A 72089-nucleotide genomic window follows, 5' to 3' on the forward strand; every position below is an offset into this window, starting at 1 on the left:
ATATGAATTGTATATACTAATTAAAGGTTTTATAATTGTTCTTACATTATCATATAAATTATTAACAATTTTATAAATACAACATTCATCACAAATTATTATCAAAAACATACTATCATGAATATTTTCCAACATAAACTTTTTTGCATATAAAATTTTTTAATTTAATATTATAACAATACATATGGTTGTAACAGAAGTAAGGTAGTATTTGCTAAGTGTTTGGCAGGCGTCATGATCACCAATGAACCTCGAGCGTCGAGCGTGTCACTTATCAACTATTATGATTACAACAAAATCGCATGGCAGTGGATCTACTACGGAATAGGTACTTATTACTTAAACCCTCTGAAATGTTTCAATTTTTGATGGGACGCATGTACGTAATTTCAGTCGTATAAATTTTTTTTCTCAATTATTAAATTTATATAAATAGTTAACATTTTCATCATAAGTATCCTTCAATGCGCATTTCAATATTTATAAATGGTTAATTTTATACCACGTATTAATTACTTATTTGATAATTTTACTTATTCCGTCTTAATTAATTTTTCTGTAAATTGTGTTACATATCTTCATATAACTTATTATTGAAATTGTGTATGTTGCTTTTCATTGTTACCACTTACCATTCATTCTTTAACTATACATTTGTTCAAAAGTGTTGGTTAATTTATGCCATTGAATGACTGCAATTATAAGGTATAACTACAATACAAAACCTTCAACTCATAACAAATGACAACTAATGTTTAATAATATACAAAACAAAGTAATACACCCATTAATTAAAACATTACAACATAACTTAATGCATCCTTAAACATAACCTATGTATTATAAGGAAACTATAACCACATAAGGGTTTCTTCATAAATATACATGTAGTGCGGAACTTCAATAATTTCAAAATTCTTATGCTCAAGAATCCGATCAATGTTATTCTTCCTAATCATCATTCCATTGGTGTTGTTTACGTAAACATCACCAAAATCTGTAGAACACACCGGTAACATGTATCCGGAACCGTAGTGCGACGTGTGCAATGTTACGTACTGACTCCAGTAACCTAGACCACCATTTTCCTTCATTGTCCATATTTTGACAACATAATAGGATGATCTTTCAACATTGTCAAATATTGCACAAAAGCTCATAAGTTCATGTAGTATAACCAATGAACAAACTTCAATACTTTCCAAATCACAATCGCTGGGGAGAACAATCTCTTCAGCTTCACCACTACTACATTGGTATGCTAAAATAACAAACGAGTGACTAATATAAGACAAAACAACCCAATATAAAGCTTCACCAAAATACAAACCCAACCACCCATTTGATACAGTAAAATCAGGATCAACATACCTACACAATATATTCGTATGAATGCTGGACCACTCAGCATTTATGAAACAGTAACGCTCAATGATACCTTTGTCATCATATATGTTATCATATACCTCCATGTAAAAATACTCTTTTACAATAGGAACAAACCCTAAACCATAGAACTTACGAATATATCCGTCTACTATTGGGCTTGAATCAGTCAGTGCCCTCTCGTTAACCCCGAGGAAATTTCCAGTTGTGGGGTTCCAAACATAGGTAGAAATATTACCTTGAAATAACCCTTTCACCAGTAGCAGACCCCTGCATACTCCATATACTTGCAGGTCGTAAATGAGACCTTCTCCAACCATGTCTGTCCTTATACGCCGCTGAATGCCGATATCATCAAAACGTTTCGTGATGTCCATCGAACATACACCCAAATTGTGAAATCGATAAAGCGAATTTATGAAAATGGGTTTCCTGATTACACCGCCAGAAATGTAGTTTGCTTGCAAGAACATAGGATCAGACAAAAGCCTACACCACTGCCGACTAACACATCTAAATTTAGCAACTGACTTGGAGGGTAACCGGACAATGATTTCCAGAACCAAGTCAAAAGGGAAAGATGAAAGGTCCATGCTAGGAATTTTGAATAGATAAGGCTAACAGAAGCAGGGGTTTCGTCTGCCGAGCATCAAATCTGAAACAAAAATGGAAAACACCAACACTGGTTGCTTATATATATATTTAAAATTTTAAAATTTAAAATCTATAACTTAGAAAATAAAAATCAAAATAAGAAACAAACATATTTTAAATATGGACATTTAAAAAATTGATTAAACATAATATGAAAGAAAAATAAATTTAAATTTACTATTGACTAAACTTGATATGAATTCAATTCAAAGGATGTCAATTCAAAGGATGTCCTCCAAATATACTTACATTTATTTATGTCTTTGTAAATTTTAAATCTTTTAAAAGTAATTTTTACTATTACTTTTAAATCGAATAACTTCTCATTGTAACTGTCTCCGTCTTTTCGTTTCTAACTAGTGCCTCTCCGTCTTTTGGTTTGTCCGTCTTTTGGTTTCAATAACCACGAGACGCCGCGCTTCGAATTAACTCATTTTCTTAAATAATATATTGCCAAAACATTTTAATTTAACATTCGTAAATCATTTAATTTGTAAAAAAACCAACTCTTTTTTTCAAAAAAGTTAAATATCAATTAAAATACTTTAATGTAAATATATATACTATATTAGTCCAACTCGTCAAGTTTTTTGATTTTTTTGTATTTATTTTCCGATTACTTACTTCCCACAAACAAGGTAACCATTACTGTAATTTCATTCACCACTCCACACAACCTTTTTACCTGTTTTTTTGTTACTAAGTCAAGTTGTATGACAATTTTTAAGCCTCCATTCATACATGTTATGACAGATCTTTATCCATTGTTACACTAAATGTCAAACAATTGTCTGTGTTTGAATTTATATTTTTTGTTTATCGAATGAGTATTTTTAACTTTTAGACATGCATGCTTTTGTTTTTTGTACTGCTCGTCTTATGCTAATTTTTCATGAATGTCATTTTTTTCCAACGTTGCTTTACTGTGCTGTGTACAATACAGAAAGTAATATGTGCTTCACGAGCCACGTGTCATGTGTTTAGACCAGCCTCGAATGTATAACATTAATTATAAGGATGAAAATGATGCGTCAAATTTCACTTGTTTGGAAATGGAGTAGACGACAACAAAGACACAGTAGGTGAGGCGGCAAAGCATACCATAAAATACAGACCACAAATTGTATTTCAGGTTGAATTGAAGTCTAATTTCGGCCATGATACACCTAAATCCATATTTTTTCTATAATAATCACAAAACATTACAGAATAACAATATAAATAACATTTTTTCTATAAAAATCACAAAACATTACTAAATCCAAAAGTTACTATAAAATTACAAATATAAGTAACAACCTATACATAATCCTTAATACAAATACCCTAAAAATAAAAACTAATACAAACATCTTATACATAATTACTGATACAAACACATTATACATAATTAATGATAAAAACAACTTAAACCCAAAGAAGGCTTTCCTCATAAATAGCCATGCGGTGATAAATCTCTATAACTTCAATCATCTGATGCTCAACAACCCGATAAATGTTGTTCCACCTAAGTATCATTCCACTGGTGTTGTTTATGTAAACAATACCGTAATCTGTAGAACATACTGGTAAGATGTATCCCAAAGCCCAATCACACATATGCAATGTTACATTATGACTCCAACTCCGTTGACCACCATATTGCTTCATTGCCCATATTTTTACAACATAAAACGGTATTTCAGCATTCTCAAAAATCCCACAAAATGTTAGAGATTCATCAAGTATAACTAACGAACATAGTTCAACTCTTGACAAATCAACATCACCAGGTAGGCCAACAGTCTCAAATTGACCATCACACAATTTGTATGCTAAAATTTGATATGAGTTAATATTATAGGACAACACAAGCCAGTGCAGACGTTCACCAAAATACAAACCGAAGGACCCATTCCTGATGGTATCATCAGTATCCGTATATGATAATTCCATGTTCGTATGAATAGTAAACCACTCATCATTTGTCAAAGAATATCCTTCCACTATGCCAATCCCATCATATTTGTTTTTAGATATCTGAATGTAAATATACTGCCCTATATTTGGAGCATACCCCAAACCATAAAACTTAACAATATATTCATCCACAAATGGAGTTTACTGAATCGGTGGCCTCTTGTTGTATTTCCTCAAATAACCTGTTGTGGGATTCCAAGCATAAAACTTATACTCACCTCCAAAAAGAACTTCAACCAACACCACACCCTTGCATGCACCAACAGGTTTGATATGAGATCTGAATTCCTGACAAAGCAAATCTATTCTGAATGTTCGCACGATGCCAGTATCATTTAGATGTTTGCTGATATCAACCAAACATATCTGTTGAAGTATTTCATTAATGAATAAAGGCTTCCTTACTGCACCGACTGCTGCATAATTTGCTTCCAAAAAGTTCCGATCAGACAATAACCTCTGCCAACTCTTACAAACGCATCTATATTTTGCAATACACTTGGCAGGCAAACGAACAATAATTTCCAATATTAACTCACATGGCAATGAAGATAAGTCCATCTCACTCTCAAATATGTATGTATATTGTTGTATCCTGATGCTACAAATGTTCTGATTTTAAGGCTTCCGGTTTCTACATATATATATAAACTCATTGGATACTAACAGTCATCAATGGGGACTTGACTTGTACATGACTACTTATTTCGTATGCTGCAACGGTTCCCATCACCTATCAGTCGCGCCGTTTCGTTTGTGGGCCATTTGGTTTTTGGGGAGTTGTACCTCTTGTACCCACTGTGAATGTAAGGGTACCCGAACAGTCGTCTTTGTATTTTTTTTTCTTTTTAAAGTTATTTATTATAAATTACTTGTTTTTGTTTTTATTTTTATTTCATATTTTTAATCATTTATTTTTTTAATTTTTTTTTATTTTTATATTTTTTTTTATATATTTTTAACTTTTATATTAATGTAGTATGTATTATAATTAAATAGTTTAATATTAATATTTTGTTAATATGTTTTAGTTTTTTTTTGTGTTAACTTTTTGATTTTATAATATAAATTAAAATTTCCAGTTGTATTATTTATTATTTATTATTTTAATATTTTTTTAGTATTATTATAACTTTTTGTTTTTAATTTTTTAATTCTGTCACATAAACAAATTTTGTTATGAAAATTCATCTTTTAACACTTTTTTTTAAATTAATCTTTTTATTCATTCATCTTATACAATTTTTAATTTAAAATTTATGTTGTTTAGAATTTATTTTTAAAATTTATTTGTTCACATAGTTGTAGGTACCAAAACCCTTCAATTTTCATGGGTACAGTAGCATTTCCCTTTTTAATATTTATTTTATTAATATTTCTTAATTTTATATTTAGTACTAAATTACTAATTACTAATTACTAATTACTAATCACTAATTACTAATTACTAATTACTAATTTCTAATTACTAATCACTAATTACTAATTACTAATCACTAATTACTAATTACTAATAATGACTTGTTTTTTTCCTGCATACTAATAATCACTTACTTATTATCATGTTGTAAATTTAAATTTTCCTTCATATTTACAATTATAAAATAAAAAAATAATAATAATGTAAATTTCAATTTAACTTCAAATTTACAGTTTTAAACCCTAAACAAATAAAACAATAATGACACCCTTGACCCTTGACTTGACGTTCCCAAAATCTTTCACAACTCCCAATCTTTATAATAACTCCATACACAACATGTTGATTCCTTTGTCTGATTTTGTTCAATAGTCCATTCGTATCATTCACATTGCTTCCCCTAAACCACTATAATCTTCCTCCATCCTTTTTCGACCATGGCTTTCACTGTTGCCTTCGCCGATAATACTACCTCCAACTTTCTCCTTCTACTAAATTCTATTATGTTAACATTATTGTATGTTGTTCACTCATCTCTTTTTCACAGCACAAACAAGACAACACATATTTGACTTCAATGACGAATGCCACATTTCTGAGTTTAAAGCAGAACTTTGGCCTCATAAGGTAAACCCTAAACCGTTTAAATTTTACACAATTTGTTATATAATGTTTGCATGTTAACAATTCTTTTTTCTATTTAGGGACAACTGATTATTCCCAGACGTTTTTACCATCACTGGATGGAAACCCTGAAGTTTCAAAAATACTTTATGACAGATCCGGAAGGAAACTGTTTTCCCATCAAGATTACCAGAAAAGCACGGGTTGGAATAATCACAACCGGAGTTCGACAAATGATTGATTTTTATGGACTGCAACACTTCCATTCTATTCTGTTCAAATACAAAACGGGACAATGGTTCACCATTAGAATCTTCTCATCCATTGACAACGAAATTCCTTATACCCCAAACACAGTTCATGAACAGCAACAACCACAAAGGTTATATTCATATTCCTACAGTATTATATATGTTATCAATTATTCCCATTTTTTTATATTTCTTATTTGTTATACTTATAAAAATATTCTGTTATACATATTCGACGAGGATGATGCCTCATTTGAACCAATTCAAAATTTCCCAACACATGAACAGAGTTGGACCTTGAGATTGACAACAAGTGCAGCCAAAGGAAACCAACAAATTGTAATACTTTTATTTTAATTTGTTATATTATTATTTATAAATGATTAAATGAACACTTATACAAAATATAACTTATCTTCTCTTCATTGACAATATTTCAGTACATCCCTCTTACTTTTGTTCGGGCATGGGAAATTAACAATTATACAAGTTGTTTGTTAAAGACTTCCTCTACCAATATCCATCAAAATTGTCATATTCTAAAGAGGAAGAGGAAAATGACATCTACATTTGAGTACTACTTAACATCAACATGCTCAAAGTTCTTCAAACAACAAGGGTTTCAACCGGGAGACGACTTGATTTTACAGAAGCTTCTCACCCCAAACAATTTAGTTATTCAAGTTCAAAAGATAAACCATTAAGGTTATTTTATTTTTTTATTTAACTTCTGTCAATAACTTACATTTATGTTATGTGATGAACTAAACCTACATCAATCCTATCTTTCTATAACCAGATTTACTGCAACAACATAAGCATAAAATATGGTGTTACTATTGCAGTAACATGATATTCATATTTTATTTTGTGAACACATGTAATCGTATGTTGTCATTACTAGACCAAAATAAAAAATGTTGGGTGCATACACGTCACAACATACGCACTTCATGTGGTGTCTGATTACGGAATTGGAACACCTATATCTTTCACAAATAAGTCATACCACTCATCATTTCAAATAAGTCATGGCGAAAAAGAAGTGAACACTTTGCTGCTGAGGAATTTAACATACTCGAAAGAGAAACGAAGCTTCGTGTTTGTTTTTCTTCAAACCCCAATCCGCTCTCGCTCGCCACTCATCATTTCATACAGTACATTTTTAAATTTTATATGACAACTTTTATGTTATCAAGGGGGTCACATCCTTTTCTTTTTGCACGTCTATATATAAAAGAATCCTATATTTTAAATCGTATTTATTTATCATAATGTATAATGTTTGGTCATCCAACGTAATTACCAATATGTTTTTGGATTACTCATTAACGTGGTAGTGAAGCACCGAAATTGGATTACTCTTTAACGTTATTTCAATCCATATACCAACATGTTTTTGAATCCTAAAATCATATTATTTTCTGCAAACTTAGCAACTGAAATATCCTAATCCTAATAAAACATGAGGCTTACTGTTATTCTATATCTTGTCCACTGCGACTACACCACCTAAAACATAAGCCCATTTGCAATAGCCTAAACATAATAGGCCCACCAACATCACTTGTGCGACTAATATAAATTATATCATCTGCAAATGACTCTACCTCCATTTGCAACTTATCAATATTCAATCACTTTAATCTGTAACAAATTTCAACCGATTGCCATTTTCCCACCCATATCACAATTTCTGTTAACCACAACGTCAACAAATTATATCATGTATAAACATTTTTCCATCCTTCAACCATTGCAAACAAAACAAATTACTTTAGCCTCAATCCACATTATTCCACATCATTATGACTCGTTTAACAAATAATATGCCACTAACAAATCTAACAACGTTCATATACAATCAAACCGCACAAAAATAAAAAAAAATCTTCTGCAGTAAACACTTTTCATTCTTTTTTGTTTCAAATAATTTGTCAACCATATATTATGAATCACATTCGGTCCAACTTCAAATCTCTCATTCCTCAAATTTCACTCAAAACTGAAACCATTTAATATAACACACTACTCAACAATAATACTTTTCAATGTAATATTACATTATTACAATAGTTAATTCTGTAACACAATAATGTAGACCTTATTCTACCAACACTTTCTACCACAATTACACAACATACATATCTTCTAATATGGTTCAAAATATATTTTTTTTTTCATTCACAGTCAATGAATCAATCTTAATATTTCCTTATAAAAAATTCAAAACCATTATTCAACTTCAATCCTTCTGAAAACAAACAAAAACCGCAAAACAACAACTTAACAAAATCGACAGTACACACATAACACACAACTCTGGTCACTTTCTTCGTCACAAAATACCACCGATTACAAACAAAACCCACTTTTCCCACACATAGGACATCGTACCACAAACACACTTTTAACTTTAACGAAACTGATTCATAAATCAATGTCGCAACCACCTCGCCGGAAAACGCCAATTTAACGCTTCAAAAGCTTGGCTGAAAAACCACACTTCGATAACCTCACCCAACAAGGAGAATTTTAGATTTCAAAAACGCCTTTCAAATAACACATTGCCAATCAACTGCTCCGACAACTCCAACTTTATGGTTTCACAAACACTACTCATCTATTCATTCCATTAAACACTAAACTCAATATTCACACAAAAAATTACTTAAATTAAAACATGATTCATCATTCAAACCTGTTTCATCATTCAAATTTGCAATCCGTATTGTATGTCAAAAATCAAACACAAAAATTACTAAACAGCACAATAAAAGCAACTAAACCCTAAATCTCATTTTCAAATTACCCAGAAAACAAACCCAACCATATGAACAATACTGTTTTCGGCAACACCACAACGGAAAACGTAAGTCCAACATAACACTTACATGTACCACCGACTACCCAAACGTAACCACTCCAACCAAATGCCTCGTCGGAGATGATGACGCTTTACGGATGACAAACCAGCTTCCTTCGCCAGACAACAAAAACGGAAAACGAAACCACAATGACTATACGTGCGCTTTCAAAATGGACAGTCGCAACCACGTCCACAAAAAAATGACAATCCACAGCCCTAACCGGAGAGGGACAATTTAACCTTCTTAGCCTTCCGCAGAACAACAACAACAGGGATAACGACAATCAACAGCCCTAAGCGGAGACGGAAAACGGCATTCAAAAATCAGAGTCGCAACCACCTCAAAACTCTCAGTCGCAACGACCTCGACGGAAAACGGCAATTTTAGGGTTCAATAACGGGGGAAACGACCTCAAAACTCACAGTCGGAACGAGCTCCACGGAAAACGGCAATTTTAGGGTTCAATAACGGGGTAAAATTCACAATACGAACCCCTGAATAGAGAAGGGGCAATTTTATATTGATAGCCTTCGGTGAAATAACCTTATTGCCCTTTACGAATTATTTAACTTTAAAGTCACACCTTTCCAGCTCACAAGGTGACTCACCTCATTAAGACCACATGTCAACCTGTCATTGGTTTACAGACAAGGGGCACCAAAACCCCTTCAAATAAAAGGGCACCGGAGCAATAGCCATTAAGTTCGTATACCATACCCATTGATAAGCACCTTCTTGAGTTCCATCCAGCACTGTAACAGCATCAACGTCGGATTTCAGGCTACTCCTGTCCTTAAGCAAATCCCTTACCTTAAATCAAAAAAATTCAAAGCAACAAAAAGTTAAAACAAAAGAAATTGCACATAGCTATTAAAACCATTGAAATAGAGAGACACAGTAGCAGTCACCGCTTGCAAGATCCTATCCGAGGTATCCCCTTCCAAATCCCTCAAACCCGCAGTTGCCTGCAATAGCACATGGATTCAGCACAAATCTCCCTTCAGAGAAACCCTGACGTAAATTAACACACACATCAATTCAGTAAACACAAACATAACAAAAATAAACCACCCACCCCAACTCGAACCGGTGTCTTGGATCGCAATTCACGAGGAACAACACTCTCCGCTTTATCCAAAAGCGAAACCAAAGATTCCGCTGCCTCTTTCGGATTCTGAGCGTACGCACTCAAACCCGGTTTAATCTACAAAATACAAACCTACACTATCAAACCAAAAACACAAGCAAATAAATAACTTAATAAACAAAAAGGGCACCAAAATACCTCCATGGTGTTTTATTCTATCAGTTATCTCCATCTAACCGATTGACAATCATGACACCCTTTTAAGACCTGGTGTTGGGGTGCAGGATAGGTTAAAGTCAAGCAAAGAAGCCTGAGTCAGATCAAATAGTCTCGACTCTCGATGCTACTTGACTTATGGCCCTTGGGAAAATAGCATGTTTGCAAGGACTCTAACAACCCAAAGACCAAAAGCCAGAGGACATACTAGATCTTATGTCCTAGAAGCCAGAACCAAATACATGAAAATAAAAGATGCTCCATTAGGCCCTGCAGCATAAAAAAACTAATGGAAGCCCAACTCAAGGAGTCAAGGTGCATAGTCAGATTTTCATGCAGCTTCATAGGTTGTAATGAATTTCTTCAGTCAACGCATGTTAACTTCTTGTGTTTAATTTTACTTCCACAGTCGATTCTACAATAATATGACCCTGCATTGCAAGCAACTATCAATTCAAATTTTTCTCTGCAATCAAAGGGATCACAGCAATGGCTTGAGTTTCTAGCTCCAGTTGTGGAATTTATACCGAACTCGTGAGGAAACACACAAGTACCTGAGTTCAGCTCTAGTATTTCAACATTCACACAGGTTAACTGCTAGTAAAGGAGCAATGACGTTTAGATCACTATAATCTGACAACTAGCAAACTTGGGTTGTTATGAATTGCACAAACCTTGTAGCTCTCGTGATTAGTAAGTTGAAGTCTGGTTATAAACCAAGAATAGAGCATGCCATCCACTTATATACATTCAAATTTAAAAGGTATGCTGGCCAACAAGCATCATCTTCATAGATAAAGTACTAGTGTCATTGAAACTCTTGTCAAATAAGGATTTACTGCTCCCAAAAAGAAAAACCCCGTTCTCTTGTTACTCTTCTGGTCTCAGGTTCCTGAAGATAAGCTTTTTCCCTGTCAAATTTACTTGGTACGGCCTTCACTTTCTTTTTAAGAGTATCATTTTCCAGTTGATTAGGTTCTAAATCTGTCTCCTGGCCCTCTATTGCCGGTTTCCTAGAAACCCATGCCTGAAGCATTTCTTCAGTCTTTGGTTCAGGAAGGAAGCCTTTCTCTTCCATCTCTGCATAATATCTGTATGCTTGCTCCAACTTTCCATTGAGAAACAGCCCATGAATCAGTACTATATAAGAACTTCGATCATGGCTGATGCCATCTTCTCTCATTGCATCCCATATCTTGAATACATCATCAAGCTGGCGCCAGCGGCAAAACTTTCTTATCAACATTATATAAGTCTCAATGGTTGGGTAGCATCCCAGCTCTTTCATCTTGTCCAAGAGCTCAAATACTTCTTCCTTGGTCCTTAACATACGGAAGAAAGCATGAAAAGTTTGAATTGTCGGGGATAGGCGCCGCTCCAGCATCTCATCAAAAAGTTGTTTTGCTTCATCAACTTTGTGGGCCTTGCAGAGAGGCTTGATCAGGGAGTTGTAAGTAACAACATCTGGAGTTACATTGTTCTCTTCCATTGTTGCAATGATATTGGCAGCTTCTTTCACAAGCCTACCCTTTGCAAGAGCAAAAATGACTGCATTATAAACCTTCCTATCTGGAGTGATCTTCTTTTTCTTCATCTCATCAAACATCCTAAGCACCTTATAAAGTCTAGAAGATTTTGAATAGCAAGATATGATACTTGCATAGGAGACAACATCGTGTTGGATCCCTCTCTTGCTCATCTCCTGCCATATTCTTTCTGCCTGAGAAACACTAACAATCAGATTACACCATCCATTCAGAATGATGTTAAAGCTTTTGATGTCAAGTGGGAATACATTCTTGTTGCAGAACAGTAAGTGTTCAGCATCTTGCACATTCTTATACCGACAAAGGGCAGAAAGAAGGCTTTGAAATTCCTCTAGCCCAACATGAAAGTTAAATCGTTTATAAGCGTAGAAAGTATTGATAGCTCTTGCAACATCATGTACAGCACAGTATCTCCTGATCATAATCAACAGGGTTTGAGGAGTGACAAGAGATGGACCAGTTCTACCTCCTCTCATTTCCTCAATTAATGTCCAAGCAGTATCAAACTTCCTCATCTTGCCAAGGATACAGATCATAGAATGGTACTCGCGAACCGAATGAACATACCCAGAGTGCTTGCCAGCCCACAAGAAAAATGTGAAAGCTGATTCCCAATCATTGCGAGTTCTCGAAAGGACCTCCACAACCACCTCTGATGATAGCACAACACTGCAATGCTCAAGCTTGTGCTTAATTTCAGATGGTCCAGAACCCACTTCATGCATTATATCCAAAATGATTTTAACATCTTGGGCAATAGCATCATCCCTTAAATGTAATTTTTTTTTGCCATGACCATCATCCTCATCCTCATCCCCATCATTATCATCATCACTCAAGTCCTCATGTGCAGGGGCATCAGTTACCACCCCAAGGCTTCTGGTTGAAGATGAAGCAGAAAAGTGCCTAACTGAGAAACCAAATTTTGGTAGTGCAAAGAAAGTTTCAGACTTAAAAGGGTTAAAGAAATTGAAAATAGCACTCATAACGGGCTCCTCTACTACATGACAGTGATTAAACGCGAGTGAGTTATGGCCGATGCGTGATAGCACACCAGAGAAAACGGGTAAGTTAAATCTGATTCTGATCATGATTGACAATAAGCAATGCACACTTCAGTCTATCGAAAGCTGATAGAGCGTCAAAATAAGATATCCCAAATTTCCTAGGTTAAGGTTGAGCGAAAGGTGTTTGTGAAAATGACCAAGAGAAACTCAAAGCTAACATTACTCGTAAATCAAAAGTCTAGACGTTAAGCAGGAAAGTGAGGAAGCGAAACACGATTCTACTGATCAAAGTTGGGCCACTCCTTCTTCCTTGTCTGTTGAGAAGTTTTTGTTGATATATACGAGGCAACCTAAAGAATGGAGCATTTTAGATTGAGCCCAATTGAGATGACAAAAGAATCTATTTCTCAAAAATCCATTCAGTTCATATATGTAAAATTTAATTTAATTTGCCTAATTATTTTGATAAAAAAAAACTATTTGAATCAAAATAAATGAATTATATAATTAAATGAATGAATAATAATTTATTTATTTTATTTCAAATTCAATATAGATCATTTAATTAAAATTTTGTGAATTTAATGGATTATTGTCGATTATAAACTAAATAAAATTTGTCTAATTCATCTATTTGAGCATACTAAAATTGACCATCTCTGTACAACTATTATATATTCTTAATCCTTAATACATATTCCTAATCCTTAATACATGCAAACTCTAATGAAATCATCATGCCCTCAAACAGAAATAATTATAAAATTACCTATAATCCTATGGGATTCTTCCTTTACTCAATTCTCTCATGTAACTTTGCATACAAATAATCTCCTTTTCTCCCGTACCTCGATAAGCAATAGTTAAAACTAAAGCAAGATCTAGTTGGTCTCCTCCTCTGGGCTCCACTCGGTCTTCAGAGAATGTAAAAGAAAAGAAGTCAGAAGTGAAAGGTGTGCTTTTGGGAGTGCCAGAGCATGCTATTTATAGGCTTCAGGAGTAGCCGGAATGGCCCGTTTCAAATTCGGAATGGCACGTTCTAGACTCATTCGTCACGTGTAAAATTCACATACAGAACGGCCCGTTCTCAAATCAGAACGGGTTGTTCTGGATTTTCATTTTACCCACAACATCCATGTTTGGAACGACCCGTTCTCAAAGCAGAACGGCCTGTTCCCAACTAGGGTTACAAGTCTTTTTTGTTAATTTAGAACGCCCCGTTTCAGTTGGGAACGAGCCGTTCCAAACTAGAGTTTATAAGCCTTTGCAGTAGTTTCGAAGGCCCCGTTCCAATTCGGGAACGGCCCGTTCTGAACTACTATATCACCCTTATTGAACTTTTGAGCCTTCATATAATTTATGCTTTCAAAATTTTGCAGATAAATTGAATCTCAGAAAATAACTAGCAATTTGACGAAATAGATAATTAAGGAGACGAATGGACATGAAAAGGAGATAGAGGCTGTAGGAAAAGCTTACCGGAGAATTGTTAGCAATTAGACGTTAGTTTCTATTTTTTGGTTAAATGTAATTTTATGTTTTGATTAGTATGGTCAACTATTATTTAGGGATATGGTGCCATGTGTTTAGGAAACTGCCCACAAATTCATACGTGGAGTTAGTGGCTGCAGAGTCAGTTTTTTTTTTCTGTTTTCGCTTTTGGTTGTAAGGCTATAAAGCCTAAGGTCTGCAATTTGAGTCGAATAACACGAGATTTCACAATAGCAGAGAAAGCCTTACTTTTGTGTTCAACAATTGGTATCAGAGCTCCTTCATAGGGGCCTGATCCAGAATTTTATCGAGTGTGAGAAACAGTTGTGAGTGAGTGTGTGAGCGCACCTATGAGTGAAAGAGATCAGCAGCAAACATGGTAGAATCGAACAACAGCAAATATGTGCAACCTGCAATCCCTAGATTTGATGGGCATTATGATCATTGGGCGAAACTCATGGAGAATTTTCTTCGCTCTAAGGAGTATTGGCATTTGGTAGAGCATGGGATCTCAGTTGTTACAAATAAAACAACTGCGTCGGAAGCTGAACTCAAGGCCATGGAAGAACAACATCTGAAGGACTTGAAGATAAAGAACTATCTATACCAAGCCATCGATCGTGAAATTTTAGATACTATCCTCAATGATGATACGTCCAAAGACATTTGGGACTCTATGAAACAAAAATTTCAAGGGTCTACAAGGGTGAAAAGAGCACAATTGCAAGCTTTGCGTCGAGAATTTGAAATGCTGCAAATGAAAGAAGATGAAATAGTGAATTCATACTTTGCTCGCACCTTGAAAATTGCTAAAAGTATGAAGGTGTGTGGAGAAAGCATGGGAGAGAACATTATTGCTGCAAAAATCTTGCGGTCAATGATTCCGAAATTTAATTATGTTGTGTGCTCGATTGAAGAATCCAATAATTTGGATACTATGACGATCAATGAACTACAAAGTAGTCTTTTAGTTCATGAGCAAAGGATGGTGTGCCATGAAGAGGAGGAACAGGCACTGCAGATTACGCATGAAGATAGGGGAGGAAGAGGACGAGGAAGAGGAAGAGCAAGAGGAAGAGGTTCTTTCCGTGGCAGAGGAAGAGGGAGACAGTCAATCAACAAAGCTGAAATTGAATGTTTCAAGTGTCACAAACTTGGACATTTTCAATATGAATGTCCTACCTGGGAGAAAAAAATAAATTATGCTGAGTTGGAAGATAAGGTAGATCAAGAGGATGAACTTTCACTCATGGCTTATCTTAATTTTAAGCAAGGAACGACAGAGGAATGGTTTCTCGACTCTGGATGCAGCAACCACATGAGTGGTAACAAAGACTGGTTCTCAGAATTAGATGAGAACTTTAGACATGCAGTAAAACTTGGCAATGACACTCGAATAGTTGTAATGGGGAAAGGAAGTGTCTGGTTGAATGTTAATGGAGTCACACATGTAATCTCACATGTGTACTACGTTCCAGAACTGAAGAACAACTTACTAAGCATAGGACAACTCCAAGAGAAAGGCTTGTCATACTAATTCAGAACGGGAAGTGTAAAGTCTCTCATCCTGAAAGAGGACAGATTCTAGAAATAGATATGAAGGGAAATAGGATGTTTGTACTGACAGCTACCAAGGCACCCTTGAATTCAACATGTTTTCAAATGGAACTAGAAGAAGGGTCACAACTTTGGCACAACCGATTTGGTCACTTAAGCTATAGTGGCTTGAAGACACTTTCCTCCAAACAAATGGTGAATGGACTGCCCACTGTCACAGTTCCAAGAGAGATCTGTACACACTGTTTGGCTGGGAAGCAACACCGAAAGCCTATGCCTAGGAAGAGCCTATGGAGAGCATCAAACAAACTTCAACTTGTGCATGCAGACATATGTGGACCTATCAATCCAATATCAAGCAGCAACAAGAGGTATCTTTTGAGTTTCATAGATGATTTTTCTCGCAAAATTTGGGTTTATTTCTTGAATGAAAAATCAGAAGCCTTTTCACTCTTTAAAAGGTTCAAAGTGATGGTTGAAAAGGAAGTTGGTGTAAGCATTGGATGTTTGAGGACAGATAGAGGAGGTGAATTCACTTCAAATGAATTTGGTGAATTTTGTAAAAGCCATGGCATACGTAGGAAGTTGACTGCAGCCTACACACCTCAGCAGAATGGAGTCGTTGAGAGGAAGAACAGAACGATTATGAACATGGTGCTATCTATGCTAATTGGAAAACAAGTTCCTAAAATATTTTGGGCCGAAGCTGCAAGGTGGTGTGTTCATATTCTCAACAGAAGTCCTACAACAGCTATACAAAACAAAACTCCCGAAGAAGCATGGAGTGGAGAAGCCTATTGTTGATTACTTTCGAGTATTTGGGTGTTTGGCTCATGTCCATATACCAGATCAACATCGAGTAAAACTGGATGATAAAAGCAAGAAATGTGTTTTCTTAGGAGTAAGTGATGAATCAAAGGCATATCGATTGTTTGATCCTGTCAACAAAAGGGTTTTAATCAGCAAAGATGTGGTTTTTGAGGAACAAAAAGGCTGGAACTGGAAGCAAAATGCAGAAGAGCATCAACAGGATATTCTAGAGTGGGGAGATAATGAAGACTATGTGAGTGATTCTGAAGAGCAGTCTGAAGAAAACGTGGTGGAAAGTACTAGTGCTCAAGAAACCGAGGATCAAAATGAAGATGTTGAGAATAGTTCTGCAGATACTGGTACTTATCCTAATGACTCTCATATTATTAATTATGAGACTCCAATTGAAGGGAGGGTTAGAAGGATTAGGAGAGAACCAGTTTGGATGAAAGATTACCAAGGAGGAGAAGGTCTATCAGATGATAATGTAATGATGGTCACCGAGGATGATCCAATCTCATTTGAGGAAGCTATTAAGAGTGAGAAGTGGAGAAATGCAATGATGAAAGAGATGGAATCAATAGAGAAAAACATGACTTGGGAGCTGACTGATCTACCAAGAGGAGTAAAGTTGATTGGAGTCAAATGGATCTTCAAAACCAAATTTAAAGAGACTGGAGAAATAGACAAGTTCAAAGCCAGGTTAGTAGCTAAAGGGTACGTGCAACAATATGGAGTGGATTACACAGAGGTATTTGCCCCGGTGGCCAGGCTTGACACAATTCGCTTAATACTTGTTATAGCAGCACAATATAGCTGGAATGTGTTTCAGCTAGATGTGAAGAGTGCCTTTCTTCACGGAGAACTTAAAGAGGAGATCTATGTGCAGCAACCAAAAGGTTTTGTGAAAAAGGGTGAAGAAGAGAAAGTGTACAAATTGAAAAAGGCACTTTATGGCCTTAAACAAGCACCGAGAGCTTGGTACAACAAAATAGAGGCTTATTTTGTTCGAAATGGATTTGATAGATGCCTTTGTGAACATACACTGTTTACAAAATCACAGGAGGGAGGTAAAATTTTAATTGTAAGTCTCTATGTAGATGACTTAATATATACTGGAAATGATGGAAGTATGTGTGATGAGTTTAGAAGAGCCATGATGACAGAATTTGATATGTCAGATTTAGGTAAAATGAGGTACTTTCTTGGTGTTGAAGTTATGCAGAATCCAAGTGGAATCTTTATATGTCAAAGGAAATATGCTCAAGAAGTGTTATCACGGTTTGGCATGGAAAACTGTAATGCAGTCAAGAATCCAATTGTTCCAGGCACAAGATTGTCAAAAAATGATGCAGGAACCAAGGTTGATGCAACTCTGTTCAAACAAGTAGTTGGCAGTCTTATGTATTTGACTACAACTCGGCCAGATTTAATGTATGGAGTAAGCTTGATCAGTAGGTTTATGTCCAGTCCCACTGAATCTCACTTGTTTGCAGCCAAAAGAATATTAAGGTACTTGAAAGGAACAACTGAACTAGGCATCTACTACAAGAAAGGGGAAAACGCAAAGATTGTAGCATATTCTGACAGCGATTTTGCTGGGGATATAGATGATAGAAAAAGTACTTCTGGATTTGTATTTTTATTTGGCTCTGGAGCAATCTCATGGTCCTCAAAGAAACAACCAGTAGTCACACTATCCACCACAGAAGCTGAGTATATAGCTGTTGCCTCTTGTGCATGTCAATGTATTTGGATTCAAAGGGTGTTGGAGAAACTGAGCCTTGAAGAACAGAAGAACACTCTGATTCTATGTGACAACAATTCCACAATACAATTATCAAAGAATCCAGTGTTTCACAGGAGGAGCAAACATATAGACATTAAATTTCATTTTTTAAGAGACTTAGTGAAAGAAGGAACTGTCGAGTTAAGTTACTGTAGCTCACAGACTCAGGTTGATGATATTATGACCAAGCCACTCAAGTTAGAGCAATTCTCAAAGCTGCGGAGGATGTTAGGCATGTTGGAAGCTTCAGAGATAAACTAAATGCTACTGCATCTAGTTTAAGGGAGGGAATGTTAGCAATTAGACGTTAGTTTCTATTTTTTGGTTAAATGTAATTTTCTGTTTTGATTAGTATGGTCAACTATTATTTAGGGATATGGTGCCATGTGTTTAGGAAACTGCCCACAAATTCATACGTGGAGTTAGTGGCTGCAGAGTCAGTTTTTTTTTTTTCTGTTTTCGCTTTTGGTTGTAAGGCTATAAAGCCTAAGGTCTGCAATTTGAATCGAATAACACGAGATTTCACAATAGCAGAGAAAGCCTTACTTTTGTGTTCAACAGATCGGTGGTTCGCCAGAGATTGATCGGAGGAGAGGTGGCGGAGAAAGCAACAAAGCTAGCCCAAATATTACAACGAATCAATCGAAGAAGAAGAAAGGAGAACCAAAGTTAGTTGGGTTTCACCCAACTTGTGAGTATTTACGCAATTGCCATGGAATTATTGGATTGACATTTCTGACCTCAACCTGAAGTGTTTAATTACAAAAGTACCCTCTCGTTGGATGAGAGCACGGAAAAACGTACTTATTCGAAGAGGGTTCATGAATCATGACTTAATTCTTACTATACTTGTCTCATATTCATATTAGATTCATTTGTCAAATATTTTTCTTAATTTTGGAGAACATGTATAGGGACAATCCAGTTCAGTTGAAAAAACTTCATTAAACTTTAAAGACAATAAAATTTTTCATATATAATTTTTTTATTTAAAACTCAAACTAAAAACTATTAAGTTGAAATAATACTACCTTAATTCGCATATGTAATATTTATTAAATAAATTGAGTTAAAGAATTTTGAAGAATTTATTTAGTTTAAAAGTCAAAGTTAGACTATGAAAAATGTTTTTATATTTAGTAGACTATTTTTTTTAGAAACTACAGATAATATAAAAGATAATTTTGTTTGAATTAAATAAAATTATTATAAATGACATAGTTCTCCATTAAAATATTTAAGACAACTACACAACCATTATTTACACTCAAGATCTCTAATTAGATTGGAATAATCTCATGTCAATCTTTTTAATGCGCTTTTCTAATGTGTATGATGGTTAAATTATTGAATTTAAATGGAGAGGAAAAAAAATACATATAGGGAATTTATTCTAATTCCCTTAAAATCTCCTTGAATTACATCTAATGCTTACACATAAGGTTGTTTTTCTCACCTTTCACAATTATATAAGAAAAATATCAATATAAGAAGAAGAAAAATATATAACTTTAAGCTGTAACTTATAATAATGGAAATGTATCACTTATGGTCATTATTATTAAAAATACTAAATATATAACAAAGTATTTAGATATTTAGAGAAATAGAGGTTATTCTAGTCTTAGTCATTTTTTAAATCCATTAGATAATGAAACACCACATGCATATTATTATAATAATCCTTTATTAATTATTTTATTAAGAACTAATAAAATATGTTTATTATGATTCAAAATAATCGACTATTATTTTATAATAACTTTATATTATTAAAAATAATAATTAAATTAATAAAATAATTAAACCAATCATAATTATTATATGAATTACATGATATTTTTTTTCAACAAATTAAGCTTACAAATATTCTTAGAGGACAAGAAGACAGTATTTTTAACTTTACAATTATTACAATACTTTTCTAAGCAACCATTTTTGAGCAGTATTCTGATGAAGCATTTAGATACAATCATCTATGTACATGGTGATTTTTGTGAGAAGGTTTTCTAATGTAAATCAAAAGCAATTTAAAAGTTTTTATTTTAGATTTAATCATGACAGATTTGTGTTCCACCATTCTGATGTGCAACTTGTTGCAATAGGTTATGTCTACCACTATATTTTATTTATTTGTGTAATACTCCGGTTTTCAAAAGATAAAACAAATATAAGAAATTATTTAATTAGAGTATTTTTAAAGTTAAAAGTTAAGTTAATTGGATTTCATGACTAATGGTTAAAAATAAAATAAAATAAAAATGGCCTTTGAAAATAAAGAGAGCTAAGTTATTTGGTTTTAGTTTCTATTAGTTAGTGATGACAAATAAACTTATACATGTGAATTATGTCCAAACTTGTCCTGCCTTTGTTAAGAATATCATGTTTGATTGAACACGAGTATGAGTAATATCGATTTATTAAATTGTGCATGGGTATAGGTACTTACCCACTTCGTATGACCCCATCCCAATCCTTACTTTAAATTTGTAGAAATTTAATTTACCTTTTTTAGAATTTATTTGAGATTTATATAATTCCAACTCTATTATAAATTTATGTTAGATAAAACTTATTTAATATAATTTTGTAATTGTTACTATAAGTTGGAATTATTATTATTATTTTTATATATTTTTTATAAAAAAATTAATTAATTTTTGGACAAATACAATATCCAATATCTGACGAAGATGAAGATGAGATACGAATTCTACATTCGTTAAATATGGGGACGAGGATGGATATATGATACGAATTTGGGGATGAGGATATTGAAACCCGAACTCGCTCTATCTTGATGTCATCCCTACTAGTAGCCCAATAGACTTGGTTAAATAAGAAGTAGAGTTATTAGTTAGCCTAATACTCTCTTTTTGTTCTTTCTTTTTGGGAACACTCTCTTGTTGTTAGAACCACATGTGAAGGAACTTAGAACTAGAGGAGGGGGAGATCACACTTTAGCACCCTTGCCTCTGTGGAAACATTTCCGAAGTTAGGAGGAGTAACTTATTTTGCTCATGAATGTAAAATAAATTTAATTATTGAGGTTGTCTCTCAACCCCATAAGTTCTATAATTGTATGTGTTTAGAGGGTTTTGAGTACCCTAAAAGTGTGATGGATTGTATAGTTATCCATTAACTAGCTTTGTGGATAACTAGATTATATCTAGTCTTGTCCCTAGTATGTTTTTGTGTTGGGATGGATTGTATGAATAGACTTTAACTTATATTACCCTAATTTGGTACTTTAGCTTTCATGAGGTTGACAAATGGATTTAATTTTAATTATGTGATAATTGTTTCACCAATTGAGTTCTTTATATTTAAAGGAAATAAGTAATTTGTACTTTATTTAGTTAGATTTAAGATTCGCCATATGCAACTTACAAATTTGCTTTCGCATTGTTTGGGCATGTAGGGGTAAGAGCACGAGGGCTAATAGAAGCATATACATGTACGTGGTGACCACAATCGTGCTCATTTTAAGTTGGGTCATGTTGAGTGAACCACAATCGTGCTAGCCTAGACTGTTCTCCTCTTCTGAAGAAAAAAAGTGAGAATATGAGCACGAGCGTACTAAGGGTGGCACAATCGTGCTCGAAAACAAGGGGGAGTTGTGAGAAACTAAGTACAACTATGTTTATTCTTATTATGCCTAGCACAATTGGCCCCCGATCGGCAAGATTTGCCTTTAGGACTTAGTTATAAAGAAATGAAAGGAATAAAAGAACAAGAGAGAAGACTTAAAATAGGAGCACAAATTAATGTGTATATATATATATATATATATATATATATATATTATAGAGTCTAGGACAATTGAAGAGTATATACACTTGAATCATGTGAATAGTGAAAAATAGTTGAACAATTGACAATGTGACAATTGAATAATTGAACCCCTTTTGAGACAATTGATAGTTAAGATTGTTAGAAGCATATTTATTGTGACATGTATCATTTTCATAAAAACTGTTTTATACATGGTATTGGTGTGAAAGTCAATGTCAAGGAGGTCACTTGGTGATTACTGTATTAAGACCTTCGGATCAGTTTGGCTTGAGAACCCCAATCACACTTTATGATGAGTATGAGTAGACTTTGTGCGACCATGCGACCCCAATGCGCCCTTGTAAATCTTTTCCCTAATTAAAGGGTTTAGTGGCAGACACCTTTAACCAAGTGACTATTTATTGGCATGTACTCCTAAGTTATTTTATGAGCTTTCGAGTGTCGTGTGTTTTTAAATAATGCCACATGCGTATTTCACAACATGCATACTACATCTTATATCTCTTTTATGTGTTTGAATATAAAATGTTATATTATTGTTATGTATTTATAATGCTTAAGATTGTCCAACCTTATTTTACAACAAGAGTATGAGTAAGATATATGTCACTCTTTTTTGTTTGTTTTTCTTTGCTTTTATTTGGCCTAAACGTCATTTGCAAGTTATGATTAATTATATGTTGAGGTAAATGATAAAGTTTAGACCTTTGTGGCTATAGTTTTGGATACCATACTTTGATTGGAGGTGATCTCGAGACTTAAAAATATTACTTTAGTTATTTTAATTTATTTATATTTAAATTATTTAGTTGTAAAACTTATGTATAACCTTTTGAAGTGATAAGCAGATCTTTAAAATATTTATTATTGATTTTTAATTTCATTGTATCGGTGAAAATGTGGACTTTCTACCTTACAAAACATATAAAATATTTAGAAAATTCCTTTGCTTTTATTTTGAATTGTGAAAAATCCTATATTTATTATAATAATCATATTGGGTAGAGGGAGTCACAAGTTGGACCTCTAGATGGCCAAACTCACTTTTGATGTCTTCATGTGAGTTGTACACAATTCAATCTTTGAAATTCAGGCATCAGACTCATGTTGTTTAGAGCTATACAGGCCAAAATATCTTCAAAAAAATTGCAGTTGTATCATGTTGTCAAGGCATAACTGCATCTACAACTTCATGTCCAATTATGTCCATGATCTAAGCCATACCAGATGACATCTTTTTTTGAAAGATTTATATCTTTCTTCAAGATTTCCATAGCAACAAGTTCGTCTCAAACACAGTTCTAAAGACCAAGATATGTCCTTTACAAGTCTCTCTTTTTGTTGATGAAGCAACATTTTGAGTCTGTTGCAGTAAACTACTTGTGCAGTACTTCAGAACATTCTAAGGTTCTATTCTAGACTAATAAAAGATAGTTCTTCTAACTAGGATATTTTCCTACACATGTTGCTTCTTTATGATATATATTCTGTTTACATTGCATTTTCATGATTGCTCCTAATTGTTCTATTGAGAACAATGTTCTTGTTCTTGAGCGTGATTCCATCGCATGGCTAAAACATTTTTCTTCTTTCTTTGAGCTTACCGAGTTCATTTCGGTATACAACCTAGAACATTTTGAATTCATTATAGCTATTTGATTAACTCACATTATTCTAAGTTCTCATCAATTGTTCTTTATCGAACTTGTCTTTTTGAATACACTTAAGCAAACTCATTACTCATTAGCACACTTTTTCTCAGAAGGTCTATGATGTTTTCAAAAGGTTTGTCATAATTAAAAGGCTTCTGACTCAACAATCTTTTTTTTTTATTTTTGACAAATGTAATATTCTAAATTTATGATACAATATTATCTTATATATATATATATATATAGATGACATCCAACAATATTATAAATATTTATCATATTATGATTATATATAAAATTATCTATTACAACTTATATATTTTAATAGGTAATTAAATTAATTAGTATAAATAAATAGTGTTTTATTTTATAAAATTTTATGTTCAGTAAGATAAATATATATATATATATATATATATATATATATATATATATATATATATATGTGTGTGTGTGTGTGTGTGTGTGTGTACTAATTAGTTATATTATAAATATTGTGTATGAAAAATAACCTATTATAAATTTACATGATTTTATAGACATATAAAACAAAGTGGTTCAGTGGTTTCACTCCTTTTGCTTAAGGACTTCAAGTGCTTTGTACTGGGTTTGAATCCTACATGGTCTTATATTTTTATACAACAATTAAAATTAGGAAGAGAGCAGTAAATAACCAGTCCATAAATGTAATATTCCCCGTACAAAAAATAAAAAATTACGCTTTATTTATGTTATTTTTATCTAGTGAGGTGCCCCTAACCTCATTTAGTTGCTTATTCTATGCTTATTGTTATTCATCATAACTATTAATATGATCATATTTTATATTGTTTAATTATTTTATAATAATTATCATTGTCATTTAATTAATTGGTACTCTTAATATATTTTATTTACGTATATGTTATTAAAGTTTAAATAGTGATAAATTTTCAAATTTATTTAGCGTGATTTTTTTATGATTGATTATAATATAATTTTGTTAAAATGTCTTTGACTTGTTTTAAAGATAAATATTGCTCTATGGCCATAGAAGATAAAATTTGAACTATTTGTAGCTGGAGGTTTGACCTTGGGGATTTAAATGAGTAAGAAATTATGATTAAAAATTCTTGCGCTGATTGATATATTATAATGTTCATTTATCCTGACTAGTCACTGCAAGTGTAATTCAAATTTTATATATATATTGTTTAATATTAACTATTGTTACACATGCTTTATGATTATAAATATTTCTTTGAAAAATGTTCTTACTCCTTATGTTTCTTGTGTAATATAATCATAAAAATAATTAAATAAATATAGATGGATGTTCCAGCGATACCGCTCCTTTCCCTTCAGTCATTTCGGTTGTTTTCTCTGGCACAACCTGGAGTGTCGATGCCCTCGCCAACTTTGTAATTTTCAGTGGGATAGCAGTGTCGTCATTCACTTTTTCTCCCTATCAAGAAGTTCCCACGGTGATAGATGGACCCATCGTTGTGACTTTCTACTTACCCCCAGCTAATCACGTGAACCCTATCGTAAATTTGTTCCAACCACCTATATAATTATTATAGAAATAGAAAAAATAAAAATATGATATGTAGATAGGCATGTAATAAACTGTACTATATATACAAAAAGCAACTACGCGCTTTTGTAAAATATGTAATGTTAAGTACTTATGATATGGTATAATGTATAATATTATCATACATGTGTTTTCTAGTTATATATATATATATATATATATATATATATATATATATATATATATGTATATTACTGAGGTTAATATTAATACGGCGTTACAACAAACCTTTGAACAAGTTCTGGTTGAATGCTCGAAATACTTTATTCCCTACAATTTATGCCTTGCTCATTTGCACATTGAAACAAGTAACCCTCTTCCTCACGACATTCCAATAATAGTTTAATTAACTGTAATCAAAATTCAAATGGGCGATGCCACATGACCATGTTTGGAAAAAGATTCTATGAAAGTAATTGTTTCTTATTCCAAAAATAAATAAATAAACAAAGAATCTTAAAAATTCGAGAGAGCATTTTCCTAAAATAGATCAATCCTAACACACCGAATGGTATATCACAGATTACATTTCTCAACTACAATCTCGTTATATTAATTACACTAGATAGGACCCACTCTGTCTCATTCTCAACCGTTCCAATTTCCATCAGGGCCTGGGCCATATACTATAATGTTTTCAGTCAAACAGTTATAGTTCTTTAATACACCCTGTTGGATGTCAATATACAATATATTATCTATGGTTAGTAATTCTTTCTCTACAATGGTTAGCGTTAGCTGCAAAATGTGCTGTTGAACTCACAGTTGTTAGCAGCAATCATGTTTGCCTCACCACATCACAGTATTCTATTCAGGATTATTTGTCTTCGACTCATACCTTATCCATTGTACCATTTGGTGATACATGGGGAAGAACCACATCTGAATTACTGAGCATGAGAAGGATGGTATAAGTGTTGAGATGACCACAAAGAATGTCACAACCCAAAAGAAAGGAGATGGGGCGAGAGTTTCAATGAAAACTTTGTAAACATTTGTAGAAATGCTTGGAGGCATTGCTCCATATGCCAGGAGGAAAAGATACCAGAAAGCAATGGAACCCCAGATGAAAATATGTTGTATCAAGGTAAAGTAACGTATAGAAAGTGCCATCTGCAAGTTCACAACCCAAACCACGCAAGTATACATCGTCATGCCTAGCATATCCCTGCCAGCAGTTCTTCCCTGCTCATCAAAGGCCTGAGGCTCAATTGCTTTTGTGCAGAAGAAAAATATCATTGTGGCACTAATAAATCCATTAAGCATCCAGCTAAGTATTAGACGCCAGCTAAAGAGGACGTTTTGCACACCTTCTTGGTATAGGATGGGAAACTGCCACATTAAACAGAAATAACAATGAATGATCAATCACTCACCAGAGAAACAAGTTGATGCTTATTAGATTTTACTTTGGAAACAACCAAGTTGGATTTACCTGTTATGCAATATATTAGATAAATCCTTTAAAATTGGCTTCCGAGGTGATGGGGACAAAATGGCACCATGAAGGTGAAAAAGCAATTAGGTCTAGGGGAAAGATAGATATGATGTTATTTTATAAATTAGAGAAGGGTTCTTGGTTGCATTCTTTATTTATTTTTATTTTTAAGTCTGTGGCTTCTCTTGTTTCCATTTCTCAATTATTAATGCAAACATGAGAACATATTAGGGCCCTTATGGAATATATTTTTGACACCATAACGGACAAGAAAAGGAGAAATTCTCTACTATTTGCAAATGACCATTTGAAGGACCTGAGCTGAGAATCTAAAACATATTCTTAGTCGATAAACAGTCAACTTACCTTCAGGCAGTACCTGGCGGATACATCCTGATCAAGAACCCCAAGGGCTATCACAGGTAGTGATGAAAAGAAGACACTATAGAGAGACAAAAACCAGTCATTGTATGCAGGCTGTCCAGAGAATGATGCATACACCTCATACAAGAATAGAGTGAAGCCAAATGTGATATTCTTGTAGAAAAAATAGCATATCTGTCAGAAGAATAAACAAGTTAATATAACTACTAAAGCTTTCAGATCAGATCAGCCTTCAGAGCCTACATCTATAGAATGTCAAGATCCATTTTGAGTGGCAATACCATTGATGACATCCTCCGGTAACACCAATGTCCATGTACAAGAAGTAATCTTTCCAAATACCGGAACTGTGCAATTGCAATATCACTAGACATGACGGCCTAGGGAAGAAAGAGGATACAAAACAAAAACTTGTAATAAAGCAGGATATGCCAGTGAAAAATCAATTTTAAAAAAAATGAATAGTTTGTAAATTTTGAGTACCTGCATTCCTTCAACACCACTGATTCCAATCCCTACATCTGCTTCTTGAAGCATTCCAACATCATTAGCTCCATCACCAATAGCTAATGTTGTTTTACCAGTTCCAGATTTGACCAGCCTAGTAACCTTTAAGAGAGGAACCAATAAAAATAAAACAATTTTATAAGCTAACCAGAATCATCATCACAATTAAACAAAAAATGAGGACATGTCAAACAGAGGGATGCAGAATATACATAAACATACCAGAGCCTTCTGCTTTGGGGATGAGCGACAGCAGATAACAGATGCACAATGACTTGCAAGCTCTAGAAACATGTTCTTCATATTATCCTCTAGAGCATAAGTAAGTGATTTTCCATCAATTATCAGAGCAAAAGTCTGTTGGCAGGCCCCTCTGGATGCAGAAAGCAGTTGAGCCCCTTCAGATATCTGATGGTGCACACTTTCCCTTGATGCCTAAAACATGAATCAGCTATAAAGATCAGCGCTCTAATTTTCAATTACACAGGTTCACTAAGATACTTATGTAGGCCCAATGGGTTGGTTTCTATTAGTTGAGAGAGTTATTAGTGACTGTTACTTGTTACTTAGAATTCTAACAGAATCTAGCAGAGTTGGACCATAGAGACAAGGAGACAAGACTAGGAGTATTCTGCTTCCAAGTCCCAAAGATTATGAGGAACGGATCTCATGCTCTAGAAATCCTGAGAGAAACAGATATTCATTCTTTCTCTAATGTCTAAACCAATATTTAACTAATATGAGACCTCCAAGATCCTAGGAGCTGTTGGTTTAATCAAGAATGTAGATATGTTTGGAATTATTTAGAGAGAGAAAAGAGAGATAAGGGGAGAAAATATCTATTATTAGAAAACTCAATCCCCTCAATCAATACATCAGTAACGATAGGGTATGGTAGAATTGTCATCCCTAATTGCAGAGAGAGAACTTTTGACTTGCAAGATTAAGTAAAGAATTCAAGGATGAACAAAAATGTATTCCAATATTTGAAAGGAGATAACATGTATACGTGGCTGATTCACCATCAGCAGCACTCCAATGCAAAACAAATAACAAAGGGCAAGTTGTGACTGACTGTGGAAGCACCGGAAGGATGTGGTGGGAGGGTAGTGTTTACTAATTCTTTTTTATTCACAGGGGAATGAATTGTTCTCTTGCAACTAGCTAAAAGCTTAGTACGCTTTAGCTCAAGGGGGAGTGTTAAAATCAGAAAAATATCAATAATATTTTTTTTTATATCTTAGAGTCTTGGATTATTTTAGAGTATCCTAGATGATCAGTTAGGTTTTATTTTTGTTTTCTATTTTATGATATGTTTCGTCATTAATTAGAATCTTAGTCATTATAGTAATATTGTATCATGTAAATAGGAATATTATCTTCTATATTTATTTGTATTTATTGCATTAAGTTTATACAAAACAGATTCAATTGCATAGTCAAGACGCACAGTTTCAGCATCTCTTCATATGTTCTCTCTTTCAATACAAACTACATCATTGTAAAGTAAAACAAGATTAAAGGGTGAAAATTATTTTACCTTGGCAATAGCCCTCTTGTCTCCAACCTTCTCCAGTGCTTGAATTTCTGGAATCTCCAAATGAATTATAATCTGCTTCATTCCTTGTCTAAGCAAGCAACAAGAGAAACTGCATTTGTATATTCATGTCAAACATCTTGATAAGTAATTATCAAACAGAAGCCATCTTAAAAAAAAAAGACATAATCACAATATTATACCCAATATTGATGGCAGTCTCCATTTTATCCCCAGTCAAAACCCAAACCTTAATCTTTGCTTGGGCAAGCTTGTCAATACAATCAGGAACCTAGCAAAACAATATTGTTTGGTTTAATTTCAGAGTAGTCCTGTTCCAATGAATATATCTTCATATGTGAACTTTTTTTTCTAAACTACCCCATTTTGGAGCTTGTCCTCTACAGCAGTGGCACCGAGAAGGATTAGATTCCTCTCCATCTTATCCGATACTTCTTCTATCAGCGTTTCTCGATCTGCAGCTACTGAATTTTTTACTTCAGAAAATTTATCATCAAACTGCTTGTATTCTTCTTCATCAAGTTCACGGTAGGCCAGTATTAGGGTCCTTAGACCTGCATCAGCATATTCACGCACATGTTCCAGAGTTTTCTCCTCAAACCTCCTCCCATTCTCGGCAAGCCTTTCAAACATGACACTGCATGAAAATATGACATAAGGCAAGTCAATAGGATAAATGAACAAGTAAGAACTCAAAAATATTGAAGGCTACAAATTATTTTGTCAGACCTGTCAGCACCTTTACAGAGTAGAAAAATTATTCCTCCTTCATCTTTCACTATCACTGACATCCGCTTTCTTGAGCTATTGAATTCTAAAACATTGAGAAGCTTGTATGTTCTGCTAAATGAAATTAATCTGATCCGGTCAACATTACTTCACATGAAGAAAGTAAATTCAAAAACACAGATAGCTATAAACTATAATTGAATTAAGAATAATGTGTTTTTAAGTAATCACATAAGTGTTAGTTGCCACATCCTCACTTTTTGTAGCTTACAAAGACTAATTTTTTTGTAATTGAGGAAGAAATTAAAAACTATTAAAAAAATGTAAATATAATTAGAAATGTATTTTCTAATTGTAGACTAGTAACAGGTAAGTTGAAAATTTTACTAATTATGATTTAAGTATCCTGTATTAATGTTGAAATTTGGTTTATCCTTGGAAAAACTATCAGTTATCCCAATTCTATCACCAATCTCATCTTGATCCGTTAAAAATTTAAGTCACTTAGTCAAATACCATCATCCCACTAATTTAATCTATATTAATTTGAATTTTGTTTCCCTTCTTCCAGTTCCAGCCATGTTCAGTACATCAACAAGTTTTATACTGGTTATTGAGGGCCTAACACAACCCTCCTCCCTCACCCAGGCTTGGGACGGCAATGAAACCATAGGTACAGTTATATGCATTGCAATTTTAGCAAGAAGCAAGAGGAATATGACTCAGAAGTAAAGATGGGACTGCACAGTTTTTTATAGATATGGGGATATATTTTCTTTAGTGCTACATTTGTCCCCTATAGCAGCGATGTGTCAGGACGGTGTACCTCATTTTATCGCTCTGTATTGTAGCCTACTATGCAGGCTTTGCGGTATGTGACCCATTGAATAGAACAAGGGTTCATGAACATTACCTTGTTAGTCATGCTACATGCTATTTTATCTTGGAATCTTCTCATTGTGCTCTTAAGTAAAGTGGAAATTTTTTATTAAAAAATGTTATCAATGCACTCCCACAATGACTTGCAATGCATCCCCAACATGATTTCGAATAAAAACATTCTGTTATTGAATCTTTAACTGGTGGCCTAAGAGAAATAGTTAGCAAATGTTTATTGCAAGTTAAACTTTTTTGTTAATTTAAAAGTAGAGAATTACTTAAGAAAATTTATTAGGAAGACAATCATTTGGTTAATTTTGGTCAATAAAAAAATCCCAAGCACTTTCAGCTAATAAAGTTAAACACTACTCATTAATCTGGCTATATTAGTAATTGTGTATAAAGTGAAATATTGAAAGCCTCAAAAGTCAAAACACTTGCTAAGTTTTACAATTTTTCTATGATAACAACCCTAAAAATTATGAGGATTTGAGAGGCATAATTTTTAATGTTATATTTTACTAACCATTCTAAACATTAAAAAAAAAAAAAAAAATTTACAACATTAGTGTCCTTGAAGTGTCCATTTATAACGAAGTGTCAGTTTAAGTGCTAAGTCAAGCAACAGAGCTGGGTCAAGTGTTAAAGCCAACAAAAAAAATTAATTGGACACTTAGTGAGAACTGAGAAGTATTAAATGCCTGTTGTATAGGTGTCAGAGAAGTGTTGATGTCAAAAACATGTCTGACCCTCGAACAACTCAAGTAGGAGTTTCCATGCTTCATAGCTTCTTCAATCACACTCACATTGAACTCACAATTGAATTCCCCACAAAATCCTTAACATCAAATGCCAAACCCAAATAATAAATAAATATGCAGAAAGGTTAAAAAAGATAGTTTCAACCGCAGTTTTACTAATTTTATTCCACCATTTGTATATTTTAAACCAACATCAAAGAATCAATTAGAGTCTAGGTGTCTGAGGAAGCTAAGACTTTAGGATCCACATACATGATTCTAAGCCAAGGTTACAAATTTACCTACACTATACACAACTTTAAAATAGTAGGTGAAGGGTCCTAGCAACACACTCTTTGTCCCACATCTTTATTTTTGTTGAAATTGTGGGTCCCACTAGTTTGGGTATGGGACCCACCAAATGGGGAATGAGAGCCAGATTTAGTGAGGTCCACATGAATTTCAACCAATAAGAAAGATTGTGTCAGAAAGAGATTAAGGAGGGTATATTGGATTAGGATTTCAATGGATTTTAAAAGATTTTTTTATTATAAAAAAGTCTTGTGGTATTCAATAAAGCCCTTTTTTTAATATAAAAAAGTCATGTAGTATTCAATTTAAGACAATCAAGATTTTCTTAAGAGTCCGTCAAAATATGGTAGTATTCAATTAAAAAAATCAGGATTTTTTTAGGAGTATTTCAAAATCTAGTGATATTCAATTAAGACTTTTTTTTACTTAAAAAAAGGTTTATTAGTATTAAAAAAAATATAGAGATTTTAATGGATTATTTTAAATACTGAATTTTGTAAGACTTTTTAGTATAATTTTCATGTAATTCACTCATAAAACAATCTGATCAAAATCTTTTGAGATTTCTATTATTTTTTCTCTCTCATCTTTTTTGCTTCTTTTTCTCTTTCTCTCTCTTTCTTCTCTATCTTTCTCTTTCTCTTTTTATTCATCTTTATTATTTATCTTTTCTTCGTCCCCTCCTATCTTTTTTATCTATCAATTAATGTATAATTTATCAATATTTATTTTTTATAATTATTAAATATTTAAAATGATTTTTGTATTATTAAATATTATCTATTATTAAATTTTTTAAATTACTAAAATTTAACTGTTTATTTTGAATAAAATTTAATATTAAAAAATAAAATTTTAAAATATATATTAACCCTCAAAGTGAAAATGAGGTTTTCAATTTACATCGTACATTCTTAAGAAATGTGATTGAGAAGATATTTAGTATTTTTAAATCATGCTTCACAATTTTTAAGTTAGGGTCTCAATTTTTATTTAAGACACAAGTTGAACTTGAATTAGCATATAGTACTATATAACTTTCTTTGCAAAGAATGTCTTCCCAATGAATTTTCAATTGAATTAATGGATGAATTTTCATCTTTAATGTTATCGGTTAATGAAGACCATAATTTTAAACATATTATTCAGTATCAAGTGCATGAAAGAAAATATGTCAATGCATAGAAGACTAATATAACTTTAGATATGTGAATAAATGTTAGTTAGGAAAATGTTAAAGTCAATTATTTATCAAAAGATAGAGACAATTATTTGTCAAATGATAGAAAAATTGTGTTGATTTTACTTTTCTTTATTATTTATGTTATATTTTTTTTTTAAATCTTATAGGATTGCAAATCCATGTTTTTCTGTGAAATCCATAAAATCCTTTAAAATCTTATAATATAAATCCATTAAAATCTGCATTACAAAGTCTTAATTAAAATCCAAGTTTTATAAATCTTAAAAAAAATCCTTAAAGTCATTACATTCCTATAAAATCTTTTAAAATCCATTAAAATTCACAAAACTTTTTCATGCTAAAATTGTTTTTCAAAATCTGAATCCAATACACCCCCTAAGAGAGTATATTACTAGATTTCTCATAGTAGGTTGGCCAATCCAGTAATTGAAAAGTATCAATATCAGATCCACATCCCTGTGAAGATATTGATTAGACCAGAAAAAGTACGTAGAAGTTACTACTTCCAAATTTTCTTTATGAAATTAACTTCTGGTATCACATGACAAGTTACTAGGTAATTGCATGTGCCTTTCCTTTCTCAATGAGAATTAATCCTACAATTTTGTTAGTTTAGCAAGGAAAAATGCAGCAGCCTAGATGTCAAGATAATAAACAGACAAAGCAATTGAAAATAACTGACCTTTCAACTTCATTGCCAGAAACTGGATCCAACTCATACATTGACAAACAAGTCTGAGTCCTTTTGTAGAATTTAAAACCAACTTCTCTTGAAGCAATCACAAATGCTGCTTCATCTGGAGATTCAGCCTCATAAGAAACATTTCCTGTTTCCTCATCCACTTCTGGTATGGCAGTATGACAAATTGCCAATAAGCGAAAAAATTTCTGGATAACATCTGCATGAGGCTCATTAACCCAGTTTCCATTCATTATCCTTTCATCTGTAAAGTTAAAACCTTTGATAGGTTCTTTTCTATCAGGAGAGTCCCTGATTTCATTTGATTTTGATTCTAATCTATTAATATGCTCATGAAGAATAGGTGAACCGTTACTTCTACCCGAGGCTTGCTCAACCTCTGTCACACCACGGCCATAAGCTACTCCAGCAACAGAACATTTTATGAACTCCATTGAGTTGCAAGTTAGAGTTCCAGTTTTATCGGACAGTATTGTGTCAACTTGACCAAGTTCCTCATTCAAGTTTGAAGTACGGGCTCGAGCTGGTTTGTCCGCTTCTTCATAGTACATATGGATATCTCGATTGATGAAGATGCTCTGAAGGACTTTGACAATCTCTATTGAGAAATACAAGGAGATAGGAATGAAGAAGTTGTATAACATTAAGGCTGTTAAAGAATGAAATATAGCAGCTGCAGCTGCTCTTTTTGGATCAAAGAAAATTGTGGAACTATCTGGTCTTAGATACCATCTTTTCATTAACCCATTGTCCAGGTCACGTTTGGTTGAAATGCCAAAGAGAATAGATCCAACAAATGCAATTAGAAATAAAACACAAAACAAGAAGTAAATAATCTTATCCATCTTCTTTTCAATTTTGCTTCTTTTTGAAGGGGGATCAGTGGAATTTTGAATAACCTTTGTGTCATGACCGGTAAAGATGACTGCTCCAAACACATAATCTGTATTACGAAGTTTAGAGTCTCTCAGAAGAAGTTGCTGAGCAGAAAGGGGATATTTTTGCTCTCCAAACTCCATGCTCCCAACAAATGAATACAAATTAGCATTTGGGTCTTCACATTTGATGACAGCTCTAAAATCAGGGAATTTAAAGTCCTCGTGTAAGGAAGAAGTTGCTTCCAACCCTTGTTTTAACTTCAAATTTGTCTCACCATCCAAGTTCATGGTCTCAACATAGCAGACTGCATCCTCATAACTGGAGGAAAGCAGTAGAAGGTCAGCAGGGAAGAATTCATCCTTCATTATCTTCACTATATTCCCAACTTTCAGATTCTTCCATTCAGTATATTCGAAAACGCCATCACCTTTATGCAATATAACTCTTCTATTGTTCACCTCAATATCCTGTAGAAGTATACTGTTAGCTAATATATATTCTAACAGAAATGTTATTACCGGATATATTTAGAAAACATGTTTGGTTAAATTCTAATATTTCTTGAAATATTTTTTAAAATTAAAAATAATTTAAATAAAATATAATTAAAAAGAGAAGTTGTAAGTGTCCTAAAATATAACTTTCCATATTCAGTATGTTCCCACCCCCTCCTGATAGGATAACTTTCCTATAAATGAATAATACTTTGGAATAATTTTCCAAAACTCATAACAAATATTAGAATATTAATCTCATGCTTACATTTCTGGGAATGAACTCTTAATCCGTGAAACAAAATTGTAAAGAAGAGAAGACCAGTCTGAATCCACACACTCATGCTGCAGGGTCTAAGTATTCAACTTCATGAAACAAAATTCACTACAGCATATATCATTCTGCAGAATAGAGTACCTGCTTTTTCCTGCGCCAATCTTCAATGCCCTCTTTCACCATGGTTGCCCCAATGATGATAGACAGAGGAAGGATAGCACTGACAGCAGTGTAAGGAGTGAGCTTTGTGAAGGCCAAGATGCCAGCCACCAAGAAATAGAAATTAGCCACCCTCCTAAACTGCTCAAACAGTGACTTTGGCAAGAAAGTGGCAACAGTGTATTTTGTGGACCTAACAGAATTATCAACATAACTCAAAACCCCTCCCTCAAACCTATCTGCTTCATTGCACACAACCACCCTGGAATGACCATGTCCCCCAATCCTTGAATGATCTCTCTGGAAGGTTGTTTTTCCACAAGCAAATGAGTAGATCTTGCTAAACTTAAGCTTTATCATGCTCCTCTTCCCACCCCTCATCTTCTTTTATCCAAATGCCACAAGTGATTGATCCAAAATAATAGCAATAACAACAATAATAAAGGAAGAAATAGCCACTAAGGTGGACTAATTGCTCCTCCCAGTCCCGGAAGAAAATTAACACTACAAGACAAATTGGGAACCTTCCCAAGTCTCAGAAACAACTTCACCAACCACTGTGCTTAAAAAGGAACTCACTTTTACTAGTCAACAACCGAAACCACCGCAACCACACAAAATTCAGAAGCCCTTTTGGCTTTGCCACAAAATTACGCTATGTTTGTGACAAAGGAATGGAAAGTGGAAAATGGGAGAAAAACAAAAGGACGAAACTTTAAAGGACAAAACCTATGCAGTGTAAGAGACAAGTAATGTGAAGATAGTTTATCTAAAGGGGTCACCATAAGAAGAAGAAGAAGAAGAAGAAGAAGAAGGGTTTGAATTGGAAGTTGGTGTTCAGAGATTGAGGGTGAAAGAGACAAACATGGGTGTGGAGAAGGTGCTACTTGTCCCTTTCTGAGACAACGCCATGCCAAGGGAAATTACTAGTATCCCTTAATCTTTAATTAACAAATAAATTAAAGATGATAAAATAATGCTTAGTTTTAATTAATACTGCGTAAAACATGTAAAATAAATAAATAAAATGAGGTAACCACGAACTATGTTGTCGGCAACGGAAGCATGCACCATGAGAGAGTGATTAGTGAATTTCATTTGGATAAATAAAATGAGGTAACCACGAACTATCTTGTAGATTTTAAAAAGAAATTTAAAAAATTAAGAAGTTGGACACAATTTTGATTAATACTTAAAGTCGAATTCTTCAAATATTATTTAAATTTTAATTTTTGATAAAAAAAATAATTATTGATTTAAACTTTATTTATCTGAAACGAATCAATGTGAAAATAAAAGATAATTAGAAATATAATATTTTTAAGATTTTTTTATAAGACTTTTATAATCAAAATTTTATAATTTAGATTTTAATAGTTTAGGGTTTAAAAGACAGCATAAATTTTTTAAAATAATATAATTAATTGTAAAATTTAATATAAATGATAAATTTTAAATAAAGAAAAAATAAAAACAATAAAAATAATAATTTTAGTCTCACTTCTTCTTATATAACACTTTTTTACATATAATCTTTCAATCCATTCAAACAGTCAATCTAAATTGGTTTTAATATATATATATATATATATATATATATATATATATATATATATATATATATATATATATATATATATATATATATTCACAAAATATTAGAAATTGGGTGAGACTATTGATGAATATATTATATATAAATTATACTATAAAATCTTATAAAATTTATTTTATATAATAATTTGTCAAAGTTTGTATTTTTTTAATACCAAAAAATTTTGTTTAAGTGGAAAAAGTCACAACTGAATATCATCTTATTTTGACATATGCCTTTAAAAAATTATTATTTTAGTTGAATATACTAAAATTAAATTTTGATTAAAAATCACAAAACTTTTTTATGAGAAAAAAAATCTTTTAAATTTTTTAAAAATTTTAATCCAATACATTTATTAATTTGTTATCAGGGCCGGATATTCAATAAAGCAATTAAGGCTAATGTCTAGAGCCTCCAAACTTATAAGGCCTCCAAATTCTTTTAATAGTAATATTTTTTATATAAATTAATTTTTAAAAAATTAATAATATTTTAGATAAGGCTCAATATTTTATAAGACACATATCTTATATTTTTTGTATCTCTTATTTTTTTATTATTAAAATTACTTAAAAGACCATAATCCATTTATTAGTTTTTATAAATGAAAAGTCACTCAACACTCAACAGTCACTACTACTTACTTTTGTCTTCTGTAGATGACAGATTTTCAACCCCTTTATTTCCTCTCTAGTAGGGGTGGCAAAATGGGCCGTGGCCCGCGGGCTGGCCCGCTGGCCCGTCAATTTTTGGCGGGCCGGACCCCTTATTTCAGCCCGCCAACCCGCCAAGCCCGCCAACCCGGCGGGCCAAATAGCGGGTTGGCCCGTCACAACCCGCCAGCCCGCATAAGTGAGACTAGTGCAATGTATCCCTCGTCTAAGCCCTTGTGCATTTTAGAAGATGGTGTTGTTCTCATGAAAAACACATATGGCAAATTAGTTATGTATAATCTGAATGATGGTAGGTTGGATTATCTTAGGATTAAGGGGGAACTTGGGTTTAATATGCATATTTACCATGAAAGTTTGGTTTCCCCACAATGTTAAAACCGCATTTGTGGATTCCATCCTGTTGTACTTCTATGAGATCTGATTAAAGGAAGACTACTGTTTGTTTCAGAATTTTTGGGCACTGTGTTAATTTGAATAACAAAATATGGGGTGTCTTTGGTACGGATTCTTTAGGTGAAACCTTACTGTACCATCTCATATATTGTTATATACTAGTGATGATTAAATTGAAAAGCACTTTTTCTTAAGAATTCAATTAATATTATAGCGTTCTTTCTATTCTGTTCAGAAAATGTATTATGCTATCTTGACTTGGAAGACATTTGCATTATATGTGTTGTGTTTTTACATGCATAAACACTGAAAAATAAAGCAACTTAGTGCTGCAATAGTGAACTATTTGTCTCTGATATGTGATGGCCAACAGACGAGGGATACATTGCACTAGTCTCACGCCCAACTTGTTTTTAATGATAGCTGGAATCAAAGGAAACATGGACTATTTTTTTGCAAATTATTTTTTGGGTATGCGGGCAGGCCCGCCGGCCCGCCAACCCATCCTTAGGCGGGGCGGGCCAGCATTTTCAGCCCGTTTTTCATCGACGGGCCAGCCCATTTTTGGCGGGCCATTGGCGGGGCGGGCCAAAACGGGGCGGGCTGGCCCGTTTTGCCACCCATACTCTCTAGTCTATCTCTTTCTCATTCTTTGTCCATTCTCATTCAATCATTCTCAATTCCTTTTTCTCGTCTAGTTTAAGAGCTTGATTAGGAGTAATACGATCTTACTCTACCTTTTTTCTTTGTTGATTCATACTCTATAAGATCCTTTAAACTACTAAGTTAGTATAATTCTAGGTACTGGTTCAATAACATCAACACATTTTCTTAGTTATCACCATTGACAATCCATTCTAGTGCACTTCTTGCATGATATTGCATCGTGAATTTGTCATGGGTCATCCCGGGAATCATTACCATATATTCCCCTTCATTGAAATTGAAGTTTGTCATCATGACAAGATTTCTTATTTCCATGATTTTCATGCGTGTCTTTGAAAAGCTAGGATCAAACCCTTCTAAAATATTATAAATTAATTATTAATGCATGTGAAAAAACAATTTAGTGTAGTACTTTTATTTACAAATTACAATTTTTAGATCTCATTTTTTTATTATTTATCATTATATGTGCACGCAAAGTGATTGTCACTACGGTTTGGGTTTTGGATACTCATAGCTACGACAGTGCATAGCTATAGTTTAAAGAAATTTTCATTCACAGATATAATTTTTCACTTTTCAGGTTTTATTGTTTCATTGTTATCTTCTTTTAATTTTAAAAATTATTTTTTCTTATTATTTTATTTTAGTTAATCAATAAAATATGTCAAATAGAAAGTATGTATCTAGTTTTGAAAAGATTTTGAGTTTTGAGGATCATTCTGATATTGATGATCTTGATTTGTTTTCAGAATTAGTTATTGAAAAAATTCTAACAAATGAAATTAACACACCATTACAAATATTGAACTATATAAAAAGATCATGTTCTTTTCCAAATACATACATTGCTTATAGAATATTATTAACATTACTTGTAACTGTTGCGACTGCTGAAAGAAGTCTTTTAAAATTAAAATTGATTAAATTATATTTAAGATCAATTATGCTACAAGATAGATTGAATGTGTTAACTATATTATCTATTGAGAGTGAGATGTTAGAATTACTTGATTATAAAATTTTAATAAATAATTTTACAACTCAAAAAGCCAGAAAAATAACATAAAAATTATTAGACTATATTAACATAGGTCCTTATCTTAATTTTTGCCTAAAGTCCCGGAATTCCTAGATACGACCCTATTTGTTATTACTTATATTTTTAATGAGCAACTTAAATTATATTATTTTATTATCATTTTATTTTATTTTTTATCCATATAATATGAGTTTTATTATTTTGATCTTTATAGTTTTTTATTTTAGTTTTTATTTTTACTTTAGTCTTAGTAACATATTAATTATGTTTGGTTTTGTCATTGTAATATAATTATGATTTGTTTTTATGTTTTGTTTGAATGATTAAAGATTTTGAGAGTAAAAAATGCTGCAGAAAGTAAAAGAGAAGAATGAAGATAGAATGAGTAAAACATCAATACACTTTAACTTGCTTGAAAGTAAGAAAGAAATATAAGAGAAAGGAAAATGGATATATTTTATAAAGGCATATTTATATTTGATGACATATTAATATAATTTAAAATAAAAAAATAAAAAAATAAATGTCATTCAATTTCTAAATAGGTTTCACAATATTTTTCTTCCTTCTCTCATAAACTTTTATCACATGAGAAAATAATTTTTAATATTAAGTTTTGGCAAACTTTATCCTTTTTTTCTCACTTATCTTCTCTACGGAATAAATGAGAAATTTCATTCTCTCTTTCTCTTATTTTCCACTTATTTCTTTCTCCCCGAAAACAATAAAATAATTTGTTAGTTTCTATATTTTTTTTCCAAAAGATTAACCAAAAATATAAAGAACATTATAGGAATAAAAATAAAAATAAATATATTACAAAGATTAAAAACTAAATAACAAGGAAAAGAAAATACTTAAATGTGTTTTTTCGTCTCAATTATAATTATTGTACAGTTTTAATATCTCAAATTTTAATTGAGTAAGTTTAGTTTCTTAAGTATTGCAATTGTACATTTGATCCTTAATTTTTAATTAAGTAATTTTAGTAAGTACTACAATTATGTGATTTTAGTTTCTCAAGTATTGTAATTATACAAATTTTTACATGTTCAAGTTATATATTAGTAATTTTAGTAATAATAAATATATCATTTAACACATGAATGAAAATGATAATATATGTAACTTAAATAGGTCAAAAATTATATAATGGTGATACTTGAGAAAATAAAATTGTTTAATTAAAAGTTGATGACCAAAATTACACAATTATAATATTTAAGAGACTAAAATTTCTTAATTAGAACCTTACATAATGTTTGATTGGAGGGCACAGATTTTTAAAAAGGTTTCTTGTTTGGTTCAATTTTTAAAGAGAAGGATAGCAAAATCACTCTTAATCCAATTTTAATTTTCTCTTGATATTAATAAAATTTGGAGGAAAGAGAAATTTTTAAAAAATATGTCAATATAATATCTAAAATATTTTTATTTATATTATTAAATTTAAAATTATAAAGATATAAAAGTAAACTTATTTTTAAAATCTCTCACATCTAAGTTATTTTCTATTTTATTTATCAAGCAAACAAAAATTATGATTCCTCTATCTTTGAACCAAATGAACCCTTACATACCAAAATTGCAACTAGAAGGATTAAAATGCAATTAAATTAAAAGAAAAATAAATTTATAAAGATTTTAAAATTAATTTTATACAATATATATATATATATATATATATATTATAGTAATAACAATATATTTAAACTTTGTATTAAACAAAAATTAAAATAAAGAAATTTTTGGAGCTAAGATGAATCAAAATAAAAATAACATATTTTAAAATAATGATAAATAATCTTTTTTCCTCTCAAATTTTCGCGAGCGACAATTATACTCGTACATGATATTATAGTCATTAACTCGATAAAGTTAAACTCATTTAATGTAATAAAACATTAGATATCAAAGATATGAACAAAAATTGTATGCGACAACGATATTTTATATACATGATTCTATAGCAAATACACGTGTGTTGATAGTTGATGTCACAAGAATAATAGACCTTACCCTCTTTTTTATTTTATGACAATCAAAATTGATGAAACATGAAATAATTGGTAGAAATTATTTTAATTTAATTAATGGTGTCAAGCGTCTTATGCATGTAGTTATTTTAAATACTGGAAAGGATAATTTTGTTGTCAAATACTTTATTTATTAATAAGATAGACTTCCTTTATATCTTATTCCATTCTTTGTATAAACGTCTTAAATTTTGTTTGGTTAATAAATATATAAAAAAAAATAGTAATTTTATAAAAAATTTATTATAAATTTAAAAAATCATGTAATAATACAGTAATAATTTTTTTAAAAGTGTCATTATCAACCTGTAAATGAAAAAGGTAATTAATATTATATTAAAAAATTAAAAAAACAATTATTTTAAATTTTTTTCGTGTTATACAATACTTAAAATTTTACATATTGTAACATCCCACCATAATTGATATACTTTGTGAAATCCTTAAATAATAGCATTATTACTCATATGCTTAAGATTTTATATTCATCCTATATGGATATGCATACTATAACATGTATGTAAGTATTAAAGCAGTTAAGAAATGATTCTATAAATATATATCGTATATGTACAGTCATCTAGTATAAAATAGTATAGAATCTTAACTGTCGGTCAAGCACAATTATACAAGTTACACACAGTAGCATCACCATCAACAAAAATCACACCCCTGCCAACAACAACTCCTCATACCTAGCCCTGATTTGCTCTCATATAATATATGATCATCGCAGTCCAACCACCATGAAAACAAAAAAGATAAGTTAGAGTTTGAAAACATGTATATATATAGAAAACAATTAATTATATAATACATACGACCTCACCCCACAATCATATAAGAAAACTACAACACTCTGAGCAAATATGTATCTCATCCAAACCATGTCACACAAGATATCAACAATGCATATGAACATGTCACACAAGATATCAACAATGCATATGAACACACCTCAACATACATTATATGCAACATATCAACCAATGCGTCGTCATACATTCATCTACAGAGATCTCCTAATAACATGAACAATCTAAGTGATTTCTACCCTACCAAACCAATCCAATAGTTTTCACGCCCGACGTGTCGAGTCATTCATAGCAAAATTAGATATTAATCTCTCTTTTGGTTTCTCGAGTCTCATCACATACACTAGGAAAGTCCAATTTCACCGTCGAGAATAGTACAACTGGGTATAAGCTTACCAGGACCTTGATATGCATTACCAACTCACATATAAAATTCGTCTACTAATTATCCTCAAGGAACCAGGCAACCTTTTCAAGTACTTAGTTACGGGTTGTAGCCCTCGACTTCCTATCTTACTCAACCATTAACTAAGGACTTGGAGGTAGGGATGACAAATATACCCGTACCTGCAGGCAATACCCGAACCCATCTCGACTTTGACGGGGAATACCTAGTTTGATCGGGTACGGGTACGGGTAAAAACCAATATATTAAATCGGGTATGGGTACGAGTATGTACTTACCCTTCCCGTACCCGTACCTGTCTCCATTCCCCTTTTTAATTTAATACCCGATTTCAATTTAATTATATTAAAGAATTTTAATATTTTTTTATGTGTGATTATTTATTATAATATGAGATAGAGAAATAACCTAATTATAATTATAATATAATAAAAAAAAATTTAAAAATATCATTTTTTTTTACAAAAAATAAAAAATAAAAAAATTGACGAGTACGGGTACGGGTATACCCGATACCCGACGAGGACAGGGATGGGGATAAAAATCATATACCCGACAGGTACAGATTCGGAAACAAGGATGAGTTTGACTCCCGGGGACAGGGACAGGTATCATGAAACTCGTACCCGACCCGCCCTGTTGCCATCCCTACTTGGAGGAGACTTAACACACCTCAAAACCTACTCTAAGAGACACGCCTACTCATGAAGGGTTTTTCAAATAGTGGCCTACTCGAGCACCACTTCAAGATATCCTATGTGAGATCTTCAATTTTCAAAATAATTTTCTCTCCTCAAGTCCTACATTAGCCATCATGTTTTAATGCCATATCTCATTCTCAAGATCAACACCTCACTATGCATCTAGTATATACATCACATCCAATCAATGATATAGAGATCAACAACATCAGTCATGTATAACATACCAATGCTTAACACTTCAACCAAGAATAACATGTCAATGCTTAATAACCACCAAGTAGAGTATATTAATGCTAAAGAATTCATTTAATAATAGCATACCAAACATACATAGCATATCAATGTTCATCACCATTTTAACTACACAAATATAGTATACCAATGTTTAACGATTCATTCAATAACAACATATCAATCATACATAATTCTCATCACCATTTAAACTATACAAATATAGCATTCCAATGCTTATTATCATCATCTTGCATCATGCAACATGCAATAAACACAAATATTCTATTCATATTTACCAAATTCACCCATCATATGACATGTATCAATTTATAACTTATCAAACTCACTTATTGTAGAATGACAACCTTCACATAAAACAACCCACAAGAAGTTATACTACTCATATCATGATACTCATACTTATCTCATATGAAAGACAAGAATGTTTTTTACAACTTTCATGTAGAACTCAGGTTTTAATTCCATCATCTACCTTGTTGAAAATTGTAAAAATCGTAATAGTTTGTCTAAATGTTGACAGTTTGACCTTTACTCGCTAAAAAGGTTATAACTCGAGTCCTAGACCTATTTTTCAGGTGATTACAAAGCCATTAGAAATCTAACATCTAAGGCTACAACTTTCATGAAGACCTTAAGACCAAATTCAGTCATTTACCTCTGTCGCTGCAGTGCTCAATTCAACACTCTAACACTAGGTCTCGGCCAGCCCAGTTTTCCCTATGGCTGTAGTGCTCAACCACGACTAGGACATTGAGTCTCGACCATCCTAGTTCCTCCCACGGCTACAATACTCAACCATGATTGTGGCACTGATCTCAACCATCCCATTTTCTCCCATGGCTACAATTCTAAGTACAAAAATTTTCTGCATTTTCATGACTTCCCTTTCATTCCTCACCTGCATTTCACCAATTTTCCTCCTAAACACTATCTACAACTCATTATCTCCACTAGATTCATTCATGCAACCTAGGAATCACAAGAGAAGCAACATGCATGATCCAAAACTCAAAGAAATCATCAACATTTTAACCTTTCATCAAGAACATCAAAACCTCAATTTTAACATGCAACCAACTTCAAATCCATCCTCACAGCTACAGATTTCAAAAATTCTACCGACTTTAAGTTCTTAATTCATTCAACAACCCAACATTTCAACTAAAACCTACAATTCTAGTTTCTCTTACCTCGATTTTAAGCTAAACCAAGAAAGGAGAACCCCGAGCTTCCAATCTTTGCATGGCCTCAAGCCTCTGATTCTTAGCTTAAGCTTTGAATTCGACACTCCCCGCTACGAATCTCGCACTCCAGAAGAACCTAAAAAGAAGAAAGGAAGAAGAATTAGAGCTTCTCTCTCTTTAAAATTTATGAAGAACAATAAATTATGAACTTTGTTCAAAGTAGAAAACCTTATATATTTTTCCTCCTAAGGTCAACTAAACATCTGACCAGAGACCATCACAACCTACCCAATGTTACAAACATCAATTTGTTTGTTTATCTTTTATATCACATCATTTATTACATTTATTAATGATGAAAAAAGATAAACACAAACATAATATTATGCATATTGTTTGTGTGAATTATTACATGTGTAAAACAAATTGAGTTAGACTAGACTTGATTTAAGATAAGATCCTAACCCAAATCATCCCATGATGAGTTGCGAATTAGTTTGATAAACTTGAGTTGACTCGTTAAAAATAAAAAAAATAAAAATATTATAATATTAGTTCATAAGATAATTTATTGAATAAATTTATCATTTATATTTATAATTTATCATCCATTATTTATTATCTATTATTTTATATTAAAAAAAGTTTTATTACATAAACATACGTCACATATCATCCTATGTTTATTAATTAATTTATTTAAATTTCATTTTTTATTTTAATTCATATAGATATATTATTTTATTTATTTGTAGAAAAAAGAAGTTGTATATATTTAAATTATTATATTTTAAATAAATATTATTTTTTTATGATATTTTAACCGATAACACTAATATATATTTTATTTCAAATTTTAAAGTTGTAAGAAATTAAAATTAAAAAAACTCATAAGATTTATGTCGATTTTATGAGATAAATTTATTATTGGTAATATATATATATATATATATATATATATATATATATATATATATATATATATATATATAAAGGATGATAATATTATCATTGATAATTAAGTAAATTATACTTCCCTTTCAAAAGATATGAATACTACAATATCTTCTTTATTATGTTAAGAATTATAATCTCCTCTTTTTACATGTTTTAATATATATATATATAACACTTGGTCATTTTTAAAATTTTTCACTAAAGATCCATTAACTTCCATTATATATATATAAAAAAAATTATTATCAAAACATTTTTTATACTATCTTCCTATTAGATATGTAAATATTATACATCTCTTTTCTTGTGTTAAATTAAACACTTATCTTCCTTAATAAACTCAAATATATTACATGTTAATAGTTTATCTCTTGATTTACATATTTGATTATTATTTTAAAATTATGAATATTGTTAAAATTAATTATATGTTTAAAATATATTTTTAATTGTTATTTTCACAAAATATTTTTAAAGTTATAAAATAAAAATAATATATGTGTAAGTATTAAGATGATATTTAATCAATGTAGGTTTTTTTATATAAAATTATATTTAACTTATTTCATTGAAAATTTGTGAAAATATAGATAATATATATTCGGAAAAACTCAAGTCTCACACCAACTAAAGATTAAGCAATTAAATAGTATATAAGTGAAAAACAACCCTCACCTTTTTAGCAGGTTTTGTAGGGTTGAGTTAGACTCAAATCCACTATTCTAATATGGTATCAAAGTTATCCTAAATCATTAAAAAGGACCACCTATTCTAAATCATTAAAAAGGGTCACCCACCATTTATCCACATACCAAGCCCAATAGTGTTGGACGTGAGGGGGTGTATTGGGAAAAACTCAAGTCTCACATCGACTAAAGATTAGGCAATTAAATAATATATAAGTGAAAATCAGTCCTCATCTTATAAACCGGTTTTGTAACGTTGAGTTAGTCTCAAATCTACTATTCTAAGAATATATATCTATAAATTATAAGAGCAATAATGCATTCTATAATATTAGCCAAATTATGAACATAATTAACTTGTGAATGTAAAAAGTGACATAAGAAGCTACGAAGAATAAGAAGGAAAGATTTACATTTATTAATAATGTGACCGAATTTTTTATGATACTAAGCATAATTTGTTGGCCTTTTGGCTAGAATAAATTAAAAAAATGAAAAATTATTTTAAAAATAATTTATCAAAATAAATTATTTTGGCTACATGGACACTTAAAAAATGTCATAGGATTTGACATTTTGCATGTAAAGGTAAAATAATGAAGAAAACGTCAATAATATAAGTGACGTTTTATGCATGCAAAAAATGTAGAATCCAATCACATAATGTCACATGCATTGATGTTTTCTATACAAGCAAAACGAAATTGAAAAACGTCACATATATTGACGTCTTTAGTGGGCATTTGGTGATATTGACGTTTTTCTTATACATTTTAACATTTTTGAAGCAACAAAAAACATCACAATGAGTGATGTTTTGCAGCATGCATGCCCAAGTACCCCTTGTGTTCGTGGTTAGCTTACGGTGATGCATGTAACATTTGAAATGAAAATAGAAGGAAATAAAATAAAAATAAATATTTTATTTAGTTTTAATGTAGATATTATTATCTTAATAAAGTATAAAATCACATGGAAAAATATTCAACACATGCTTTAAAAAAAATTGCACAAGTGGCATAAATCTAAACAAATTATAATTACTAGTCTGCATTTATTTTCAGAGGCTGAAGTGGCACATGCACAACCAAATAATCCATATAGTCTACAGTGCACTGATCTTAATCTCTTCTACTAATTTTTCCACGTTTTAAATTCTCCAACTAAACATTTATGTTTAAAATTTTAAATACTCTTTAATATTAGTACTTGTCAAATTATTACACTTGTATCATTTAATAACATTTTCAAAATATGTATTTTACAAACTTAATTGTTTAATTATTTGATATTATTTTCATACTCATAGATATTAAATTTAATATATTTTAAACATTTTTTAGTATTATATTTGACATTTATCAATTAATTTTTTTAAATAATATATTACACATTAAAATAAAATAGTGGGGTAAAGTATAAATTACTTTTTCATTTATATTAATTTTTTAAACTTAATATATTTTATAAAACTTCTAATTGCATTAATTAAATTTGTGTTTTTTTTAAATTATTAAATAGTACATGCGTAAAAAAAATTGACACCCACTGTCAATTGATCCCTCTCCTTTTTTTGCCCTTACTTTTCAAATTGAAAAGAAGTAAAATATGATGTTCATTATTTTTTTTCCTTTTTATTTGCATTAAAACTAAAAAAAAATAATTACTTTCTTTTTTTTTCCTTCTATTTTCATTTCAAATGGTACATCATTACGGTGGTTTGAGTTAGGAGTAAGCTAACCCATGAACACATGGAATACTTGACAATTGGGCATGCTGCAAAATGTCACCACATGTGACGTTTTTTGTTGCTTCAAAAACATCAATATGTATGATGTTTTTTGGTTCACCATGGTTGTAAGAAAAACGTCAATATATATGGCATTTTTCAATTCACCAAATACCCACTAAAGACATCGTTTTCTATATTTTTCGATTTCGTTTTGCTTGCATGAAAAACATCAATGCATGTGACATTTTTTGGTTGGGTTCTGCGTTTTCTACATGCATAAAACATCACTTTGTCTTGACGTTTTCTTATTTTTTTTACCCTTACATGCAAAATGTCAAACCCTGTAACGTTTTTTGAGTGTCCACGTGACCAAAATAATTTATTTTAGTAAATTAATTTTTAAATAATTTATTTAAATAATAATAATTTTTTTAATTTATTCTAGCCAAAATACCTAATTTGTTGGCTGTCTATATCAAAAGTCACATGCCTTAAATTCAGATCTTTGGCCCAACAGATTGCTTCCATTAGTGCGATTTCCTCACCCTCATGCGGGGCTGCCAGAAATGGAAACCTAATGGTCTTGTTTCCACTAAGGAGCTATTATGTTCCCATATAAATATTTATAACAACTTTTAATTTAATTAATTTATTAAATTTAATATAAATTTTAAGTTATTTAGTAAAATAATTTCATTAAAAATTATTTTTTTAAATAAGTGAATTTGTTGCATATATATGTGTTGGGAGGATGTACACCGTGAAAATGTTATTTTTAATATAAGAATTGTACTTGTACGAGGATATTCCGGTAATTTTGCTACTCCTGCTAAGTCTTCATCTTCTATGATATATCCTAGGGAAAGAGTGGCGTACCTGCAAAAGGCACTTCAAAGCTTAAGTCAGTCCTCGGCCTCAGAATCAAACTAGTAATTATGAAAATGTACTTTTATCAGTCGGTGATTACATTTATTTATACTAACCTTAATGGATTTAGGCCCACAACTAGGCCCATTAGGGTCCAATAATCTTGATATATGTAGAGTGACTTAGGCTATTGTAACCTGGCCAAACACTCCTTAAAATATCTATGTTGAGGATTCTTCGATTTTCTTTTATGGTACTTTAGTCTTATCTATATCCAGTATATATGTCCCCAAGCTTTCAAGATTATTAATAATTATTTGTTATTATTAATAATTGAAGAAAGCTTAAAATACGAATAAGGTATATATATATATATATATATATATATATACACGTGTGTCTACTCATTTACGTTAGACTAGAACCCATTTTGTTAACCACTTGGATATGTAATGTTAGTACCATGGATATAAAGGACTCACTAATCTTTCTTACATGCACCAATTTTGTTGTATTTCCACTGCTTTATCCAAAAAGGTGGCTGACATTACTAATGAATGTTCCTACAACCCTTTTTAATGTTTTTTCTCATCGGGGTAAAAACATATACTTGATTTAGCTATAAGAACTTCTTATTTGTATGTATGAAAACAACAAAAATTTCCCTTTGCATTAAGTGTTGTGTGTCAGTAACGTTTGTGCCTATGATCAAATGTGTTTTCGGCCTTGAAATTGTTTAAAAGTGTCATGATTTCCTCGGAAACGAGGCCTCTTAAATGAGGCATTTTTTTTTAAACGGAGGGGTTTTTGCTCAGGATGAATACGAGGAATTGAGAGGTTAAGGCCATTAGATTGGAAGTAAATGAAAGGTTAGTGTTAGTCACTTAGCCTCAATTAACTTAAGATGGGGTGAATTAAGTTTTTTAAATTTTTCTCTTATAAAAACTTTTTCGAATTACTTTCTTATCAATTTATTTCCTTAGACAAATTTGTATGTAAAGAATGATGATGTAGAACAACTCAAACAAAATCAAATAACAAATAAATAAAAGTGTAGGGAAGAAAAATTGCAAACTTGATTTTATACTGGTTCGGCCAATCCTGCGTACATCCAGTCCTCAAGTCTCTCACTTGAGATTTCCACTACTCTTGTAAACCTTACAAGACTTGAATCCTCCAACACCTCGGAACACCCTTTCCTTGTGTTGAGATTCAAATACCAACAAGGAGAAAAATCCTTTGTCCTTTACAGATCCAATGATCAATTGAGTTTTTACAGAATGACTCTCTTTGAAGACTAGATATTACACTTTCATGATCTTAAAGAACTCTTTAGAGATTTTGCAAATGACTTTGGCCAAGTAGTTTTTGTAAATGATTTTCACAATAGAGTTCGTCACCTTTCTCTGAAAAATTATAAGTATTTATAGACAATTATTTCTTAAGTTATATTTTTTCATGAAAAGTTGTAACTTTCTATAATTTTTCAGAAAATAGGCTCTGATAATCGATTACAAGACTTGGTAATCGATTACAACGGTTTAAGTTCAAAATATTTGAAACGTATAATTAAAATTCAAATTTTGAAATTTTATCTTCTAGTAATCGATTACAAGGTCTGGTAATCGATTACCAGAACACATTTTGTATTTAGAATTTGAAATTTGAAGTTTCCTGTTCTGATAATGGATTACAAGGTCCGTTAATGGATTACAAGGTCTGGTAATGGATTACCAGAACATATTTTTTTATTGTTTCAAAAACTTTTATGTAGGAAACTTCATCTCAATAATTTCTTTCACAAATGTATTTTAAGAAATGATTTGAACTATTCTTTAAAGTTTTTGTTAAGTCTTTTGAAAACATTTTTACTTACTTTCAAAAGATTAAAAACTTGTTTAAATTTAAAGAGATTAATTTGAGATTTTTGAAAACTTATTCTCAAGGCCAAGCATACTCGCAATTCTAAAAAATTCTTTTACATACTTAGCTAAGTTGACAAGACTTATCTATGTACCACTTGAGATCTTGTTCTTGCATCAACTTGCTTTAGCTCAACCTTGATTCTTCTTCAATGTTTTATAATCACTTTGGCATCATCAAAACATTTGTGCATATTTTCTTCCACAGTTACAATCTTTCCCTTCATTTTTCATCGCAGTTATAAATACTCATTTATTTTTACCATGTTATTTGCTCTGATGTTGAAAATTTTGTTGTCCGAGGACGAAGACTCTCTTCCTATTTACCGTTGGTTTCTTGTGCTCTTTGTCTTACCCGAAGACTTCCTTTGTTCCTTTGCTTTTTATAGGTAATGGGTTCTTTCTCTACTTCCAATTTTTCTTCTCTTTTTTCTCATTTGTCTTCACTTGAGAATAATGAATCTCGTCGTTAGTCATCCATGGATTCTTCATCTTCATCTGAAAGGTTAAATCATGTTGAAGGTTTCTTCTCTACAGAGGACGAAGATGGATATATAGATCCTCTTTATGATAGTAAGTCTAAAGTGGTATCGGGGTTTGAATGGGTTCATCTTGAGGTAGCTACATACAATTCTAGGTTTTGTGACCCTAGACTTTTAGAAAACTTCATAGGCATTGTAGAAGTATCCTCCTTCCCTTCCAAGGACGAACCATACCCTATTTATGCTAGGACTTGTAAAACTGATGTCTCCTCTACTCCAGATTATATATTTGCTTGCCAATCGAATACCAAACTGAGGCAATTTTTTTACATGTATGATTATCTTTTTCGTGACCTCAACATTGTTCTTCCTTTTTATCCTTTCTTCACTAGTATTCTCCAAATCCTAAATGTAGCACCTACTCAATTACATCCAAATAGTTGGACATCCATGCAAGCCTTTTGGAGTCTCAGCAAGTTTATCCATGTAAAAGCCACATCTAGTTTGTTTCTTTTTTATTATTATTTTCGCCTGTTTGAACAGGTTAAATGGGTTTCTTTGGCCCGAGTCTCTTCTCAGAAACTTCTAAAGCCTTATTCCTCATCCTACAAGAAGTTTAAAGTGGGGTTTTTCAAGGTTTGCATTCATCCAAGGGTTCGCTCTTTCTTTTATGATAGTAATGATGCCCCTTTGTTTCCTTTTTATTGGACTCAAGTCCAACTTCAATATGATGTGCTTCTTCTTTCTTTCTTATCTCCCGAGGAGTCCTCGGATTTAAATTTTTTGGAGAGTCTTCCTCGTGATCTTCCTTGCCGACGACTCATTGATTTACTCAAGTCTCCGAACCCTACCCGGGATCTTGAAGGTATTCATTGTTCTATTATATATATTTATTCATATTTTATAACAATGATTTTGATTTTAACTTGCTTTTTGTGCAGGTATTATGGCTTCTTCTGGTGCCAACGTTCTTTCTTTTCGTTAGGTTCGCAAGGAGCGTGCTCGAGTTGAGACCGAGACAGCTGCTGTAATTGCTTGTGGTACTCCTCGGGTTGGATCTCGTCCAGTTGAGCCTATCGTGGACATAGTTCCCCCTTAGGCTGAGAAGAAGAGTGCCCCAAAGAACAAAGAGAAAGGTCCCAAAAGTCGGTCTACCGAATGTATTGTGACTGAGGCCGATGCTGAGAAACGTGCAAAAAAGAAGAAACCCTCGAGTGGTTCATTTATTGGGTCATGTACTTTGCCCCTAGCTTTATCTTTGAGTAATTTTTTGGTGTCTACCATCAATACCCGAAAAGTATTTAGCCAAGGGTTTCTTTCTCCCGAAGGACGTGATTTCCTTTCACAAGAGAATTCTATGATTAAGTGGTCTCTTTGGTGTGAATTAATGGGTCTGTCTATGGGTATAGCATAAATTCTCTTCATGGAGCCAATCACGGAGACCGATACGCTTCATACTAGTTTGAAGGATTCAGAAACGGCATTAGCTTCGGCCCTTGATAAAAATAAAGATCTTGCCTCTGAGGTTGAGAAGATTAGGTCCGATCGCGACAGGCTTGTTGGTTTGGTGAGTAACTTTCAAGAGAAGCTGAAAGAGTCTGAAGAGTCCAAGGCTAAGTTGGTGGAGGATTTTGACCGACAACTCGAAGAAGTGAGCACCTATCGAAACAAGGTTGTTATTGATTTTGAAGCTTATAAGGCCGATGCCGAGGATAGGATTTATAATGAATACGAGGAAGGTTTTAATCATGTTGTTCGCCACGCTGTTCATTTTCTCAATGTCCCATCAGATTTTGAATTTGACCTCGGAAAGGACTTTTACAGGGGGCGATTTATGAGCTTAGATGACATTCCAGATGATGCCACTGTTGAAGAAGCCTTTACCCCTCCTCTTTCGAGCCAAGATGCCGAGAGTGTTGTTCCCCATGGTATCACTCCTGTGAATGACATAGACGCTTAGGCCTTTATATTGTGTTTTGTGCTTTGTTTTTGTGTTGTTTGTCTTCATGTAATTCGACAATATTATGAATATTGAACCTTATTGAATATCATGCAGTTATGAGCATATATATATATATATATATATATATATAACATAACTTCATCGAAGCCTTTGGAGGAGAGGTTTTAAACGTAAAATTCAACTTCAATATAAAATATAACGACTATGCTTTTGACTGTGGGGTTATAAAAATTTCGCCCTGACAAATTTTTGGCCAAGGCAATTAATATAGAATTTACCAATGATTGTTTTTAAATAAGGTTTTTAATGTTGTGGACAATGATGGAATAACACTAAAGGTGAGAAGACCAAGAGGTGATATATTAAAGGAGGCAAGAGGAATGGGTTAGTGAGGCCACTTTTGGACCTTAGCTCCTAAGTTCTTTTTAATCATAGAATTTATTTTACTTGTATTTCCAATTTTACCCTTGTATTTTGGGGTGTTTAGGACTTAGAATTTATTTTCCCTTGTATTTCCCTTTTTACCCTTGTATTATGGGGTACTCTAGATGATTAGGATTTTTAATTTTGGGCTAGGGTGTTAACTAGAAGGGTGACGCATTTTTTTGGTGTTCATTGGATCTATTTTTGGTGTTAGAAAGACTTAGGCCCAAGTGGAGGGCAAAGGTTGCATGGTCTTATCATGCACCTAGATATAGCCAATCTAAACCCAAAGATTCCATCCTTGGCCACCAAGTTGCATCTAGGGTTCATTTGCATTTCATTTGGAATGCAATTTCTTACTCCAAATGCAACCCTAGATGTCTCCCCTCCTATAAATACCCAACACCCCACACCTTGTAAATACTTTGGATATTGAATATAAAGAGAGCCTTTAGTGCCTTTATATCTTTCCTTAGTCACCCTTGGCTATTTTCGGCCAAACCCTACCATCTCCACCTTGAGAGAAACAACCCTAGAAGTGGCCTTCATCATCATGAAGTGAGCCAACCCTAGAGTACCATTCTCAAGCATTTCCTCAAACACCTTCTACCCAACCTTCATTTTCGTCCATTCCATCATCATCCACCCTAAAACCTTGGTCCACCTTTGAAGAACTTGATCCTTGGAGAAGGCGTCCTCCTCCTTGCTCATCATCTCAAGTTCATGCAAGTAAGGATGCCATCATGTGGTATCTAGAGCCTTGGTTCTTCAAGGGTAACTTTTCCATCTTTGGTATTTTCGGTCATGTCATTTGTGTCTCCTTGAATGTCTAAATTTTTGTGCGTGATTGAGTCATCATCTTGTCATATGTCATGATTCTTATTCCTCCTTTTCATGTATTGATTCATGCCTCATCATTCTTGTGAATCATCTTGGTGCTTTAGGCTTCCTTTCTAGGGTTCCTACCATTTTTTCTTTAAAATTGAGTTGCTGGAAATTTTTGGGCTGCATGATATAATGATGTTTTTCATTTTATAATCCATATGGTTTTGTCATAAGCTTGTTTCCTTTGAACTACCTTGAAAGAAATTCCAAGTTTTTATGTTTAGCCTTTGAAATGAACAAAAAATGACATGCATGCCACTTGTTTGATAAAATGGCCGTGAGTCCTTGATGTGCTTTAGAGAGTCAATCATGCATGCTAATTAGTTCTAGCATGTTCTACATTCCTAAAATATCATGTGTGATTAATTTCTTTGCACATACTTGCTTTAAAATTTTTGGCCACTTTGTGTATTCCTTGGTGCACTTAACATGCCTATGTATTGTTTGATGTTTTGAGTATGAAAATGCCTTTTATGTGCAAGTTCTTGTTGCTGGACATTGCACATTAAAAACCTTAAGAAGACACTCAAAACTTGACTCTTTAAGCCATTGTAAGTTGCTAAAAAGATAATCCAAGGACTTACTCATCAAACTAACAAACACAAGTGTAAAACCCAAGCAAAGGAGAACTATAAAATTCAAAAAAAAAAAGAGTATTGGCTGGACTTTTGGACCTCAAAACCATGACCTAGTCAAGTGTCAAAAGAAACAAAAGAAACAAAATCAAAAGAATCAAAGACAAAAGAAAAAAGGAACCTTTGCTAGACTTGTGGAGTTTGGACCCAAAATTTTCATACCTTGGCACTTGGAGTTAATCTTGGACCATTGGACAATGCTTATTTACCTTATGAGACATTTAATCAAACACCTTAAGTGCATTATTTTCTTTTAAGCCTACTTGTTGAATTCTATTCTAGTGCCATTCTAGGACTTACTCTTTTGTGTGCTTGCCTTTTGTTAATGTGCCTTAATTTTAGTTTTTGAGTCTTTCTTTCTACTCTTAAGTTTGTCTCAACAAATCCACTTGAGTTTATCCTTTTTAATTGTGCCTTTTTAGTTTTCTTCCTTGGCCTCTTGTACTCTTGGGTTGTGTTTTCTCCTTGACCTAGGTGAGGAAAGCTTCTAAACACCACACACTTTCTTGGTGGATTGAGTGGAGGGGCCGTCCGATTTAAGTTCAAGGAACTTTGGAGGATTACACCAAATCAAAGAGTGCAAACACCATTGAAAGGCTAACCTTGGGTGTTCATTGTGAAGGGGTGGAGATTTGAAGACTTGAAGATTCAACAATTTCTTTTTCTTACTTGTTTCTTTCTTGTTTTATTTTTGGCCTTCTTGTATTTGGCCTTTGCTTTCTTCCATTTTGGGTTGTAATTGGCCATTTTAAACCTCTTCATTTTTTGGTAGTAATTTCGTGTAGTTTGAAGGTGATTTGAAAACCTTCACCTAGGAATCCGACTAGCATATGCTTTAAGTGCTTTCCTTTGCATGCTTTAAAGCTTTGGTAGTATATTTGCCTAGGACTTTACATTGTTTATTTGTTTCGTTTAGAAGGCTTCATTTGCCTACTAGGGGGGCGTGCACATCACACACCTTAGTATTGTGAAAATTGTTTTTGTGAGAAAAGTGTGAAAAGGCTTAGTGATTTTTACTTGAAAAGACTTGGTTTTTAAGTGATTCTTAGTAGTCCACCTCCCTTGATAGTTCACTTTGTACACTTAGGCCTTTTCATACCTATCTTGCACCTTGAAAATCATTTTTTGTGAAAACCCTTTTATCACTCACTCTTTGTGAAAACTTTTTCAAACCTTTTTGAAAACACTTTGTGAAAACCTTTTTGGATCAAATATGAGTGATCATTCTAGTGTCCATGGTCATAACTCTTGTAGTACTAGGTCTAGTGTTAAGGAAGAAATTAGGCAACTCAAAGAGTACCTAAGAAAAAAAGAAGAGGAAAATATAAAAAGAGAGGAAGAATTGAGAAGAAAAGAAAAAGAATTTGAAAAAAATAATGAGGAAATAAAACAACTACTTGCAAAATTAGTTGAGAGGAGAGAAACTAGTGGATCCCAACCTAGGATTGTTCCAGCTAGATCTCAAAAAGGCAAAGAAGTTAGAGTTCCTAGGAGTATGCATGAGCAAGAAAATACAACAAGAGAGGAGGAACTTAGAAGGAAAGAAAAAGAAAAGAAAATAGAAAAGAAAGAAAAAATAAAGAAAAGTATAGAGAAGGTTAAAGAGTGGCTAGAAAATGAAAAACAACAACCAACACTCTTAGAGAAGAGTAAGGAGGATAATGTTTCTTCCAAAGGGCTTATGCTTGAAGAGAGTCACTTTCCCATTGAAAATGATTTTAAAAAGACTTTCTTCATTCATCAAGACCTTAACTCTTTCTCTCACGTTGCCACTAGTCATGAAGTGGATATTCAAAAACAAATCCTTTTTAAAGAAAAAGAATCTCAACTTCAAGATTTAGTGAAGAAGAAGTGGACTTCACTTAGTCCCACTTCTTGTGCTACTTCCTTGGTGGTGCCCAAGGAAGATAAGCCTTCTTTCTTTAAGACTCTTTCTACTTTAGTTTTCTTCATAAAGCACCCAACTTTTGGTTTGTATGGTTTGTTGGATACATCTCATGGTGTTGTATCTTCTATTTTTGATCTTGAAGGAAGTTCAAACTTATTTGAACTTAACTTGAATACTTTCCTACAAGATAAACTTAGATTATATGAGTTTCCTATACTCCTCTTAACACCTTTTTCTCATATGTATCTAACAAATTATGCAATACAAAGTTGTTTAGGTAATTTTTTAGTTAAGTTTTCTTTATTTTCCAATACATACCTAGGTCATTACATTGGGCACTTCCAACAAGATATTTTAGTTTTTAGGACTAATACATTAGTGTGCTATAGTTTTAGTCTTTTTACCTTTTTAGGTTTTAGTTATACACCTAGACTTTACCGTGGGGAGGATCCTATCCTTAACATTAGAAAGTCTATTCCTTTTAATTTAGACAATCTTTTTAGCATTTTTAGTAGAACTCCTCTTAGGATACACTTTCCATTTCTATCATATACTATTACCTCTAATGCTTATTTTTATGTTTTTGTTGGTCATGATGCCCACCATGAGGAACCTCTTGATTTGAGGTCAAATCCTTTTCAAGAGGGAGGGAATGATGGAATAACACTAAGGGCGAGAAGACCAAGAGGTGATATATTAAAGGAGGCAAGAGGAATGGGTTAGTGAGGCCACTTTTGGACCTTAGCTCCTAAGTTCTTTTTAATCATAGAATTTATTTTACTTGTATTTCCAATTTTACCCTTGTATTTTGGGGTGTTTAGGACTTAGAATTTATTTTCCCTTGTATTTCCCTTTTTACCCTTGTATTATGGGGTGCTCTAGATGATTAGGGTTTTTAATTTTGGGCTAGGGTGTTAACTAGAAGGGTGACGCATTTTTTTTTGTGTTCATTGGATCTATTTTTGGTGTTAGAAAGACTTAGGCCCAAGTGGAGGGCAAAGGTTGCATGGTCTTATCATGCACCTAGATATAGCCAATCTAAACCCAAAGATTCCATCCTTGGCCACCAAGTTGCATCTAGGGTTCATTTGCATTTCATTTGGAATGCATTTTCCTACTCCAAATGCAACCCTAGATGCCTCCCCTCCTATAAATACCCAACACCCCACACCTTGTAAATACTTTGGATATTGAATATAAAGAGAGCCTTTAGTGCCTTTATATCTTTCCTTAGTCACCCTTGGCTATTTTCGGCCAAACCCTACCATCTCCACCTTGAGAGAAACAACCCTAGAAGTGGCCTTCATCATCATGAAGTGAGCCAACCCTAGAGTACCATTCTCAAGCATTTCCTCAAACACCTTCTACCCAACCTTCATTTTCGTCCATTCCATCATCATCCACCCTAAAACCTTGGTCCACCTTTGAAGAACTTGATCCTTGGAGAAGGTGTCCTCCTCCTTGCTCATCATCTCAAGTTCATGCAAGTAAGGATGCCATCACTTAAATGAAAAAGTTTCATGGCCAAAGGGTCTATAATAACTTCAAAAAGGTTTTGTCCAAAGTTCTTTGGCCGAGATGTCATAATATTATAATTTGGAAAGTTTTGATTAAAGGCCTTAAGCCGATGGGCTTTAAAAACAAGTTTAATAGGCCGAGGAGTTTTAAAAACAAATAGGTCGAGGGGTCTTTAAAAATAATAAAAAGTTTTTCAATTAATGGTCTTATGTCGAGGTGTCTTAAATGTCTGATTTTATATTTATTCAACTATATCTTTAGTTAAGGTATTTTGATTTGTTTGAAGTTCTTCATGATCGAGTTGGTTGCTTTGTGTTTTCAACTGAGAGTTTGATATTGTTTTACACGCTTGACTGATGGTGTCTTCAGTCAAGGGTTTTGAGTTGTTTCTACGCACTTGCTAAGTGTGTCCTCGGCTGAAGGTTTTGAGTTATTTTATACATTTGATCGAGTGTATCCTCAACTGAAGGTCTTAAGTTGTTTTACGCGCTCAACCGAGTGTGTTCTCGACCGAGGGTCTTGAGTTGTTTTACGCGTTCGACCGAGTGTGTCCTCGACCGAGTGTGTCCTCGACCGAGGGCCTTGAGTTGTTTTACCCACTCGACTGAGTGTGTCCTCAACCACGGGTCTTGAGTTGTTTTACCCGCTCGACCAAGTGTGTCCTCGGTCGAGGGTCTTGAGTTGTTTCTCAAGCTCGACCGAGTGTGTCCTCGACTGAGGTCTTGAGTTGTTTTGTACGCTTGACCGAGTGTGTCCTCGATCGAGGTCTTGAGTTGTTTTGTACGCTCGATCGAGTGTATCCTCGACCGAGGTCTTGAGTTTACGCGTTTGTTAAACGTGAAAAACTTCTTGTATTATATTCACCGAGGTGCCTCGTTAAAAACCTTACTTATCAAAAACCCTTTCACATTCTTTTAGGGATAAAAAGCTAAGCAAGGAAAAGAGTACACCAAAATAAAAGGTTTTTCAACTGTAATACATTTTCAAATGTGAAGTATTCCATGTTCTTAGGATTAACTTTCCATTTAATTCTTCTAGCTTGTATGCTCCTTTTTGTAGGTTTTGATTAATTTTGTATGGTCCATCCCAATTGGTCGAGAGCTTTCCTTCCCTTGGATTCTTCCTTGCTTCCCCTATGCTTCTCCAAACTAAATCGCCTTTGTGAAATTCTCAAGGTTTCACCCCTGAGTTAAATCTTCTCATCATCCTTCTTTTGCATGCTTCAGCGTTGATGAGGGCTTTATCCCTCCCTTCCTCTAATAAGTCAAGTTCTGTTTTTAAGTCTTCTGAATTATCCTTTTCTTGAAAATAAACTCATCTGTATGAGGGTTCTCCGATTTCTACCGGAATCATCGCATCATTTCCAAAGGCGAGTCTAAAAGGTGTTTCTTTTGTTGAAGACTATGGAGTACATCTATATGCCTATAGAATTTCAGGTAGTTTTCGACCCATGCTTCTTTTGCCAATCCCAATCTATTTTTCAATTATGGTAGTGTGACTTTGTTAGCTGATTCTGCTTGTCCGTTTGATTGAGGGTGTTCTGTCGAGGTGGTTTTATGCTTGATATGTAAGTTCATTAGGAATTCGTTGAATCTTTTGTTAGTAAACTGAAGCCCATTATCAGTGATTATAGCGTAAGGTATTCCAAAATGTGTTATGATATTTTTTCACGTGAACTTCTGGATGTTTGATGTTGATATGGTTGCTAGTGGTTTTGCTTCTATCCATTTTGTGAATAAATCGACAACTACTATGAGGAATTTAAGTTGTCCTTTGGTCATGGGGAATGGGTCGAGGATGTCCATTCCCCACGTAGCAAATGACCATGCGAAGCTTATACCGTGTAGCTCTTTAGCAGGTTTTCTAATGATATTACCATGTTGTTGACATGGTTTGCATTTTTTAACAAAGTATTCACAATCCTTCTTTAATGTCGGCCAGAAATATCCTGCCCTTAAAATTTTTGTTGCAGTTGTTCTCGCTCCCAAGTGAAAACCACATATGCCTTCATGTACTTCTCTCAACACATAACTAGAGTGTTCGATCGTCAAACATTTGAACAGGGGTAACAAAAATCCTCGTCTATATAATTCTCTTGCAATGAGTACGTAGCGAGCCACATTTATTCTTAATTTCTTAGCTTGCAAGGAATCTTGTGGTAATATGCCTTTGTTCATATAGTTCAAAATATTCTTCATCCATCCTTTTTCTAAGGTCTCAACTTGGTAGCATTCCCCTGTTTCTATACTTGGAATTTGTAGTTCTTGTTGGAGCAAAGTGTTCAAATGCCCGAGTTTTCGGCTGCTGGCCAATCTGGCTAACTTGTCTGCTCTCTCATTATCGTTCTGAGGTATGTGTTGAATCTGTACTTCTTCGAAGTCACCTTTCATTCTCTGAAAAATATGGAAGTAACTCAGTAGGTGTGGTTCTTTTATTTGGAATGTTCCTTTAATTTGTTCTACTACTACTTTCGAGTCAATGTGACATTTAATCTTTTGTACATTCATTTCTTTGGCCAACCGAAGACCAGCTATCAAAGCTTCGTACTAGGCCTAATTATTGGATGTTTTGAAATTGAACCGAAGGGATTGCTTGATTGAGCATTTGTTCGGTCCTTCTAATATGATACCAACCCCACTTCCTTGATTATTCGAGGATCCATCTATATGAAGGCTCCACCACACCAATTCAACTATCTCTTTTGGATGTAATTCATTTACAAAATCCACTAACACCTTGCCCTAACTAGACCTCATGGTTCATAGCGAATGGTAAATTCTGATAATTCTATTGCCCATGCCATCATTCTTCTTGCTAACTCGGGCTTTTTTAGGATTTTAGCAATAGGGCAATATGTCCTAACAACAATATTATGACTTTGAAAATATTGACGCAACCTCCTTCCTGCATAAACCAATCTTAATGCCGCCTTTTCAATCAATTGATAACGAGTTTTGGCATCGTGTAAGGTTCGACTTACAAAGTATATTGGTTGTTGTTTACCCTTTTCTTCTTGAACTAGAGCTGCACTTACAGCCTCATCAGAGATCAATAAGTACATAATAATATCCTTGCTAGTATTTGGTTTTGTTAATGTTGGAGGGGAGGCTAAGGTTTCCTTTGGAGTTTGAATTGCTTCTTCACATCCTTTAGTCTACTGGAATTCTTTGATTTTTTTAAGCAATTTCAGTATTGGTTTGGTTCTTTCCAATAACCTGGGAATAAATTGGGACAACAATGTGAGTCTCCCGATCAATTGTTGAACCTCCTTTATACTCTTTGGGTTCCTCATATCTAGTATTCTTTGGCACTTGTCTGGGTTTGCCTGTATACCTCTAGCCGATAACATAAACCAAAGGAATTTTCCTCATTGAACTCCGAAAGCGCATTTTCGGGATTGAGTCTCATGTATTTTCTAATTTCTTTGAATACTTCTTGTAAGTATTTGATATGTTCCTCTACACTGTTTGATTTCACCACCATATCATCTACATAGACCTCAACATTTCTGCCGATCTGTTTGTGGAATATTTTATCCATCATCCTTTGGTAAGTTACCCCCGTGTTCTTTAAACCGAAAGGCATTACCTTGTAACAATAGTTTGTTGATTCTGTTATAAAAGCTATTTTTGATTCATCTCCTTGGTTCATTCTAATTTGGTTATACTCCGAATATGCATCTAGAAAACTAAAAATTTGATGGCCTGCAGCGCCATCAACAAGTCGGTCAATATTGGGGAGAGGGTAAGCATCTCTAGGACATGCTTTGTTCAAGTCCGTGTAATCTACACACATTCTCCATTTTCCGTTGGCTTTTTTCACCATTACTACATTTGCTAACCAAGTTGTGTGTTGTACCTCTCGTATGAACCGTGCATTTACCAATTTCTATACTTCTATCTCTACTGCTCTTCTTCTTTCTTCTCCCATTTTTCTTTTGCATTGAGCTACTAGTCTTGCTTCTTTGCATATTGCTACCCGATGATAATGGAATGTGGGATCGATGCCAGACATATCTTCTACTGTCCATGGAAATAATTCTTTATTCTTTCTTACTACCTCTTGTATCATTTCTTTATCCTCATTCTCAAGTCTAGATCCGATATATGTATCCTGCCCTTCTTTATCTCCCAACCGAAAAGGTAAAGTTTCTTCATTTGGTTCCACCCTGAGGTCTTCATTTCCCAACCGTGGATCCAAGTTTGTGGTGTCTAACATTTTTTCAGTTTCTGGTGATACCATATGTACATTCTTAACTTCTACTTTCACCATCAGTCATATTTTCAAACTGGCCATATAACATTCTCTCGCAATTTTCTAATCGAGATGAATCGTAATTACCTTTTGTGATTCTCCAGGAAATATCATGGCTAGATGTGGTGTTGAGACGATGGCTCCCTATGCGTTGATCGACGGTCTTCCTAGCAAAATATTATAAGAAGTATTTGCATTCACCACAATATATCTTATCTTTATAGTTTTTGAAATATCTTGATTGTAACCGAAGCAAGTGTAAAGGTCGATGAACCCTTTTGTTGTCACTCGTTCTCCAGAAAAACCTACCAGCGGTTCATCATAATGTTTCACTTCTTCTTCTAGAATTCCTATTTGCTTGAATGCTTTCCAATATAATATGTCAGCTGAGCTTCCTTGATCTACAAGGGTTTTCTTGATGATGCAATTGTTGATTTCCACACTGATAACCATAAGATCGTCTTGATCACGGTCTACTCCTTTGAAATCTTCTTTTGTAAAAGTTATAGTGGGCATTTTCTTTTTCCTTTTTTCTACAAAATTTACTATTTTAACTGCTCTCAAGTGTCTTTTTCGAGCGGAGTAGGTTGCTCCTACACTTGTAAATCCTCCCGAGATAGTGTTGATGTCTCTCTTTTCTTGATTTCTAAAGTTTGTTTCTCTTTTTCTTTCTCTTGACCGACTCCTTTTCCGACTGTACATTCTTTTTTTACTGTCTCTCTTCCTCTTTGTGTGTGACTGTTTTTCACATTATCGTACCTTCGGTTAGTGTTTTGATTTTTGACATATTTTTCAGCTGTCCTTATTTTATCAACTCCTCCACTTTATCTTTTAAAGCGGCACATTCCTCTGTTGAATGACCATGGTTCTGATGATATGAACATGATTTTGATAGGTTTTCCCTCGGGGGTGTATGGGTTCTTCTTGGGATGTTTAAAATTTCCGATGCCAGGGCTTGTTCTAATATCCTTGCTCTGCTTGTATTTAGTGGGGTGTAGTCAGTGTAACGAGGTCTTTTTACTTGATAGTTTCTTCTGGTATCCTCCCTTTTATTCTTTTGGTAATTTTCCTTTTCGTTTTCTCTTCTGCTTGGCATAGCTTCGGCTCTAGCTTGGTTTCTTGATTCAGTTAATTCCTTCATTTGCATGTATTTTTCAACCCTTCTCCTCAAGTCATTCATATCCAACGGAGGTTTTTTGCATAAACTGTTTACAAAAGGTTCGGGTTTCAACACTGTGTTCAAACTAACCATTGCAACAGCCGGGTTCAGGTTTTTTTATCTCTATTGCAATTTTGTTAAAACGATCCATAAATGACCTTAAGGATTCTTTCTTTTCCTGTCTGATGTTGGCCAACACTAATGATGTCAGTTGGTAAGGTCTGTTTGTAGCAAATTGCACCGTAAACAAAGATGCCAATTCTTCAAATGAATTTATGGAGCTGGGGGAAGGTTTAATGAACCAGCTCAATGCTAGTCCTTTTAATGAAGTGGGGAAGAGACGACACAAGGCAGCATCTTCTTCTGTTAGCAAGGTAACATGTGTGAGGTATGCATTCAAATGGCCATCGGGGCCCGAGGATCCATCGTACTTCTCTAGAGGAAGACTTCTCCAGCTATCAGATATGGTTGTCTCCATAATGCTTTGAGTGAAAGGGTGCTTGTATGAGCCGGGTGCTGCCACTGTCCGAGGGGGAGGTTTCCCAGGAATGGTTGACAACTGCATGGGAGGATCGTGTGTTTGTGGAGTTGTCGGTACGTGATATAAGGAGGCCTTATTGTTGGGCTATTTGGTAGTGTTCCAAGTTTTGTTCAAGCTTCTCAACTCGGCATTCTCCTTCCTGATTGCTTCAAACTCTTGAGCGTCTCTTTCTCGAGCTTGCTTGACAACTGCTATTTCTTCACGAAGCATATTCACAGCATCTGAGAGATCAGTTTGATCTTCCATAGCAATCAGCCCCGAGTCCTGTTCGGGTTGAACCGAGTGGTTGTTCTTCCTAGTAGTAACCATCTTCAACAAACTCTTCTTCTTGCAAAATAAATAAACAATGCAAGCCTTCAAAATCGACCCCACGGTGGGTGCCAAAATGTACCTGCATAAGGGTACTCCGGTAATTTTGCTACTTCTATTGGGTCTTCATCTTCTATGATATATCGTAGGGAAAGAGTGGGGTACTTGCAAAAGGCACTCCAAAGCTTATGTCAGTCCTCGGCCTCAGAGATTTCAATACTAATCAAACTAGTAATTATGAAAACATACCTTTATCAGTTGCTGATTACACTTATTTATACTAATCTTAATGCATTTAGGCCCATTAGGGTCCAATAATCTTAGTATATGTGGAGTGACTTAGGTTGTTGTAACCTGGCCAAGCACTCCTTAAAATATTTGTGTTGAGGATTCTTCGATTTTCTCTTATGGTATTTTGGTCTTATCTATATCTGGTATAATTGAGAACTATCAATCTTAAACATTATATTAAAATAAAAGATTGTTATTAGCACATTTATTATAACATAATGTGGCATCTCACTTATACAATTAATCTTTTAAAATATTTTCACTCGCTCACATTTAAAATTTAAGATCTTCATTCTTGTTTCATATTTTCGCACCAACAAAAATGTGTTTTGTGGATTTCGCAATTGACAAGATGTTTTCTCAAACCAAAATGTTCATCGTTGTTCATTTTAGAGTTCCATATTCGTGATGCAGAATGTTGCAAGAGGTTGTTTCTTCACAAAATAGTATTTGATCCCAATCCTTAATTCTAATCTTCTTTGATATTCTCTCACTATAAGAAAATTGTCGTATAGTGATATAAAAATTGTCATTAAAAACTACTTTTACCTACACAACAAATACAATATATGTTGATATATTGTTAAAAATTGTGTGTATAAGCTATAGTGACACACAAAATATGTTGTTAAATTTCATTTAAAATCAATACTAAAATTGTGTATAGTTATATGTCAAATATATATATATATATATATATATATATATATATATATATATATATATGTATATATATATTATACCTATAGTGACACTTTTGTATGTCACTATATATAACATTTTTTATAGTGTGTTCACTCAAATCCAATCATCCTTTATTATGATTTTGCCTTCTTTAATCTTGTAAGGGATGGTGGCAACAACAACAACAACGATAACGATGACAATGATAGTAGTGATACTTGTAGTAGTAAATTAAATGATGGTGATTTTTATAGTTGTGAATGAGATAATAGTAACAATCTTGTAATAGTGCTCATGATTAGTTTTTAATCTTGATCATTAAAAAAAATTGAAAATATATGATACTTCGTTATATAAATTAAAATCAATAAATAAAATATTTTTATGATTATTTGTCAATTTCAATTAATGAAATAAAGTATCATATGATTTTTTACTTTTTTAAAAGTTTGTAGACTTTATCAATACATTAATAACGTTTTAATTTAATGGTTAAATCATTAAAATTTAATGCAAAACATGAGTTATTAAGTATATTAAGTCTATAGATACTTACTATTGGAGTTAGTGCATTCTTCTTCTACATATAAATTCAAATTAACATATAAAATATTTTCATGAATATCCATCATTTTAAATTAATGAAACAAAATATTAAATAATTTTTATTTTTTTAATTTGTAGACTTGATCTATCATTAAGAACTCTTGGAACAAGTAAATCTCTCATCTATATATAAATTCAAATTAACGTAACATCTCAAGATTTTAGCTAATAAATTAATTATAGTTTTAATAATTAATTGGGCTAGTTTTAATAAGTGCATTTTATTATATGAAATATATGATTTTTAATTAAATATGTTTATTTTAATATTTGAGGGAAGGAAAGTGTAACTATGATTTAATTATTTTACTAGAAAGTTAAATGTGGGTTAAGGAGTTGAAAGGGATTATATCAGTTTTCCATTTTACGCTTCTCACTTTTTCTTTCTTTACACTTCGCACTCTGAAGAATTAAGGGAATTAAAGATTGTTGAAGATCACCTTGGAGATTCATGTCCTTCATCTAGTGTTCATCAAGGTGAAGGAATGTGAGTAATCTCGTTCTAGGCGTGGGATATACATTAGATAGTGAGATTGATCCCTAATCTCCTCTTTGTTGTATGCATTGTATAAGGGAGAAATCTCAATTTGTGACTTGTGTTTCAGTTTTCCATATGATTCTTCAATGTTCTAATTGATGTTATTGATATGTATGTATGTTTAATTGCATTTGCATGTAACTAACTAAACTTTTGAATCTTATATTACCCATAGGTTCCTATGGGAAACCAAAAGGAACTACATTTTGGTGTTTACACAAGAAATTGGTAGAGCATGTGGTATGTAAATTATGGTCTTTAGAAGTGTGATTCGACTTTTGAAGTATTTTTACCGATTGAAAATGTAAATTTGATATTTAACACATGTTGTATGAATTTCGCATTTTCTGCAGTGTTGGGTTCTTGATGCGACGTTGGGATCCATTTACGGGTTGTCAACATCATAATGGTCGAGAGCAAATTTTGATCTATGTGCCACTTGAGTTGGACATGGGTTGGTCCATGTCAAGCGTGGGAGCTTCAAGGGCTCCTTGTGGTTATTTTTTCGTGTGTGAACTTGGTCGCACAAAGCATAGGTTATGTAGTCTCTAGATGCATCATGTCGGGCACGAGATGGTTCTCATTAGGTGTCATCATGTACCTTGTGATTCCTCGTTCTTAAAACTAATATGTGTTTTATATGTATGACTCTTGTACTAATTGATGTGAATATATAAGCATGATATGTTGGGTATGCATCTATGTTATTATGAGACATGATTGTTGTAAATGACATGAATTGGAATCAGCAAATTGATGTACATGGATCCTATGAGGGTCATGTGAAGAAAAATTGGCAAATTGTGAATGTGTACCATGATAACACGATATTGCATTGAGTTTTGTGTGACACGCATCATATGCATAAATATTTTTGATGAGTATGGTATGAAATACACAGTCAAATATGGTCTCTCTTGTGTAAAAACTTGGGGATCCATGACCTTGGGGACACTTGGGTTTGGGAGCCCTAAATCTACTTGTTTGTGTACATGGGTGAAACTTGTGCAATACAATTGTCCTAACGCACCCTAATGTATTTTTTCTTAGTGTAGAGTGCAATGAGGTGTGACCAAACATGTTCTCCTAGGCTACTCTTGTGTGCCTTTAGGCAAGGGATAACTCAATATTATTTTTACTGGTGTCACATGCATATACACATTGAAATTTGTGTCCATTGCATTATGTGTGTCAATGTGTAATTATGTGATGAATCTTGTTATGCATTGTGACTGACTTTGCTAATCTATCTTGTCATTGATATATATATATATATATATATATATATATATATATATATATATATATATATATATATATATATATGTTAAGCCAGACGAAGCGCATTCACAATTCCCACTAAGATTTTGAATATGAAAAATATAATACATATTGTTATTACTAACATGTTCATTAGTGTTTCAGTCGGATAACGAAAAGTTCAAATAGTGGAATATGTTCAAGCATAATCTGGCTAGACAAAATATCAGACGATAGTAAGGCCAACATCAAGGCTAAGGTTGATTCAGGCTCAAATCAGATACAAAGTCCATCAACAGAAGCCTAAGGCGTCAGACGTAAATTGGCTAATACATCGACAGGAATGGCCAAGGCATCAATATGAAGTGACCATCAGGAAGAACCAATATAAAAGACGAAGTTATCACTCCCACACTCAAACGAAAAGGGTAGTCAAGATCATCGTGAATAAAACAAAGTGTTCAAGAATGCATTCACAAGTCAAAGTCGAGTGCGTCAGAGAAAGGACATCTACTTTTTAGAAAAGACAACACCGCAGCGGCTAAACTGATGAGAAAAGTACAAATATACCTAGATCATGATTGAAGTCAGATATCAAAGAAATCAACAACATAGAGAAGCTCCACAAATACAAGCAAACATTTAATGCAAGATCAAATGCATTAAATGAGAAGATCAGCATGAATATGAACAAAGCCTCCATCTGCAACGACACAAGCCTACGCTCTAACGGAAAAATTCAAATTAAAAGCAACAGGCAGATTTATTAAAAGGTGTATAAGTATCGAGGCAAAGAAGAATATAGAGAATAGAGAAGCTGAGAAAAACGTACAATACGAAAAAGAAAATCAAGAGCATAAACTATCTTTTTCTTCTCAAAGAAATTCCTGTATATCTGTGTAAAAACTAAGATAGCTTATCTTAATGAGTGTTGCCAATAGTTCATCCTCTCTACGAGAGTAACCAAACACTCAGACACCTATCTAAAAAAAACTAAGGTTACGCACCTTAGTGAGTGTAGAAATTATTCAATCCTCTCTCTTAGAGTAATACACACACTCAAAACCTACAACTGCTGTAAAGCCTAAAGAGGCTGGTAGAAAGAATACTTGTGAACTAGAAGTGATTGAGAATACCAGCGTTGGTGAGTGAAGCCGACGGGCCAGGAGTGGTCGAGAGTACTTGTAGAACCAGAAGTGGTTAAGAATACTAGCGTCTAGTTGATGAGCCAGAAGTGGCTAAGAATACTTGTAATCTTTTGTGATTAGTGGAACCCTTCTGCGGAAGAAAACTGGACGTAGCTCAGATTGAGTGAACCAGTATAACTATCTGTGCATTCTCTTTACTTTTCAGCATTACATACTTTGCACCTGATCTACTTCGTTTTTCAACAAAGCTTTGAACGAAAACTTATTTGACCTTGTTGAAACTATTTTACTAGACGATAACGTTTTTCAGACTAAAAACCAATTTACTTCATCTTCTACATTGAAAATTAGTTTTGTTAAAATAAAAATCACTAGACGAAGATTCTAATTAAAATTGCTAATAGTACTCTTGCGAAAAAATTATTAAATTTTCCTTCGAATCCAAACACACACATTCAACCCCCCCTTTTGTATGTATTTCCACTAACTTCAATATATATTGTTATTATACCTTATTGATGTGTGTTTAACTATCCGATCATGTCCTGCGCCTTGAGTTAGAATAAGATGTTTCTCACTCTTTTTTTTTGCTGTGTTTTGTGTGTACATTGTTGTAAGTGAGACTCATCATGATGTTTATGATGATGATTATAAGGCTTAGACCTTGTGTTATGTGTGCTTTGATAGGAAATGACATCGAACGTAATTAAGATTTGATTTTCTTTTGTTCAGTTGTTTTTTTGGACTTGATGTTTGACTTAGTTATTTTTCATTAGATGTTCTTATTAGAGTGATGATAAGTTTAGTTGTTATGTGATATCCTTTTCCAAACTTGATGTTATTCAATTGGTTATTTATACATGAACTCAATTTTTGTTAAATTATTCTACTACTATGCTTATTGTTAGAGTGTGTCATATAAAAATGTTTTTATAAATATCTGTTAATTTACAATAATAAAATAAAATATTAAATAGTTTTCAAAATTTTTAACAATGTATAAACTTGATATATAATTAAGAACTTTTAAAGTCTCGAAATAAGTGGATCTCTCTCCTTTCTTTCTCTTATATATATATATATATATAACACGAAAATACACTTTCATAGTAATTATTTATGTTAATTTCCATTTTTTAGGGACAATTTGAAAAGATCTCTAAGCTATTTCAGTCTATTTTAACTTATTTAAGCATGCCGACATTTTTTATTTGTCATATTTTTCCCCATATTTTATTTATCAAGTTATGCAACTAGTAAAATTATTTAAAATATCTAAATTAAATACATTCGTATTGATATTTATTAAATAAATTATTAAAATCATAATAATTATCAAATTAATTAATTATATATATATATATATATATATAATAAAAAAAATTAACTATACTACATAAACTAGTTTCCATATATAAACGAAAATTGGTATTCGTTAGATTTTACACCACAGAACTAATTTCCATAAAAAAAAAAAAAAAAATCTTATAAAAATAATGGTGCAAAAGCAAAAAAAAAAAAAATTAAATGGGTGCGAATAGCAATCCTTAAAACTTATGGCAGGGGTAAGGGGTGGGAACAGAAGATGCAATGGGCTTTTTGAGCTTATACAATTTCG

At 32.8% G+C, this 72089-nt stretch overlaps 6 protein-coding genes across 7 annotated transcripts; 2 read left to right on the forward strand and 4 right to left on the reverse strand.

Annotated features, from left to right (window-relative positions):
* Window positions 1–851: 851 nt before the first annotated feature.
* LOC145958558 (F-box/kelch-repeat protein At3g06240-like) lies at window positions 852–1979 on the reverse strand. Its single transcript, XM_083076063.1, has one exon. It carries the CDS (start codon window positions 1977–1979, stop codon window positions 852–854), a length of 1128 nt encoding a protein of 375 aa, XP_082932189.1.
* Window positions 1980–3447: 1468 nt separating this feature from the next.
* Window positions 3448–4560, reverse strand: LOC109802698 (putative F-box protein At3g23260). The gene is made up of 2 exons (XM_083076064.1): window positions 4218–4560; window positions 3448–4079 (listed from the first exon to the last, which is right to left on the reverse strand). The coding sequence occupies exons 1-2, from the start codon at window positions 4558–4560 to the stop codon at window positions 3448–3450; spliced, it is 975 nt and encodes a 324-aa protein (XP_082932190.1).
* Window positions 4561–7329: 2769 nt separating this feature from the next.
* LOC145949263 (pentatricopeptide repeat-containing protein At5g15010, mitochondrial) lies at window positions 7330–13411 on the reverse strand. The gene is made up of 4 exons (XM_083076735.1): window positions 10450–13411; window positions 10240–10368; window positions 10073–10129; window positions 7330–9974 (listed from the first exon to the last, which is right to left on the reverse strand). Exon 1 carries the CDS (start codon window positions 13103–13105, stop codon window positions 11303–11305), a length of 1803 nt encoding a protein of 600 aa, XP_082932861.1. The 5' UTR covers window positions 13106–13411; the 3' UTR covers window positions 7330–9974; window positions 10073–10129; window positions 10240–10368; window positions 10450–11302.
* A 1477-nt stretch (window positions 13412–14888) lies between these two features.
* Window positions 14889–16049, forward strand: LOC145958559 (uncharacterized). Its single transcript, XM_083076065.1, has one exon. It carries the CDS (start codon window positions 14889–14891, stop codon window positions 16047–16049), a length of 1161 nt encoding a protein of 386 aa, XP_082932191.1.
* A 10044-nt stretch (window positions 16050–26093) lies between these two features.
* Window positions 26094–36871, reverse strand: LOC109807915 (putative phospholipid-transporting ATPase 9). Its single transcript, XM_083076736.1, is given in 12 exon segments — window positions 26094–26499; window positions 26502–27023; window positions 27496–27687; window positions 27795–27893; window positions 27997–28122; window positions 28243–28455; window positions 29561–29669; window positions 29761–29849; window positions 29939–30215; window positions 30308–30418; window positions 34125–35488; window positions 35934–36871. Coding segments are annotated over 12 exon segments (3531 nt in total). The 5' UTR covers window positions 36333–36871; the 3' UTR covers window positions 26094–26469.
* Window positions 36872–51384: 14513 nt separating this feature from the next.
* On the forward strand, window positions 51385–54454 carry LOC145958832 (uncharacterized). Of its 2 annotated transcripts, none has more exons than XM_083076375.1 (2): window positions 51385–53234; window positions 53311–54454. In XM_083076375.1, the coding sequence occupies exons 1-2, from the start codon at window positions 52367–52369 to the stop codon at window positions 53352–53354; spliced, it is 912 nt and encodes a 303-aa protein (XP_082932501.1). In that variant the 5' UTR covers window positions 51385–52366; the 3' UTR covers window positions 53355–54454. Both variants share the same exon structure in this region, with proteins under 2 accessions (XP_082932501.1, XP_082932502.1).
* The last annotated feature ends 17635 nt before the right edge of the window (window positions 54455–72089 follow it).

The sequence above is a fragment of the Cajanus cajan genome, chromosome 6 (genome assembly GCF_000230855.2).
Source record: "Cajanus cajan strain Asha chromosome 6, NIPB_CcT2T_4, whole genome shotgun sequence".
In the NCBI taxonomy this organism is placed as follows: Eukaryota; Viridiplantae; Streptophyta; class Magnoliopsida; order Fabales; family Fabaceae; genus Cajanus; species Cajanus cajan.

What these genes read in the sequence shown, in the direction of transcription:
- LOC145949263 (XM_083076735.1), bottom strand. Translation starts at nt 13,105, where the DNA reads ATGATCAGAATCAGATTTAACTTACCCGTTTTCTCTGGTGTGCTATCA.
- LOC109802698 (XM_083076064.1), bottom strand. Translation starts at nt 4,560, where the DNA reads ATGGACTTATCTTCATTGCCATGTGAGTTAATATTGGAAATTATTGTT. An exon ending in GGTTGAAGTTCTTTTTGGAG is followed by an intron (nt 4,080 to 4,217) that starts GTGAGTATAAGT and finishes CTCCAAATATAG; the next exon opens with GGCAGTATATTTACATTCAG.
- LOC145958832 (XM_083076375.1), top strand. Translation starts at nt 52,367, where the DNA reads ATGGATTCTTCATCTTCATCTGAAAGGTTAAATCATGTTGAAGGTTTC. An exon ending in CCCTACCCGGGATCTTGAAG is followed by an intron (nt 53,235 to 53,310) that starts GTATTCATTGTT and finishes CTTTTTGTGCAG; the next exon opens with GTATTATGGCTTCTTCTGGT.
- LOC145958558 (XM_083076063.1), bottom strand. Translation starts at nt 1,979, where the DNA reads ATGGACCTTTCATCTTTCCCTTTTGACTTGGTTCTGGAAATCATTGTC.
- LOC145958559 (XM_083076065.1), top strand. Translation starts at nt 14,889, where the DNA reads ATGGTAGAATCGAACAACAGCAAATATGTGCAACCTGCAATCCCTAGA.